We start from the raw sequence: 72089 nt of genomic DNA on the forward strand, positions 1-72089 counted from the left end.
ACCTACAATAAAACAGTAACAAAAGCATTACTGTATTTATAATGATATTAATATGTTTTATTTTTACTACTCTAACACTTTTCTAAAGCCAACAGATGTTCAGTAAACAACACAGATGTAATTAGGTTCTCAGGCACTTTCCTCCATTTTGAGCATCATTGTTATATTTTGTGTTTTTCCCCCTTTTTTGTACTATTAAATAGTTTATATTGTTGTTTAAAACAAATATTTTCTTCATTTTTGAAGTCTCCCTGAAGAAGCCACCGTAGGATTTACACGCATGTGTTTACCAGTGCTCATTTTGACAATGTCCCAAAAGCCTGCAGTGCAGTATGCATGAATGCAACCCTGTTTTTTGTTTTTTGTTTTTGTGTGTGTGTGTGTGTGTGTGTGTGTGTGTGTGTGTGTGTGTGTGTGTGTGTGTGTGTGTGTGTGTGTGTGCGTGTGTGTGTGTGCGTGTGTGTGTGTGTGTGTGTGTGTGTGTGTGTGTGTGTGTGTGTGTGTGTGTGTGTGTGTGTGTGTGTGTGGACATCTCTGCTCACTCCTGTTGTTAATTACCAATAAGTTCTGCTTGTGTTTCTGTTTCAGCTCAGTCTGGATGTCTAGAGTGTAGAGTTCATACATTGTACAGTCTCTGGAAAGATGAGAGGACCAGTAATGACCTTTCCACCTCTCTGCTAATTAACATGTATGAACTCTTGCTCTTCAGCATTAATGATTAAGCATGAATGTGTACTTGCTCACACTGTCCCAGAGCAGCAGGATAATGGATGGGGAACAAGAATGTCCCAAGAGCAATGTGTTTTGTTCTAGGACGATTACACAACCGTGTCTGAACTAACTAAATTTGGATTTTATAACTTCAAATATGTTGGAATGAAATACAGTTTGGTAAAGATCTCAGTTTCAGATTAATTTCCGGAAAACATGGCCTCTCGGCCCATAGTTCCACAAAATCATAATAGCTTGGCAGATGCTCTTTTCTTCATTCCATGGTATATATAGAGTGCCAATCTCCATGCATACTCCAAATCACAAACATGTGACACATCAATAGAAACATCACCAACAAGAGCGAGATCACCCAAATATTTCTTACGCAGATCCACATACAAAGAACAATCATACAAGAAATGCTTATTGTCTTCAATCACAGAGGTATTCAAATTTAACTTACAAGTTACAGATTCTCTCTGCCACTTGTATATTACTCCATCTGCCTATTTCTAGCTAAATGATGATCTGAGCATCTGAACAGGAACAACGATCGTACCAGCTTACACACAGACGCAATGTAGCTCTCTTGTACCATCAAGGACTTGCATTGTGAATATATATTCAACTTATTGTTTTCTAGAACTGATGTGTACCATGCATTATGTGCTTTTTCTTTAAATCGCTGATTCAGAATAGATGTGAACGTTCTTAAATCACCTACACTTTGAGCCTCCTAGACACTTGAAAAACCATAAAAATACAACTGCAATGCAGGAAACTGAACATTTTCAATACACTTCACTAGCTGGTAAAGATCTCATTGAGTAATGAAGTGAAAAGTTGATTTGTGAATCTTGTCTTTTGTTAATAGGCTCACACCACTAATGGACTGTGCGCAGAGAAGATTCAGTGCAGATAAGCAGCTATATTTATTACTTCTTTTAAAAGAGAAATTGCAAATATAGATTTCTTTTTAACATCCCCACATAGTATTCCCTCGGTGGGATAGTGTTCAGGGTGCTGAATGTTAAATAAATTTTGTTTTGCTGTGAAAGACTGCCCAATCATTCCAGATTAATAAATATTATTAAATTATTTCCAAAAAAGAAATAATCCAATTGCAGTAACTGATTAAAGGGTCGAGCAAAACCATGGCTGCATCCGAAATCTTAAAGGAAGGCACCGAGGCTCGTCCGAATCCAATGTTAGCGTCACTTCCTGTCTCCTGGTGGGATAACTTCATCTGATCGATTTTTGAAGGCAGCATAGATGTATCCTTCACTGCCTTAGAATGGAAAGCACAGGATTGTGGGATATCATTGACAGTTTGCTAAAAAAATAAAGATGGCGTCTGAAAGTTGCAGTTGGTGGTCAGTTTGTGTGTAAATGTACGTTTTTTTACCAACGTTTCCACTTCTGATGTCATTTCTAGTGAGAAATGAATTAAACATTTGCTTAGTGGTCACCAAAGATCATGCTATTTTGCTGTAGATCATTAAAGGGTTAGTTCACCCAAAAATGAAAATTCTGTCAGTAATTACTCACCCTCATGTTGTTCCAATCATGTAAGACTTTCGTTCATCTTCGGATCACAAATTAAGATATTTTTGATTAAATCTGAGAGCTATCTCACTCCTCCATAGGCTTCCAGAGGGACCATAACTCGCCGGCCCAGAAAGTCAGTGAAGAAAATGTTGAAATAGTCCAAGTGACTACAGTGGCTCTACATTAAGTTTATCATGCGACGACAATACTTTTTGTGCGAAAAAACAACAAAAATAACGACTTTATTCAACTATTAGTGTTCTTCAATGTGGGCCTCTGACGAGAGTTCACGGGAGCGCCACGACGCATGCGCGAGAACTGAGATTACGGCGTTCTTCTTCTACTACTACTTGTTACTGGCTGCTCACTCCTTTAGGAGTATTATCGCCATCTACTGTACAAGATGACGTCCCGACATTGCCGGGAGCGCAAAACGGTCTGTTTACAAGCAGCTGAAGACGCGAGCTGTATGTAAAACTGTATTCGTAAATATGTCCGCAGATTTCGATGTAGATGAAGATTTGATTTTTTTTTTAACCAACCATACTTATTTGAACCAGAATACACAGACATTGAACTACAAGAGATGGAAGATGCTGCAACACAACCGCAGTCTGCTTCTGAAAGACAGAGAGCATTGGACAGCTGATGGTGTAAATGTAATCAGTGCCAAGCGATGCCCACTGAGGCCATCCTTAAAAATATTTTGGTTTGCCGTAACAGCCAAAAAAAAAAAAAAAAAAGGGGTCGGTTGGTCGGTCTATTCTTTCTTCTTTTTTTTAAAGATTCAATGTAGAGTTTTGGTTCATTTAAGAGACGAGCGCGCGGGCGCCTCCATGTCCTGATTATATTGCCTGCATGCTACAATTAATACAAAACGAAATTCACTTTAAAGAAAGGCTTTCTACAAGACCGACCAACCGACCCCTTTTTTTTTTTTTTTTTTTTTTTTTTTTGGCTGTTACGGCAAACCAAAATATTTTTAAGGATGGCCTCAGTAGGCATCGCTTGGCACTGATTACATTTACACCATCAGCTGTCCAATGCTCTCTGTCTTTCAGAAGCAGACTGCGGTTGTGTTGCAGCATCTTCCATCTCTTGTAGTTCAATGTCTGTGTATTCTGGTTCAAATAAGTATGGTTGGTTAAAAAAAAAATCAAATCTTCATCTACATCGAAATCTGCGGACATATTTACGAATACAGTTTTACATACAGCGCGCGTCTTCAGCTGCTTGTAAACAGACCGTTTTGCGCTCCCGGCAATGTCGGGACGTCATCTTGTACAGTAGATGGCGATAATACTCATAAGGAGTGAGCAGCCAGTAACAAGTAGTAGTAGAAGAAGAACGCCGTAATCTCAGTTCTCGCGCATGCGTCGTGGCGCTCCCGTGAACTCTCGTCAGAGGCCCACATTGAAGAACACTAATAGTTGAATAAAGTCGTTATTTTTGTTGTTTTTTCGCACAAAAAGTATTGTCGTCGCATGATAAACTTAATGTAGAGCCACTGTAGTCACTTGGACTATTTCAACATTTTCTTCACTGACTTTCTGGGCCGGCGAGTTTCGGTCCCTCTGGAAGCCTATGGAGGAGTGAAATAGCTCTCAGATTTAATCAAAAATCTCTTAATTTGTGATCCGAAGATGAACGAAAGTCTTACATGATTGGAACAACATGAGGGTGAGTAATTACTGACAGAATTTTCATTTTTGGGTGAACTAACCCTTTAAACCGTTATGCGGGCTCAGAAGTCTGTTCGAAATCAGTTTCATGAGGTACCTTTTATGCGCAAACAAGTCAACTGCCTAAGCTTTCGGACGCAGCCCCTGTTAATCTAGAAGTGTAACGAGCAAGTGTTAACCAAGGGGTGACAAACTTGTATACATTTGTTAATGTTTTTAATTTGAGAAGATCCATATAAATCAATTGAACATTTTTGAAAATAATGAATTGAAATGTTTTAATGCTTTTTTGAGCTATATATTTTATTTTCAGGGCTTCAACAGACCCTCTATATACTGTCAGCATAAAGAGATGTAATCAATCTATTATAATGTTTAATTCAACTATCATACCTGGCTGAGGGTCTCCACATTGTCCTTTTTAATCTAAAGCAGTGATGCAACAGACACATCTTCATCTGACATGTAATGACACATTTGTTTGTGAGTGAGTGGAATTGCTGAAACCAAAATAGACTCTCACAGCTGTAGTTGGTCTTCAAAACAGCCATGAGATAATGCATGAGTGGAAAGATGCAAATGCTTCTCTTTCTAACACACTGCCAGCATTTACAGCACAGTCTACATTTATAAATGGCCCATAAGAGCTGAAGAAATGTATTGCTCAGTGTAACGTGCTGAGATCAGTGAATGTTTGATCAAGAAAGCCAACCGTGTTTACTGGGACAAGAGAGACACTCATGAAGGATGTTAACTTGATGTTATCTGTTTTCAGAGGTGGGGCACTCAAGATACATGACACAAATTTTAGGACTTGTGCCTCAGATTGGTAGCACACAGCAAGTTTGCTGATCATGATTGCATTCAAAATGGGAAAGCACTGGAAATCTCTATTCTGATTGGCTGAATTGACAGACTTTCCAGGAGACAAGACACACAGGCTATTTCACCGTCTTTATTAAAACAAAATCATGTTTACAGGTCCCAGGTTGAGCACTTTTGAAAATCAATTAGTGGATCAGTGGATTTGCCAAAGTGTCTTTTGTTTGTAGCACATTAACTAGATCAGTGCTTCCCAACACTGGTCCTGTGATGCGTTCCACTCCAAATTTGTATGCCCTTCACTCGCAAACTTCCCTCCGTCTCGTTCACTCGGATGTGTGTCATTGCTTACATTGCACGAGTGCCCACAACTGGCATTACTCGTGCATAAGGTTTAAATGGAACGCACTATGCCCTTGATCACTTGGAATTCACTATAGAGCTGATTTATTATTTAAACCCCTTTTTTACTTATGAATATGTTTTATGCACCATTCTATATGCATATAAGTTGTTGGAGAAAATATATAAAATCCTATAGGTATGTGAGCTGTCAGAGAAAGAAAAAAACACACAAATGGGAAAAAAAATTCAATAGTATAAACTTTGACTGCAACATAACGTAGCTACAAGTATTATGCGATTAAATCTCAACATAATTAATATATTATGCACTATTATGTGATTAATTCTCAAAATAATTAATATATCTTACACTTCAGTAAAGCACGATCTGCTGTGACGTCACAATCAAGTTGAATTGTGGGATATAGAGCTGCTTAAAGTGTATATCGGAATAGTCTCGCTCCCTCAACATCGAGGGGACAAGGGTCTGTCCATATAAACTTCCCTCGTCCACTTCACAAAGTGGAACTCACTTCAAAATGGCGGCAGGGATTCCCCCGAGTGGAAGTGATTAGGGAAGTTTGCGAGTGCCCGTCTAAAAGTGGAGTGGAATGCAGCCATAAAGGACCCCTAGATGTCTCCCTGATCAAATCCACCTGATTCAACTCATCAGTTCAAACTGTAAGTAAAGACTCCAAGACCTCAGATGGGTGTGTAAGATAAGAGAGACATAAAAAATGTGCCGTGTTGGAGGTACTCCAGGACCAGGGTTGGGAACCACTTAACTAGATTTCCACGAGTAGAATATTTCGCCCTCACACAAAATTCCAGATTGCATGCATTCCTGGAATGACTGGATTTTGCCCATGAAAATCTGCTGAACAACAGTAAATGTGACCACCTAAAAAGTGTGCTGTTCTTGGCTTACAAACACTTCTGTCAGGACCACTATCGTCAAATACATTTGACAATTAGCATACAGTTTGGATTGGCGGTATGGTTCCATTCTGGGCAAGAACTCCCTGCGCAGCCAAGCATGGATAAGAGCAGGGAGAGCAGCAATAACCCCCCTTAGGCTAAACAGAACAGAACCAACATGAATGTATGCAGATATCATTAATTCAAGATTTTAATGTACAACATAATTCGAGAATGTATTCTGATTCAAGGGGAATCAGAATGCCAAATCCTGACTGACGAGAGGAGGAGCTGGGGATGGAGGAGGGTAATTAGCTCCTGAGAAACGCGATAGCTGCTGATAATACTGAAGGAGCTTATATGTATACAGTGATAGGCATCATATTCCTATAGGTAGATGTGGATCAGCTGAAAGCTTGACTAACGTGACCTGCCAGAACTGATGCTACGCTTGATAATATGCATAGCTTGAATTTTGCCTCACACTAAACAATTCATGAAAACGAAGATAAATCCAATCAATAACGTGTTTCTACATTATATTTTGTCATCTAATGCAATAAAATTGATCTTTCAAGTGTGGCTTCAGTTTTGAATTTTGTTCGGTTATATATATATTTCTATCATGACAACTCTGACAAGATTTTTAGCATGGTAATGGATATGACAATGTTAATGTATTTGGTCTTGGTGGAAAGGATCTGCTCCTCTGCTGCTGAATTGCTGCTGTTGATTATTTCTGCTGCTGCAGAGCAAGTACAGAAACTTGCTACTGTCAACACATACGCCAGTACGCTGCTGCAAGTAAGACATAGCGCTGCTGCACAAATACTATATTTCAGTAAACCATAGCAGATCTATACAGGTGGAGATGGGGAAGGTGGAGGGTTAGAGGAACTCTGAAGCACTGCAACTGCTATAGTGAATGTAACCAGCCATTTAAATGTGTTGAGCAAGAAGCTCATTGGCTGCAGATGCAACATGGAACAATCAGTTTGTGCCAAGTAGTTAACGCTGTAATTATCATTATTTTGCGTTAATGACCCATCAGTCTGCGCCATCTACAGTTTCATGACAGAACTATGTATTTCTAGAAAGAGTTGTATTGATTTTTGTTTGTTTTAGATCTACCTTTTATAAGTAGTAAGTTATCCACTAAGTAAGTTATCCAATGCTGACAGAATTAAATATTGTTTAAATATAAGTTTATAAGTTTTCTTATATTTCTAAGTTTATATAAGTTTCAAGATAGTAATGTAATATAGAAGCAACATTAAGTTTCTTCTTAAATACGTGTTATTCATTATTCAGAAAGTTCATAATTCCTGTAGGGAAATAAATAAATAAATAAGTAATTATAAACAACTACTCTTTCGTATGTATGTACTTTTTGGTACTTTGACTTACATGACTAGCACTAGACTTGCTTGAGGTGACCGTGAGCCACTGACTTGACTTGTCTTGCTGGATTGATTGTGTTTCCTGCAAACCTAAGGATTTGAGACTTGCTTGTGACTTGCATATGTGCGACTCACTCCCACCTCTGTTTTCCCCACTGCGCCTGTGAGTGTGGATCTAAATTGGGTTCTGAGTCCCAGCATGATGCCGGCTGAAAATGAGGATGTGTTTGCCTGTCTCAGAGACATTTAAAGTTTTCTTTTTGTCTCTTAAAGCTGAGATAACAGAAGTTATTTTATGATTGTTCTGTTAAGACCAAGTCAGTGTACAATGCTGCCATCTCAAGAAAACAGAAATATAGATGATCCTCAGTGCATAAACAAACTTTTAGGTTGTAAAATTTGATTGTCCTTATAATCTATGGGGTAAATTAACCATAAATTGGATGTCAAGTCACTTGAGAGTAAAAATGTGCTTATGTGGTTATCTATTATCTTAGGAATATTTCAGTGAGCTCTGGGGTCCCAAGGATGTCAATGGATAACCATCAACAGCATATTTTCCCAACACACCTCTCTGTCTTAAGGCTTCCAGTGTGTGTTGTCTTTGTTCTCTACCATTTTCATCCAGAAATAAAAGGATTTTTCCATCTCTCCCACAGCCACTAAACTGTAATTAGCGTAATTCTTTTAATTAAAAGACCTCAGAGCCTTTTTAGACAGTCTGTGATAGCAGATGAGCCCACACACCTACAGCAGAAGTGTCACTGACAATTAGCCAAACAGGGCAAAACCATGCAGTCTCCACAATTTGACGGCACTCAGATGGAAATTAAGAGGAATTTCATACGGCGGGTTGGCGAAGCCTTTTCATTGGACCGATAAAAAATTACAGCCTTGCTCTATGTTAAATTTTAGATGTCTATAAGCTTAAAGTAACATTTCATGTATACCCAGTCAGTCTGTATAACTCTGAAATTAAATTAATACTTATTTATGAGTACACTCAATCTGATACAGTTTGCTCATTACACTGGTCATGAACAGAACAGCAGAGAGGATACAACACCACCACGCAGCAACCATCAAATATGTGGAAATTGTGTATTTACGCGTGTCGTAAATACAATCGTAACTATTTAATGCTTTGGTGAATTGGTGGCTAAAGATACAGTCATATTTACTGTTGCTGTACAAAATTTCACAGGCGAAAGTCATTCGAATAGGAATCTGCACTTGGAAGCTTTGAGTGAAGGCGAAAAAAGTCCCCACACAGATTTCGCTGAAATTGTTTATGCGAATTCGCCGCCGTGACCACCGGAAAGCTGCTAGGTTTGAAAGTGAATTCTGTATTAGCTGTGCTTCATACATCTCTATGCTATTGACAATGGACATTTTTTTATTTCACTCATGTGACTGCACTTTAATTCGTATGAATTTTTACGTTTTCGTATGATATGCTTTATGCTCTACTGATTGTTAGGTTCAGGAAAGGTGTGAAGGGTGAAGCTTTATCCTTACTTTTTTTTCTAAATATCACACATTTTTGAACAAATCACAGTATGAATTCATAGGAAAACACAGTTTTCTTATAAGATTGAGTTAGCGTGTCCATATTTGACCACAGCTCGTGTGAGACCGTTAAAAACCATTCGGTACGTGCAAATGCAACACTGAAAAATAATTTTGTGATTTTAACGGTAAAATACTGTAAAAATGTTATGGTAAAAAAACAGTTAATTGGTTAAGATTAAGTTTCCTTACATACAGTGAATAACTATAATTGATCTAATATTACATTTAATGTAATTTTACAGAAAAATACTGTTAAATTTAGTTTTTGGATTGTATATTTAGTCATTGTATCATTTACAATGAAAAAACTTAAATTGCCATTCCCAGAATTCCCTGCGTGACACTTATTTTGCTTTATTTTCATTGAAATAACATTCTTATTTTTTTCTTATCAGTTATGTACAACAAGGTTTTATGTTACATATAATGTTGTTAAATTAATATTTATTGCTTTACTTTAGTGTCATGTGTGTTACCATGATGGTGTTTTGTGTTTGTGTGAATGACACTGTGCGTGTTTTACAGCCTATTTACCTTCTCAGTTTGTGGAAAAGCTATACTTGTGATGATCTTTGATTCATCGGGTGACTTTCTCATTACCACCTGTTTTTGGTGGTTGTCTGTGTATTAAAACAGATATTAGCACTTCAATAGGTAGGTTTATTAATATTATATCAGTTAAATACGCTTTTTTTTACTGTAAATTTAAGATAAATCTGTAAATGTTGCTACCGTATTTTTTATGGTAAAGTTCTGGCAACCACAGCTGCCGTTTTTTTTACCGTAAATTTCACTGAATTTTTACAGTGAAGAATATCTGTCTGTGTGCGATTGTTTGCCATAAATGAGGTTATGAGGTGGATAATGTTACAGAGTTTCACTCCTCTGCCTTCCCAAGTTTCTATACTGTAATTACATGCATGAAAATCTCCCTCTGTTCTCTCTCTCTCTCTCTCTCTCTCTCTCTCTCTCTCTCTCTCTCTCTCATGGAATTCATGCATAATTACTTGCATAATTATAGTTCTATCCATTCTGCCATTATGGTTTTGTCTTGCTCACCGTAGCTCTCTCTCTTACTATTTCGCTCAGACTGAGAAACATATCGTATAGGCTGTTGTATCGCTATGGTTATCGAGCGGCTCACAGTGCCTCTCCTGAGCACTGTCGAAATGGAGTATGTAAGAGGCCCTGCTGAGAAAAAGTGGCACACATTGCCTACTTGTACACTTGTACACAGTCCTTGTGCTCTGAAGTTAAAAGAGCTTGGTAAGAGAGACACAACTTTGTCAACTTTCCCCATTTAATTTATATGGAGAGAATGAGAATGTGAATGTGACGTCCCAGCAGGTACAATCAGCAAGACTGATTAGAATGTCACTGATGAGGGAGTAAAAGAACATGGAAAATATAGTTGGCCAATATAGTGTTGGAGGTTTCACGCTTATGTGTGGCCTGGTGGCCAATCTTCACTGATTTCATATGACATCAGTAAAAGCGGAGTGTGCAGGTTGAATTAGCAGAGCAATAGCACATGCTGTACATAAAATATTGCAATCCACACAACATAATGGGAGACATATCAGAGTTCAGAAGAGGACAAATTGTTGGTGCTCGTCTCGCTGGCTCATCTGTGATTTGTGGTGTATCGAGAGCAATGGTATCCAGGGCAATGTCGGCATACCACCATGTAGGATGAACCCCATCCAACAGGAGTAACTGTCGGCACAAGAGGAAGCTGTCTGAAAGGGATGTCCAGGTACTAACTCGGATTGTATAAAAATTTTTTTTTTTTTTAAACACAGCTGCCCAACTCAATGCAGAATTAAATGCGCACATCAGCTCTCCCGTTTCCACCAAAACTGTACGTCAGGAGTCAGTATTCATGCTCAGGCTGCTATAGCCAAAACTTCGGTCACTCGTGCCGAGGTCAAACGTCGGTTTCAATGGTGCCAACAGTGCAAGTCTTGGGATGTGGACAATGTGAAACATGTATGTTCTCTGATGAGTCCACCTTTACTGTCTTCCCACATCCATGGGAGTTACACAGTGTGGCGAAGCCCCAAAAAGGCTTAACACTCGGACTGCAGAGTGAAGCACGGGGGTGAAAATCGTGCATCAGAATTATTATGCACCAATACACACAACAAGACTTGTGACTGAATGGTTTGATGAAAATGAAGTTGAACATCTCCCATGGCCTGCACAGTCACCAGATCTAAATATTTTTGAGCCACTTTGTGGTATTTTGGAGGAGCGAGACAGACAACGTTTTCCTCCACCTGAATCACATAGTGACCTGCACTGTTCTGGAAGAGGAATAGCTCAAAGTCCCTCTGGCCACTGTGCAGGACTTGGATCTCACATTTCCTAGACGAATTGATGCTGTATATTGGCCGCAAAAGGAGGCCCTACACCATACTGACAAATTGTGGTCTAAAACCAGGTGTTTCAGTTTCATTGACCAACAGTATATGTTTACACTGAACATTTTAAAAAGAAATGTGCACTTAAAATACCCAAATTTATGCACTTTATTAACTGGAAAAAATGAAGTGTTGGACACTTCATTCACTCAAAGTCTGTCACAGCTTTTCATACAGCAGAGGGAGAGGGGCTATCAGACTCCACTGGATGACAAAATAATCTTAAAAAAAATGCATAAACTAGATGGTTTAGTACATAGTTCATAAGTGTATAATATGTAATTTGGGACACAACTCAAGCTAAAAGATAATTTAGATATAGATAAGGGAGCAAAATATCTAAACAATTAATTTTTATTTTATTTTAGTAGAACAGATGTGTTTATTAGGAGGAACAGCCAACAGAAACGGCTTAATAAACAATAAATAATGTATTGATGGAAACCTAAAAATGCTAAAATATGTGTGAGAGGGTTAAGTAGCCTAATAGCAATGTGATAGAAAATATAAAAACAGTATCCTCTTAAATTCAATGCGTTTTCATTTCGACTTTCCTCGCTTTATGTGATCACTGTGCATATTTTCACATGTGAAAGATTGCGCATGTCTGTTGATGCTCTTATCATCACATCACACATTCTCAGCGAAGAGAAAGGCATGTAACACAGCGAGTGAGCCTTTAGTTGTAGAACCCTAAATACCTGTACTGTCAGCAAATTACTACAGCAAATCATTTGAATGTCCTGAAGCGATTGTTGAGTAAGTTAGGTGCGCTATCTGCTGGTCACTTCGAGAAGATTTTGTTAGTTTCGGTTGTTAGTTCAAAAACTTTCAAACTCGACGGTCTCCGCTTGTGTCCTCCTATAATAACGTGCGTGTTGTTTTCCTTTCAAAATTCATTTAATGTCTTTATGTTGCCGTTGAATACTCTTAAATTCTAATAGTTATTTTCTCAATTCTTAAGCCTACCTTCTGCCGCACGGATCGTGGATTCAGAAACATTGTCCTGGATCGAGTGAACATCGGCGGCCAGCAGATTCTCCCAGCGGAGCTGCGGTGGTGTTTGTTTTACTGGTGTGTAAATTAGCCATAATTCGTTTGCTCAGTAATGACGTGGGAGAGAGCTAATTGGGGCAGTGTTGATGGGTGCGTAAATGAGTCTCTAGTGTGATATGCTAATGAGACCCTGATTCTCCAACTCTTCTGGATCAGCCAGCAGACATAGGGTATGAATGATATAATTTTCACAAACCTATAAACAAACGGTCATATGGTGGCTTTTACTTTAAATTTACTCTAAAAGCATTAAAACATTTTAAGTTGTTTTCATGTGCTTTTATTTCAAGCAATTTAACTTGACATACAGACAAAGCATACTTGGAGAAGGAAAAAAACCCTACTTTATCACACTATTATTAGTCTGATTACACTAACACAAAACAGTACAGGGATATAGTTGTTTGGTGTTTTTAAGTGCCATGTAAATACCAAGGTAAATGAGTAAGGGATATCCTTGAGTAGGCCTAACATCACAGTACTTTTTGTTAGTCAAAATGAAAAAGGAGAAAGGACAGCATTGTAACAACTTTGTTCAAATTTTGATTGCTTTTCGACACTCTCATGGTGTCTATATCCCTCTTTTACAGCCATCTTTAGGGTATCTTCATGCTTGTGCGTTCACTTCTTCACTTCCTCCTTTTCTGTTACAACTAAACAGGAAAAACAGAAAGTATTACATTTGGAAATAATTTTTAGATTTAAGGTTTTATCTACAAACTAAATTGAGATGTTTTAAATGGTGAGAGTGAGTTTAGGCATCTCAACATTATAGTATGACATACAGTATGACAAAATTGGGATTTGTTAAAAATGACATCAAACTGTGTTATTAAATTATTCGTTTTTTAGGACAGGCAAAGTAATTGAAATGTAAAAATAGGGGAAATAATATCCATCATCAACATCAGGCTTTCTAAAACATTGTTATAGTCAGTGTTGCACATTGGACAGGCTGGAGGCTTTTGGCCGTACCTCGAACTTCCAGCTTGCACTCCACTTCATCTGTTCCTAGGTCATTGATAGCTCTGCATGAATACTTCCCTCCATCAAACAAGCTGGGTTTACGGATGTTTAAAGTCAGCACACCCTGATTATTCTGCATGATAAACTTTGGATCCTCTCCAATAATCATCTTATTTTTCATCCATATAATCTTTGGCTGGGAGGAGAACAACAGAGAATGAGAAAGAGAGAACAATGTTGCTTAAATGGCACAAAACAACTGCATGGGTAATTGGCTTGCCATTGGTTTATATAGTCACGCAATACACTAACACATACTTTCGGGAACCCACGGACAGCACAGCTGATGGCAGCGCTGTAACCTGCGACGACGGACCTGTCCACGAGAGGTGTGATGAATTTAGGGGAGCTGGTCATATCTTTTTCCTTGTAGGGTTGTGCTTTATTCTTAAGACCTAAGAGAAAGAGGCAGGAAGAGGATTACACATTACATATATCGCTTCAGCAGAGACACTTGTGCACTAATCGTCATGTAATGCAACATTAAGTGTTTCGAGATTAATTTTTAAACCGCCAGTATGCAGGTACCTGTTTTGCAGATGACAGCTGTGTTTTTGCTGATGCCAGCATCATCGCTCATGCCACAGATGTTCTCGCTGAACACACGGAAGGAGTACTCATTCCCCATCACCAGATCAGACACGGTACAACTTGGTCTGCGATTGTGTTCAAGAACCGTGAACCACTCCTAAAACAAGTAAGAGACAGATTTGTCGAGAAACAGCCATGCCAATTAAAGAACCTCTGAATTGAGAAACACTGAAGAGACATTTATACACCAAAAGTATTGTTGACAAACGAACAGTTGCTCTGTGCATTGCTTTCATGCTGTCATTTGCCTTGTGGGTAGATACAGACCTCCATTTCTCTATCCACCATCGGCTAGGATATCCCCTAAGTTTCCTGTGCTACTTCTTGTCAAAAATTCTACATATACAATTGAATTTTTTTTTTTTTTTTTTTTTTTTGAATTAGAACACAAATGTTGCTTTATATATTTAATATAAACACATAATATTTAACTTTTTTTGCGCGATATTCCCCCGGTTTCACAGACAAGGCCTAGTCCCAGACTAAAATGCATGTTTGAGCTGTTTTATCTGAAAGCAACTTGCACTGCTAAATCTTAAAATATGTCAGTGCCATTGTTTTGTCTCAAGATGCACACTAGTAATGTTTTTTTTCTAAGGCCCGTTTATAAAAGCTACTTAAAAATCCTAATTGAACTAAAACCTAATCCTGGCTTAATATAAGCCCTGTCTGTGAAACCAGGCCATAGGGTATTCTTTTTTTTTATCCATACTCTAGGCTACCTACAACCATTCAGGTGTGTTTATTTATTGATTTGAAACTTCTAACAGCCAAAAATATTTGGTGCAGGCTGGTCAAGTTCTTTTACACCAGACTCTATAAGCTCATTAAACCATTTCCTCATGGTGCTCGCGCTTTGTGTAGATGGAGCAGAAAACGGTCCTCTCTTAAACGATTGGAAATACACAATTCTCTATAATGTCACTGCATGCAATAGCATTAAGGTTTAGGGGCCTAATCAAACCTGCTAATTAGAAAGGAGTGTCCACATATATTTGGCCAAAACTTTCCTGTTGCTGGTCCAGGTTTACCTTGGTTTTCATGTCGGCCTTTTGAATGGTATAGCCAGTGATCTCCGCGTTGCCATTGTCTTTTGGAGGCTTCCATTCCAAAGCAGCATTGAAACCCCAAACATCCGTTACAGTGACAGCCATCGGCGGCCCAGGCTTGTCTGTGAGAATGGGAATGAAACGAATGAAAAATTACTGTAGGTATTACTGTAGAGCTTGACACCGATACACTGTCCTAATTGTAACCATGAGACTAATTAATGTATGCTAATTGGAGAAGAAGCTACAAGTGAGTGAGCAGAGGAATGATAAAAATGAAAGAGGGATAAAATTAAATGGGGAAGAGGGTGAAAACATGAGCGTGAGGTAGAGATAGTGAGATCATGCTACAAAAAAAAGAGAAAAAAAGATTTCGAGTTTGCGGCTGGGAGCGGTTGGCATTAATCCTGGCCAAGCTGCCGGGATGCTGGCAGCAAACTGTGACTAAATGGCTGTCTGGCTCATCTGAAGGGTTTTTTCACTCTCATTAGCTTACCTCCCAGCGGGAACACCGAGTGAGTGTCCCCTAATCCTATCCTAATCCCGTTCAACACCAGGAATAATCCAAACAAAACCCTGCAGAATAATCCCTGCAACTGAACTGACCTATGACATCCTCAATTTTGATGAAAGTGTAAGTGTTTAATATGAAACCTTTCTGGCAGTTTAAGAGTTTGAAATTCAGTGTCACTTTTGAAAGTGATCCTCAAACAGTTTCCATGGGTTAACAAAATGAACCTGACTCACACTTCAATTCCAAAATGAACCTGACTCACACTTTGTAGGGAAATTAACTTTTTGAACAGTGCAGTTTAATCCTTTAATCTTATGTCATCACTGAATTTGTGGCCAACTATGATGTTGATGTAAGTGAACTACAAATGAATTTGCAACATCTTCAACATCCTAAATAGTCAAGTAACCTATTTATATAGTGCTTTATTCAATACAGATTGCTTGCTTTATAGACCTTATGCGCCAGAGAAACGAGGGCGCCGCCATCTTTAGAATATTGTCTTTGAACTTCCGTTTTACCGGTCGCCCTGTATATTTCTATGGCATTGCTGTCCAGGAGTAATTAGCTTTTTAAGTGGATTTATTTAATGTAAAGATAACGAAAGTTATCATGAGGATTGTAATGTTTAAAGCAGAGGACTTAACAAATGTCAGTCGACCGGGAAGATTTTAAAACTTCATAAATACATAAATTCATCATTCATAAATACGCAAGATCGCTGTGAAAATACAGACCGGAAGTCAAAAGACAACGAGCGCAGCGCTGAAAAGGGGCGGGGAAACATAAGGTCTATAGCAGCTTCATAGTAATAAATAAGAAAATAACAATGAATTAAAATTTTTAATTTTTATCGATTTAGCGATAAAGCAGCTCTGCAAGAGTTAGTGGTATCATAAAACCAGCTCAATTCAGTTTTATTCTCATCTGATAGTGTCAGTGCAGTCAAATTGACAATATAACTGAATATTAAGGGCCATATTTTAACGATCTGAAACGCAAGTATCTAACAAACGCAAAACGCAAGTAACTTTGTGGGCGGATCTCGACACAAATCTAAAATGGGTTGGTCTGAAGTAGCTACATTACTCATAGGTGTGGTTTGGGCGTAACGTGCAATAAATCAGAGCGTCATCTCATATTCCCTTTAAAAGCAGACGCGCTTGTTCCATGGCGGATTAATGGATCCATGGCTATTATAATGGCGGATTTGCCAGGCGCACGCCAGGAGTGGTTCACAGCCGAGGAGACCGACGTTCTCGTCAGGGTTGTAAAAGACAGAGAAGTGACATTGTATGGGGATGGGAGAAACCACTTTGACAGGTGTCCTTATATACAGTACCTATGTGTCTTGCCACTATTGGTCAAACAGGTTTGATCTGTCATTACTACAATTAGCCTGAATAATTTGGGTAAATGTGTAAGCTAGATTTATGCCTTTTTTTTTTTTTTTTTTACATCTTCATGGACACAACAATGATTTCCCTAATGTGGTAATATTTTTCCTTGTAATTATGTATGGTTTGCAAAAATGGGAACTACTGCATCTGTGTAGATGAGAGAAGCAAAGTGTATGCGCGTTGTGCACACGCTACATTATGGCCAAGCATGCGCCCTTAAAATAGCATCTGAATAACGCGCCGTTAGACTAGGTTTTTCCTGGTCTGTGGCGGAATTGTTTTCTGAAACTGCAAAATAGCACCAGGGAACGTTTACGCCGGAACACGCCTCCTCTTTTCGCTGAACCGTCCCCGTGAGCACAAGTTCATTCCCTAATTTACCGACGTGCGTCTGTGGAGGGAAAAGTCGGGTGCAAAACAGGAATGATATTCGTCGGCGTACAAAGTCAATTGCGCTGGGTGCAAGATAGGGCCCTAAGTGTCTTTTAAACCCCAGCTAAGCAAGCCAAAGGCGACAGTGGCAAGGAACCCAAACTCCATTAAAGTGTCAGAAATGGACAAAAATCCATGGGAGAAACCAGCCTCAATACAACTTAAAAAGTAGGAATGGCTCACCCAGATTTTTTTCTCATCTATTTTTGTATCTAAACTGTTGGCAAGGTAACACACTCTGTCTCTTTAAATTCACCTTAATGTCACCTTTAAACCATCACCACTACTGCTATATACATTGTGACGGATGTCTTTAGCCATCGCATCACATCTCATGTTGTTTTTTGAGCATCGTGCCAAGAGCATTGCATCTTCATGACGGCATGTCAAGTTGAAAAAACTCAGAGAGAAGGCCTTGTGGGTATCACTCAACATAGCTTTAGGAAGCTTGAGGTCATATCCCGATCCCATTCCACTTTCCCATCTCTTGCTGCTTTTCCTGTTTCTCCTCATGTGCTCTTATCAACTCAGCTCAAAATTATCACAAATATAAAATTAATATTCATGTCTTTCAATTAAGACCAATTATTCAGGCAACCCACAACTCTCTAACTCTTGAATTTGAAATGATGTTGTTATGCACATCCCTATTAAAACATTAACCAAATCACTTTGTTGGCACTAACCGACAATCTGGATTTCAATGGTGGCTTTCTCCTCCATGTTCTCAATCTGAACGGACAGGGTGTACTGGCCGGAGTGCTCTCTGACCGCCTGCCTGATAAACAGGATGGTGTCGACACCACTTGTGCGGATATTCACCAGCCCTGTGTCAAGAGGTCCACCATCCTTGAACCAGGTCACCGTTGGACGTGGTTTGCCCTGATAACAGTTAACATGGTCTAAGTTAATAATTTGAACTGTTGTAAAGACCAGTATCTGAATAGAAAAGTAGCACTACACAAGTACAGAGCAGAACAATGTACGTGCATGACTGACCTGGAAGGGAATGACAAGGTTGACCTTCTCACCCACTCGTTTGATGTACTTAGTCCTAAGCTGCCGAGGGAGGCGGATTTTAGGACGCTCTGAGAGAGGAGATTGAGAGGGGGAAAAGACAGAAGAAAACGTGCTGAAAATGACAACACACACAGTGGGGTGTTTATATACTTCATGTTCAGTGTGTCACAGACAAGTGTGTTGTTTCTGTGTTAAATCTGTATTTGAGTAGTTAAAGGGATAGTTCACCCAAAACTTAATATTCACTTACTCAAGAAGATCTTTTGAAAAATTTCTCTTTTTTTTTCCACACAATGAAAGTCAGTGAGATCCTATGTTGTTTTGAGCAAAATTTTGCTCTATTTTTCGAAAGAAAGGAACTGTATATTTTAAATGCATATATTTGGTTCATTTTCTCAATTTTCAGGAATTTGACATGAACTAAAAGTACAAACTCCCATTGTGATTTCATTGAGCAATCTAGAGATCCTCCTGAGAGTGTGTTGTATGTTGTTTGTGTATGTATGTACGTGAGAGTCTCACCAACAATCTCCCGAATGGTGACAGCTTGCGCCAACACAGCTGGAGGGCTACGGCCAGCGATGTTCACAGCTGTCACCCTGAACAGCATCTTCTCTCCAACAGGCAGCCCTCTGACCCTGTAACTATTCTTCTCAACAGGGGTCTCGTTTGCCTGCACCCACTCAGTGGCTGTGAGTTTCACCAGGGGCAAAGTAAGCGGAAAACCAGCAAGATATGTAAACATGTCAAAAAATGATCAAAAAAGATTACTTCACTGTGATGGTTTGAAACTGAGATGGCACTCAATGTCAGCTCTATAGCAAAGTTGCGTTGTGCCTCACCTCCCTCAATGCAATATTCAATGATGTACCCGTCAATGCCACCAGCTCCAATCCTCTCAGGGGGAAGCCACTTTAAAGCACAGGTACCATCTGTAATGTCGTCCACCATCAGTCGTGTTGGTTCACTAGTTGGAGCTATGAAGGAGTAGGAAAACAAAGAGAATGAATGCTGATTGAAATACGTTTGTTGAGAAAGCAGTACAATAAATCCAAAGTTGCAGCAGACAGTCTGATGAGAACTAACCAATGGGCATGAAAGGTTTGGAGTTGGCGCTGGGCTGGGAGATGCCAATGCCATTAACCGCAAACACCCTCATCTCATATAGCACACCCTCAATCATCTTCTTAGCCTCATATGTTGTGGACTCGTGAATGTCAAAGTTCAGCTTTGTCCATCTAGAAGAGCCCTTTTTCTTCCTCTCCATTAGGTAACCTGGAAGTACAATTAAAGTAGTAAGTGGTATCCAACACATGTGAGAAGATTCATAACCTACTTAAATATTTTATTATGTATTTCCAAGAAGCAAGACTGACGTCAAAATATGACAAATATGTAATATTGGTAGAGATGCACGATATATCTGCCACCATATCGGCATCGGCCGATATACGTTCATTTAACTAATTAATTTAATATGATCATTTCGGCCCAATAAGAAAATTTGGCCGATATCTTAAAGCCGATAGATAATGGATTATTTCCTTCAGCCGAGTCAGATGTGCACTGTTCGCCATAATGGTTTTGAATAGCTTGAAATATGATTGGAATCACTTCAAAAAGGAAAATACAGTTAAGTGCAACATTTGCAGCGCAAGTCTGTCATATAGGTTACATGAAATTATAATGAGAACATTACACGGCATAGAACTTGGGACATGGCTTTTAATGGTGAGACTTTTGTTTTTGTAATCAGGCTCTCAAAAATTATATAAAAATTTGGATTTAGATTTATCAGGCAATATATCAGTTATCGGCTTTCAAATATAAAGAATTATCGGTAATGGGCAAAATTTTCATATCAGTGCATCCCTAAATATTGCATGTCAAGTTCGAAAGAAACATAAATGGTAAGGATCGGTTTTACCTTTCACTGGAACTCCACCATCAAATTTGGGTGGATCCCACTGGATTGCAGCAGTGTCCTCACCCACTCCAGAGCATTTCACATTCTCAGGTGGATCAGGCACATCTGAACACAACACAGAATAAATACAGAGGATGAAGCCCCGTATGGAACAGATGGAACATAGCAGATAGTGAGGACAGAAAGAAGAAGTTGCAGATGGTTAACATGTATGAACTCACCAACTATCTTAACCATGAGATCAGCCTTGTCCTCTCCTGCTGGGTTGATTACAGTGATATGATAAAGGCCTTCATCGGATCTCTCTGCCCCTTCAATCACAAAGCAGCTTAAGGTCTTCCTGATCTCCACTCTCACACGGCCTTCAGCCTCAGAGATCTCCTGCATCAAACAAACGTCATGTTTTCAAGCATGTGTAATATATTAGAGATGTTACATTTCAAAGTTGATTTCCATATCCTATGTGATGTAAGAAAATGAAAGAGAATGTGTTCCTGCTGGAAAGATCAGCCTGGATTTTCCTGGTCTATTTGAGTGAATGGGGTCATCCAGGATGGTCCTAATTAGATAAACTGGTTGACTATGGAAGTCTCGATGGTTAAGGTAGGCTAGTAGAGACTCAATTCGAAAAACATGCTGCTAGTCTTTTCAGCAGGGTTTTATCACTGAATCTGATATGAAAACAAGCCCATATGTGTTCTTGGCGTTGCTTCAGATGAGAGAATGTGACAGTTTGCCAGTAAGCTCTCACAGTATCTCCTTTTTTCCAGCAGACAGTGGGAGGTGGCTCCCCTGAAATGTCAACATCAAACCGGAGCTTGTTTCCTGCAACGACGATAATGGTGTTTTTGTTGACCATGCTGCCAGTAGTGTCCAGGTGGATTTTGGGTGGTTCTAGATGATAATAGAAAGAATTTTAAATAACATAACAAAACTGTCGCCTTACAAAACTTTAATGTTAAATTTGTCGATGCAGGTAAGACACTTACCTTGACGAGGAACATAATCAATCTTGATCTCTGGGAACAAAAATATAGATCTAGGTCAACGTTGAAATTTAAAGTCTGATTTAAAAAAAAAAATCCAATTCTCTCTCTTACCCAAAAAGTTGAGTTTGGCTGAAAGGGAAAGAGCGTATCCATCTGGTACGAAGGTGTAATCTCCTGCATCCTCAGGCTTCACGTCATCTATCAACAGCTTGTGAGTCCTGCGATATCAGGATCAAAAATGTTACCACGACATAAGAAGTGTATGCCACATTATTGTCCCCCGAGAAAGCAATGATGGAGCAAAATGGACATTTCGATGACTAATCTGTTTTTGTGTCCAAACATAAAACAATATTAGTGAGGTCAGGGACAAGGTGAGTTTGCTTATGCATGAATCGATAAGGGTGAATGGACCGATATACCTGCCGATGTGTGTCATTTTGATGCGGTCACTGGGAAGGACCTCCACCCCATCCTTGTACCACTTGCCAGTCACTTTCTCATCAGACACTTCACACTTGAAGACAGCCTGCTCTGCTGCCTTCACTGTTAGATCAGCTATACTCTGCAAAACCTCCAGTTCCTTCTCTATAATAGAGAAAAAGGGGCCATGAGGCAATTAATACTAAAAATAAATACTGAAATATCTGCCAAACGGGGGAAGGGCTGAGAAGGGATAGTTTTTACTCTTTCAAAAGAAGTACCTTCCACATCCAGCTCTCCCTTGGACTCCCCTCCGCTAGTGTACACATAGTATGTTCCTATGTCCTCTGTGGTCGCCTCATTGATGATGAGCCAGTGCTTTGTCCCATCTTTCTTAAAGCGATACTTTCCATCTCGGCTCAGTTCCACTCCATCCTTCATCCTGAGAGAGATGAAGAGAGACAGAGGAAGAGCAAGACAGAGTGAGGCAAAGATGGAAATAATGTTCATAAGGAGAAACTGAGGAAGGCAATCTATGCCAAGATGACTGAAGATAAAATGGGAAAGATTGGGATGAGTACAAAGGAAACATGGATGGACAAAATGGGACATGACGGAAAGATGTACAGCAAGAAAAAAGAATACTTTGTCCAGGCCTTTGGATACAGCAGAAGACAGTAGTGATAAGAGGATCAATCTTGAAATATACTTATGATACTCATATTGTATCGAGAGGATTGATCCTTTTAGAGCTTTTATCATTTATTTAGCATGAGAACTTATTTATTCTTAAACTTTAAAGTGGAGAAATTAATGTAGTGAAGAGTACAAGACTGGAAACCTTCCATCTGCTTGTCTGAACACGAGCAGAAATGTTGAAAAGCACAAACAGTCACAGAGCGCTCAGCCACATTGCTCATTTAAACAGAGAGAGGTAATGACAGAGAAAAATGCATCATCTAAAAACTAAATGTGCCATTTATTATAGGCTAATAGGTTTTTGTGAGGTTTGACATGACTATAATCATTGTTTAATTATTCATTGTGTTCTATAATTGTTGGTAATAAACTGAAAACAAAAAAAATACCGTCAGATAATTTGCCGTTTAGTCCTATTTAATGTTAATAATGGCTCGTTAATACTAAATGACTATAATTAGCGATATTGACCTTGATAGTAGTGGAATTAATTTAGTCATCTAGTCATTTATTGGGCATTTCAATTTGTGCAGCTGGCCAGTTTATTTGTAGGCCTGTTGACTGAACAAAATAAGCTGGTCACCGATTGACCAGGTCAGTGTCACCAGTTTGGTCCAGTATCTCACCATTTCACATTGGCTGCTTCTTCAGACACTTCAACCTCAAACTCCACCTTCTCCCCAACCACCACATGGATGTCATCCAACATCTTAGTGATGGTGACAGGGGGTTCTGGTCATATAAACACACAAATAAGTGGTTAATATATTCAAACACACAGTAGAACAAAAACACGTTAACAGCAGAATGAATATGAACCACATTACAGTTCTGTATCTGTATATTCTGTACAAGATAACAACATGGGCAGATGGCAACTACAATCCATGAAGAAATAAAACAAAAATGATACCTTACATGAAGTAAAATAGACAGAAGCAGAGACCTGGCTCAAAACAAATGGCTCAGTAAAAAAGGTAAGGACTGACAGAATAGACAGAGTTTTAAAATAATCAATAGGGCAGATGGCTACCACTCAAGGACAGACGGGACACAGGACGGCGACAGATAAGAAGACAGAACAAATGAGACAGCTGAATTTACATAGAGGGGGTCTGCTAATGATCCCAGTGATGAAGATGATGATTTTAATGACAGTGTACCTTGGACAAAGACCTCAGTGAAACTCTTCTCCTCTCCAACCACACATTCATACGCGGCATCATCAGCGAGGGTGCACTTGTTAATAGTGAGCTTACGGATACCACCCACACTCTCAAAGATATATCTAACAGGGAGAGAAATTCAACACAAACCTCATGTAAGGCATGGATCATCAACCTTCCCATCATGCCCTGCTGTGACATTGTCTTTTCCCCATCCTTACAATCATCATCAATGGTGACCAGTGCTCCTTTTGGTCTCTCAAAGTGTTATACAAAAAAGTATTTTGTTAAACACACAAACACACAGGATCATACTTGGCTGAAGGTTTGATCTCCTGTCCATTTTTCAGCCATTTGACTTGAGCGTTGGGGTCAGACAGCTCAACACTAAGCATGATTCTCTTTCCTTTTTCCACAGAGTAAGCAGGTTCCATCTTCTTTAGGAAAGCTGAAACAGAAATAGCACTAACATATACAATCCTTACAATCCTCATCCACCAATTCCAAAACTTTTTTCCTTGGTTTGCCAGCAAAATTATACATTAGGGTTAGACTTGAACCCAGGGACCTTCCTATGTATGTCTGTGTGCATCCATCGGGTGTCTCACCATCACTCTTTTTGGGCTCCACCTTCCTCATCTTCTTAAGTCTTTTGAGCATGCCCCTGAGATCAGTGATGCCGTATTCAAAGGCGATCTTCTCAAAGTCACATGGTTTGGCATTTTTCAGGATTTCCCAGACATCCACATCCACCTCAGGCTCCTCCTTTTGCTTCCTCTCTCTGAGGTACATATGAATCAAAAATATGGTTAATTTTCACATTTGGTTGAGATTGACTGTTTTTAAATTTGGAGTCCTAGTGACCCCAGTGATGCTGTGTTTCCTTCAAATTCTATTAATAAGTTCCTGTGAAATTTTGTTAATAATCTGTTCTTACAAGATTAGGAATATTATTAAACCCCCATTGCAAATCAGGTTTATTGGCAAAATTTACAGACTTTCAGCTGTTTGCAATGAACAAATCAAACAATAGTAATTGAAATAGCTCAACGAAAACTGGTTGCAGCCGTTGATAGCTTTCTTTTTCTGCCCCGTCCAGGTAGTGTAACCACTGTTCCTTTAACTTTGAACATGCAAACTATTCTTCCAGTGGTGTCTCTAGGAACATTTAGTGCCTTCGCTATCTTTTTGCATCCTTTTCCTTGTTTGGGAAGGGCGATGATATCTTCTCTTTATCTTTGAAAACTTTTTTGACTTAGCCATATTTCTAACATGCAGTCAAACGTGACACTCAACAAACCTAGTCAGTTCAGATATTAGATGTGTTCTAGCTCAAGCACACCTGGTGCAACTAATGAAGCCCTTGATTGTGCTGTAGTGAGGGATTCTATTCAGGGGGTTGAATCATTTTGAGACTGCAGAAGTCAGTTGCATTTTAAGTTGAATTTGGGGTAACCAAATTGAAACATTTGTTGTGTTGAGCTATTTCAATTACTTTGTTTGATTTATATGTGTGTGTGTGTGTACTTGTACAACTATCTTTGTTAGGACCAGTTTGAGCTTTAGACCATTGGAGTGAGGACAAATAGAGTAAAGTGAGGACATTTTGGCCGGTCCTCACTTTCTGAGACCCCTTTAAAGGCCTGTTTGAGGGTCAAGGCTTGGTTTTAGGGATCAGGTTATAATTAGGTTAAGGGTAGGTTTAGGGTAAGGGTTCGGGTTAGGCACTTAGTTGTGATGGGTAAGGTTAGGGTAAGCGGCTAGAGATTGCATTGTGTCAATGAATGTCCTCATAAAGATAGATGTACAAGAATGTGTGTGTGTGTGTGTGTGTGTGTGGTCTTATGTGGTCTTATAAATTCTCTTACGACCTCAGACAGAACATAATGATTAAAGTTAAAATCTAAATCAGATTTCAACAGTGAATAAATGACTAAATGCATCATGATGGTTAAAGTGAAAATTAATAACTTAATCTGCACATAAAGTAAACAGATTAAGATGAAAAAACATAGAGGGTCTAGAACATCATACAAACCTTTTTTTGAGTAAACCACTGAAGTCCAGATCACCTGCATCCTCTCCTGCATCTCCCCTAGAGATGAACAAGATGCATACAGCATCTTAACCATCATTAACATTTATGAATTTGGCAGACAGTTTTATCCAAAACAACTTGCATTGCGCTCAAGGTTTAAATTGTATCAATTGATCCCTGGGAGTCGAACCTATGACCTTGGTATTGCTAGCACCATGCTCAAATAGTAGATCAAGAAGCTCGGCTCAGGCCTAGGGCTAAACCTTTGCCTCCCAGAGCTGGGACCTGGAACCAAACTCTCAGACATGAGGTAAAACACCTCTTAATCCATCTGTGAGATTATTACTGCTTAGAAGAGCAGCTTCTGGCAACAGACTGCTCCCTCAATCATATGCAAGAGCATATTATATTGCATGTATTAACATAAGGTGCATAAACCACTAAATCTCCAAGTACACTTACAGCAGTATCTAAACATAAAGTGAAACTGACAATATGAACAAATATATGATAACAGTACATTGAAACAATGTGAAATCAAGACATCTACAAGTTACTAATGAGTAAGAGACATACATACAAACAAACTTACGATCGTTTGAATGCCTCCAAAATGTTTGTTTGCTTTGTCTCTTCAGCAGCTGAAGGAGGAGATGAAATTCATAATGATGATTAAAAACCGTGTTTGATTTGCTCCACAATCTGATTACTGTCAAAGCCAATAAATGTGTAGAGGTGATTTACTAAGTGCTGCAAAACTAACAGGAGGATCTAATCAGCTAAATACCTACTGAATAATGAATCAGCTGTATAGACTTGACGTAAAGTCTGCTCACACACCAGGTGTGTATAAACTGACTTTATTCATCTGAAAAAAGTATTATATGCTTTACAAATGTCCAATGATGTACATGAGGATCTCCAACTCTCATTACCTAGAGGTACTAGACAGATTCAGTGATAACTTGATATTTTGTACCCATAACTGCGCAATATCCTACCGTCAACGGTGACTTCAAACGTGCAGCTGTCACACTTGTCTTTAGATGTGACCTCACAACGATAACCTCCAGCATCCCCATCCACAGCCTTAACAATGGTCATCTCATAGGTGTATATCTGGTATCAAAAAATGTAAATAGTAACTCTGTGCTCTAGTAAACAAATCTCAGATAAAACACACTGTCCCTCACACACTTTAGTGTTCCTATCGTAGGTTTCTTTGAACTGTAGGTGTTTTCCAGCCTTGCTGCCCAGATCCAACCATTTTCCCTTCAGCCACTTCATAGCTGGCTTCCTTAGCAACTGAGAGGAGTCCACCTTAGCCACAAATGTGACATTTTTCCCTGTTACCAATAAAATGAAGACATGAGTAACATTTCTGAACTAAATTATTCATTATTTATTATTAAATTATACATTAGTCATTATTACATTAATCTATATACAGTATGTATATAGTATATATGGTGTATGTGGACCATATATGTGACCATTTATGTTAATATATTAAGCAATATCACACAAGAAAGAGTGCCACTGTTCTGAATATTGGTAATTTCAGCAAGATTGCATGTGATATTGTTTGTATATGACAGCTCAGTAATTAAGTAGGTAATAAGACTAGCCTAGACATTAGACTACAAATACATATTGCCAGTTACTTTGTGTATTTTTGCTCCATCAACAGAAATAGTTCCATAATAACTAAAAGCTGATCAACTGTTGGCCATCTCTGAGAAACACATATAGTAGCATTTTTTTCTAGAAGGAATGTTTATGAATGAATCGGTTGAGTGATTGATTACCTGATTTACCTGGACTGTGCCCTGCCTAACTCAACCCGAGCTGCTGAGTCTTTAGCCATTTTCAAGAAACTGCTGAAGACGCATTTCTTTTGGCAACACATGACCCATTAATACTAACACTTACTATTCTATATATAAAAAATAAAAAAAACACTTTGCTACGTGTACTGTGCTAGACTAACTGGGACTTATCACAGCACTTGCATATTGCTGCCCTATTGTTAGTTTGATTGCTTCTATTGCTCTCATTTGTAAGTCGCTTTGGATAAATGTAAATGTAAAATGTAAATGAGTAAATGACTCAATCATAATTAAAAGCTGGTTTCGTTCTTAAAAGCCCGGAACACAAAGCCGACATCAAAGAACAAGCGCTGACGAAAGCTGACTGTGTTGTTGCCTCTCATTGGCTGCGTCTCGGCCAAAAAACTGCGCTTGAACACACCAAAAGGACTAAAGGCTATACTGTCAACTAGCACGTGCTTAGCGTCACGTACATTTCGTCTGCATGTAAGTAAATATCTGTCTATATCAGCCGGTATCAATAGTACATTTTTGTCATTCAAAAAGGGAAACCGAAACTAGGACTGCAGATATACAAACCGTAAACAATGCAATGCCTGTTTATCATTTTGAATATCAATCACGCTGATTACTTTCTTCATTCCAATCGGCTCATGTTATTATGAAAATATCTGTGCATTGAATGTTCATGTAAGATGAGAAAATTATAACAGCATTCTGTCTGTACCGTCTTGACTTCTTTGCTCTCTATCATCACTTTCGCTTATTCTCGTGCACTCGTTCTCTGAACGGCCAGAGTTTTCTCTCTCTCTCTCACAGACGGCGATTCAACATCCAGAAACGGCCAAAAAAATCCCAGATGGTGTCCGACTAGAGCCAACGTGCGGAACACACCGAAAGACCTAAGCCGACCGATGCTCAAAAACGGCCTGACATTGTCTGACGGCTGACCGTCGGCTTGGTGTGTCCCGGCCTTAAAAAGTCAGTTTTTTAAACAAATAAAATGAGTGAATGATTCAATGACACATTACCTACTGGCGTAACTGTTTAACCTGCAGAACAATTGACAAAAAAAAAAAAATACCACTAATTTTCAATTTAAATTATAGACACAGTAGAGTGAATTCCCCGGTGCAGATGTGGTTCAGAATCTCACCTTTATTGACAGTGACACTTTGAGGCTTCTCCACAAACAGGCCACTTATCTCAGACATCTGAGGCTCTTCTCCTGGGACATGTTCTACCGGCAGAGTCAGAGAAACAGTGTAAACTGATATGAACTGCTGAAAGCTCACAGTAATGGACACTAAGACTGGCTAGTCAACGATGACTGACAAGAGGCTGAAAAGAGTAAATCAATTATGATATTTACTGTTCATACTGATGTGTAAGCAGCCTGGGGTAAAGCTTCCCTAAAACATTTAGCACCATCTAGCAAACCTATACCCATAATTACAAAACAAAAACAAAACTATTGATATTGACTCTCACCTTTCAACCTTCCCAGATCCTTAAACCGATAGTTCACCCAAAAGTAAAACTTCTGTCATCATTTGTTCACCATCATGTCTTTCTAAACTTTATGACTCTCTTTCTTTTGTGGAACAGTTTTTTTTTAGGAGGGTGAGTAAAAAAGGACAGAATTTTAATTGTTGTGTGAACTACAATTTTAGGATCTGCTCTGGGATGTGAAAGACACTTACAAAATTTCCTTTTGCATGAAAAATTAAGCAATTTTTTTTCCTCATGTATATGTCATTGACAATACATGCTAAAGGATTTGTGTGTCTTACCATCCTCAGGCAATTCTGTATTAAAGAAAAAGAGAGAGAAAGAGTGGGGGAAACCATTAGGAAGTTATATAGGGGACAAAATTAGGGCTCTTCTAAGACATTCATATACACATACTATATAATAACACAAATACATGACATCCCTTTGTCCTTCAGTTTTTCAGAATGAAAAGGTGCATAGCTGTTATTTAAGTTATTTTCTCTACAAACCAGTCATTCCAATCCAAACAACTTAAGTGTCCTGAAACCCATTTTGATCGTTGTGGCACTGATGGGTGGGTGGGTTTTTTGGTCGGTTGATGCTGGTTAAACTCAAGTTATTTAGATTTGATGGCTGGTTATTTAAAACATATTTTGACATTCTTTTCCATCTCAACATCAGAATCAGATAACATCTCTACAGAAAAGGCTGACATGAAACAGCAAATGGCTACATAAACTATCCATGGTGGGATCAGGCCCGGATGATGCATTTCCATTTCCATATATTCCATAAAACCAGAGAACAAAACCATCACTCTCTGTTTTATGTTTATGCAAATTAACGTGATATACCAAACAAGGATAAAAAGTCACAGTTCAATGCATAGTTTGGTTTATATTTCAAAACAGCATTGCATAAGGCTCTTACTGGAACTCTGGTTATATAGTTTAGACCCAACCATCCTTATAAAGATGATTTACCCATATACACTTAACCCAGATTAGATAGATGTAGAAATAGTTTAACACCAATGTCAGTCACTAAACATATACACAGTGGAAATGCTAGTCCAGCTCTGGGTGTCCTTACCTCATGTTGCTAAATGTCCTGATAATCACACTATAACACCCTAATGCTGGATCTCATACACAGATCCAGATATTTCCAATGGTGAAACTTTAAGAGGGACAACCCCTTCAGAGTATCAGTATACTGCATAACCTTGGCTTCTTGAACGGTCACCGAATTTCTATTCCAAGAGGTTAAATTAAAACAAGGTCGAAGACATCGAAGCAATGTCTGTCATGATACATGATCCATAAAAGTAACACCAACCAAATTAGTCTGAATGAAATAGTATTACATTTCTTAAAATATAATGTAAAATGGTGGTCAGAGATTGAAATTAAATATCTTTTGGTTTATGCACTCAATCACACATACACTGATATATACTCACTCTAATAAACAAAGTATATATCCAAATTTTCTCAAATTAAACAAATTCCATCTAAACTACATCTAAGGGATATAGTTTAAGGTGCTGTAAACAATTTTAGCCACTCTGGAATTTTTTATGGACCTTTTATGGACCTAACCTTTATGGAATTAGACGTTCCAAAACCCTGTTGAGACCAAAGAGCCAGCCACCCTCAGGTTGAGTCATCGCTGTCATTCCATGCGGTATGTGGGCCAGAAGAATGTGGGAGATGTGGGCCACAAGTCATTTGCTATCTGTGTAATACCTAAAGAAGCTATTCGCTAGCTTTTCCCCTTCAGTAGTGACCACCATCCTGAGCTGTGACATCAAGTCGATATCACACTTTTAAAAGACCTCCTAAAATGATGTGGCACTGGTAAAACATCTAAATTTACAACAATTAAATATTTTATTAAATATTTTTGAATGGTGGTCAATGGAGGAAGATGCTATTTGACCTACAACTATTAAAAATCTGTAATTTCAGTAATTGAAATAAAGCTGAAATAAAATATAATTTCATGAAAAACTTACACTGAACTGAAATTAGAAATATTGCTTTCCTACTTCCACCGGTTTGCCCTAAAAACACTCAAAATGTTTGACGTGAAGAAAGTATCTTCTGTTTGGCAAAAAAAAAGAACTTTAGTGATATCTGTCAGGTAATAGAGATTTATTTCCATTTGCCTAAAATCACTTACAGCACCTGTAGACGCTAAAATATTTATAACAAATTCTGGATGCTTTGGCGAAATAGACAACGGAGATTGTTTTCTGTTATTGTGAGTCTCAAAACACAATTTGTTCGCTAAAAGACCACTGACCAATGAATTAAAATGAATGAAAATCACTCTTGCTGGGATTCGCCAAAGCAATCTCAGATTCAAACCATTTGTTTGCTTGTTGGTCGTATTTTGGCCAGTCAGAACCCCTGTGACAGGCCTGTGGACCACCGACAGAGACAGTGACTGACATTTAGTCACATGCGCAGTCACAGATAAGCAACTAGCACATTGACAAATTTTCACACACACATAGCGAGCCAAGAGGAGTGTTTCTTTCCCTTACCGTCGCGGCCCTCATCATCTGAATTAAAAGAAACAATGGAAGCATAATGAGGTTAAGGCAGCACATACAAAGAGACGGGTTAAAACACCAACATTACTACAAACTACATCCAATGTCTTGTCCCTGGAGTCTAGAGCTGGAGAGAAAGTTTAAACAGAACTGGACAAATAAAAAAACAGCACCTGTCAAACACCGCCAACAATTAATAAATGTCACTTGTTTTGATATTTAGTTGTATAAAGCAATGACATTTTAAGTGTCCACATACTATTTGGGGTCATTGTGGGCTGTTTGCACTGAAATATAAAACACATTTGAATAAAAAAGTGCCCTAATGACCACACATGTTAACACCATTACACTGTGTACAGATCACACCTTTCAGCCAAAGCTTTTGCTCTCTTCCAGAGGGAACGATTTGTACCCCAGTGTTGGTGTTAGTTTTAAGACGCCAAATGCACAATAACATGAACTATGAACTGAGAAATGGAAACATGTACCATATATGCACATGCTCATTGTGCGCTCTGGTAATGGGCTGCATTATCATAATAGCTCACAATCAGATTCAGTGTTCAAAGGAATGTATACATTACATACACCAATAAATGCGCGCGTGTGCGCACACAAACACACACACAAAATGCAATCACACTTTTATCATAATGTATTTTGATCATAAATTAAATTCACTAACCAGTATAAATTATTTTATCTTCTGTCTTGTTTTCAAATTCACACTACAATTGTAAAAATAATAATAATTTTCATCAAATTTGTAATAATAATAATATTTTTTTATAAAAACTTGAACTATTGTCAAGTAGTATTACTTATATTTAAAGCAAATACACTGTAAAAAAAAAAAAAGTTGAGAAAACTTAAAAGTTTAAGGCAACCAGCTGCAGGACATTTTTGAGTTTTCTCAACTTTTTTCATGTTAAATAGTTGAATAAACTTTAAAAACTGAATTTGTCATACAAAACATAAGTTGGATTTTTTTACAGTGTAGGAACCAGTAACAACACTGACACATTTCATGGTTAGCCTATGTAGTTAGTGGTCAGTATAAAGGAAATAACTAAATGTTTATCATTGATATGAAGCATAATTCATAATAACTATCAAAAGTAGAGTGACTGTAAATATTAATTCTAAGACCTTGTGCGCCAGAGAAACGAGGGCGCCGCCATCTTTAGAATATTGTCTTTTAACTTCCGTTTTTGCGGTCGCTCGGTATATTTCTATGGCATTGCTGTCCAGGAGTAATTCGCTTTTGAAGTGGATTTACTTAATGTAAAGTTAACGAAAGTTATCATGAGGATTGTAATGTTTAAAGCAGATGACTTAACAAATGTCAGTCGACCGGGAAGATTTTAAAATGAGCCGTTCATTAATAAACACGCAAAATCGCTATGAAAATACAGACCGGAAGTCAAAAGACAACAAGCGCAGCGCTGAAAAGGGGCGGGGCTACATAAGGTCTATACTGTACTCTACTTACAGTTAAAAAGTGTTTTAAAACATTATTTTCCAGAGAAAACTGTTTACTGCATTCCCACATTCTGCCATCTAAACAGTAGTGACAGCATCTCCTACTCCCATTGGAAAAAGATTCTGTAGGCCTATATTTTCAAATAAATTGGCTTACATATTTACTTTAAAAAAATGTACATGTTTTTAAAATGCATGCAGCAAAGCAATAAGAAGTTGTCTTCTACAGCACAGCAAGCTCGGCTTTTGTTTATAATGTATTTTCAGCAGTTAAGTATGCTATAATGTAATTTATGTATGTAGAAACAATATACTGTAATTTATGTCAATTGTATCATGTAGTAGATACATAACAGTAAATAAATATGGTTCTGCATGTGAACATAGTTAGTTAAATTCACATTTATTAAAGCCGGCTGTGCTTCTACTTATAAAGGCAGGAGATCAAGTCAACCATATTAGTATGTCTTTATGCATTATGATGAATAATGATATCGTTGTTCGACTAAGCAATGCACTAGATATATGTGCCAATATGTAAGCAGAATGTTAAGTTAGAGCACTGCTAGTTGGTTTTAGGTATGATTCATTGGCGTATTTGCTGTAACTATCTAAAGATGAGTTGGAACACACACCTCTTACTTAATCCTAATCCTAACCCCCTGCAGCACTAGTACACACACACACACACACACACACACACACACACACACACACACACACAGAGAGAGAGTCTGCAAAGCTCATCTGTAGAAGCACAGCTACCCCTTGTACTCATGGCAGACTGAATGAAGACATGTCGTTCATGACAAGATTCAGAGCAGTTCACCCACCTTCTGCAGGCTTATCTGTAAAATCAAAGATACCGAGAGTGAGCCGACTGCTTTAAAATGATTCATTACATCAAACAGATGACGAATATTTAGTAGAGTCAATGAAATGCATGTACAAACCAGCAGGGGGAGCTTCCTTCTCTCCCTTGGCACCTGAAAGAAATTAAATTTGTAATCACAGTATTCAATTGGGGTTATGTTAAAGTACAAGTTAAAACTCTTAAACTCATATTAGTTTTTTTAGATGTATATAACATGTAGATCATGAAACTGTCCGAGCAGGTTAACACCAAAAAATTAGACTTGACTTGAAATACACAGATTAGATATGCGCATACATCCTCATAACAAAACATTTTTAAAGTTGGCCAAACCTATTCTCAAGTCTGCAAGTATAAAAAAAACAACACTTTTTTTTCTTTTCTTTTTTTACAGTATATTGAGTGAAGGCAGAAGGTATTTTGGAATACAGGAATCTGAGCCTCTCTGTCCGTTCCTCTGGTCAACGGTAGGTGTAAACAGCTTACATGGTACCACCGTCACCTTCCAAGTCACAATCTTGGCCTCGGATTGACTCCGAATCTGGAGGGTGTGGTAGGCTCTTCACTCTTTAGTGTTAAGGATATGAGACACCGAACTTGGCCTTGGTACTGAGGGTCAGATTGCGTGATCTGCTTGCATACTGAAGTTTTAACACGTCTATTTTTGATTAGGTTTGTCTTTCAGAGCACAGTATGTTAATGGTTCTCAGGCACTTCTGGTATATCTCCTCGACCCAGAGGAGTTCGGTGGGGTACGGTGATCTGGCAAGTTATAAATGCTTTCCTTGCCTCAGGATCTAAGGAGCTGGCTGAGATGTCCTCCCAAAAAAGAACAGGGCACCGGGATCATCAGACAGCTGAAGGTCACGTCTATACACAAACAGGGACCTGTAACATCTCCACAGGGAAATGCTCAAATGCTCAGAGCAGCTCTCACCTTACCCATGATGAATTGGTCTGACGGCGTTAATTTGTTCAGCTGAAATGTAGTTAAAAATCTTTGCTGAGGTGAAGGACCCAGTCAGCTTTTTATTAAAATGGCTCTTTCCTCTTAAATCCATTGCTGAGACAACTGCAATGCCGTGAAGGCAGTTTGCTGTCGCTTTATGAAAACCAACATAATTCTCTTGCTCTCATCTTGAACTCAAGTAAATATCTAATAATCATTGGTAAAATTCAGCTGATTAAGACAGTCTTGCTGGTTATGCTGGACATTCAATCACACATTTACATTTAGAAAAAACAGCATCCTAAAACATGTCCCAAAATTTGACTGAAGCTATATCATTTGCATTATTGATAAACAAAACTAAAACTATTCAAATAGTTTTCATTAAACGAAAGATAAAAAACTTAAACTTAAAAAAAAAAAAATGTAAAATGAAAATGTTGCCTTGGCAGCTAAGTGAAAAAAGTACTAAAACTGAAATAAAAATAAAACAAAGCTAAATAGAAAAAAAATAACTGATACACATGACAAAAGCATGTAACATAAAATTACTAAAATTAAAATTAAAACCGAACTTATAAAAATAAAAGCTAACACAAAATATGAATAGAGACTATAATAGTATATAAATGATCCTGATCTGTTGGGTCTTCTCTGGTTTCCAGTCGTCAGCACTCTCTCCGTCTTGCTAGTCTTGGTCCCTGTCACTGCATACAGCCACAGTGCAAAAAACTAACAGACACTCACTCACTCACAATCAACACACAAACACACGCGTTCTAAAAGTGTAGGTGTCATAAGAAGTCAAATGGAGGCCAGCGTAGCTCAGTGTAGCTAAAACGCTAATGCACAGAGATGTAATAAACCGCCTTCACTGCCACAGTGTTATTATTGTTAAACCAAAACGTATTAACTTGTATTTGGTAGCTGAAATAAAGCTGAAATAAGATATTAAGAAAAAGTACAAATTGAAGTACACTTTTTTTTTTTTTATTAAAGCTAAATAGCTATAAATATATATTAAAAATCTAATAATAATGACATAAAATTACTAAAACTTAAACTAAAATTAAAATGAAAACTGAAAATATAAAAATAAAAGCTAATTCAAAATATTAATAAATATTATATTAGTGTATAAATAATACTAAAATAGCATTGCACATAACATCCCTTTTTTTATTATTATTTTTTCTCTTTAAAAGGGATGTCGATAATGATATGTAGAAGCCCATTTGGCATAATATAAAAAATTTTTTTTTAGAAACTTTAGAACAGTCATAATCTGACTGTATTTATTGCAGCTGTAATTTTATATCTCACAATTTGACTTTACTGATTATTTAAAACTTTTTATTTTTTACTCTGAGGGAGGCAGAAATGGGCTTTCATAGAAGAGAGAAAGACAGCCAGACCGAGATCATGAGGTCAAGTAAGAAGGACCCAGTTTAATGCGGTCACGTTAAATTAGCACGGAGAAGTCTCAGATATCTAAAAGTGCGTTACATAAACATCATATGAGAAAAGTGTAAACGAGCGGTTTAATGCCCTCTCGTCTCCTATGCCTCTCTCTCTGTCGATAATGTGAATCCATATCCATAAATACAACATCTCTGATTACATATCCACTCCATATATAGGCTGGAGAATATTTCAGTTTTTACGTCCGTAATAGTTTCTGTCTGAAGGTCCTATTTTGCTAATCCATAGTTGTTTCAGATACGCCATCCCGCCCCCGGCCCCTGGGTCATGCAGCTATTCTGAAACCTAGAAAAAACAACCACACGATGCCCTGAAATTGAGTGCAGGCTGAAATGCCAGCATCAGCATTTGAAACTATATCATATACATGGCTGCACTCAGAATTTGCTCACTTTAGTTACATTAGCCTTCAGCGCTAGTACTCTCACGTTCACTTTGCTGACAAATCTCTTTCTACTCTGTTCCTCTCTCTTCGCTCCCTCACTCTGTTTGGCCGAGTAACTGCAGTCGAATGTTCACAAAGTTAATCTCTCATGACATTTACTCCACTACTTCTCTACATCTCTTTCATGTCAGTTACATGTCAGTTAATTTCCACCATTTTGACAGGCCAGTGGGGGAAGATTGTGAAGTCTCTCAGACACATCTCGGGATGTGATAACTGAAAGCAGGGGCCTCACTGCGTGTGGCCTTGGGTTAACATGTCTACCCACACCGCTATGCGTTAATGCCCTTCGCATATCACCACATATATGCTTCCAATGCACTCTGACTTGTCACATACAGTGTTGTACAAACAAAACCTGAAAGAATGTCTGAGTGATTAGAGTCAAGCTCAAATGTGTTTCGAGTGTGACAAAAAAAACAGCAGATCTCTGCCCTTCGTGTGGCATACTGTTATGTCTGTCATGACAACTCGCAGAGAGATTGACATGGTAATGGATGTGGCAATGTTAATGTATTTGGTCTTGCTACTGTCAATATTCACAGACATTGCTGTGAGCATGTAAGACATTCTGCTGCTGTACGTATATATTAAATAACCCTATTAAATAAGCAGATCTATACAGGTGGAGCTGGGGAAGGTGGAGGGTTTCTGAAAGTGCGCTGCAGACTGCTAACAGCAAATAGAGTTTGAAATGTTCATATTTGAAATGTTGAGCAGCAGCTCATTGGCCGCTGATGCTACAGCAACCAATCAGCTGCGCTATGTAGATAAGGATGTGATTGCTAACAGATTGAGCCAATGTCATCTAGTTTCATGACAGAACTTTGTATTCATTGCATGCCAATCCAGTATAATATGAATCAATACAAATAAGATGCATAATATTCAAAATGTATTGGTCTTGGGTCTGGGTCTCGGTTAATGTTCTCAGGCAAGAACAATTTTTCAACAATGCTAAATCTGACAGTGTAGTCGTATTTACGCAGAAATCACTCTTCCAGTTCCTTTTAGTGAATTTAAAAATAGAAAAGCACAACCAGTGCAGTTCCAGTGACAAAAACTTTATATGCGATTTTTATGCGCATAAACCTTCTATGCGCTTTCATGGGAGTTTATAACTGATGTGTTCGTTAGGGATGCACGATGATATCGGCACAACATCGGTATCGGCCGATAAAAGCTTTAAATGACCATCATCGGCATCGGCCGATATGATCATTTCTGCCGATGAGCTTTGCCGATAGGGTGGCGTGTTTCCTATGCGCGTGACGACCGTGCATGAGGGCCAGCAACTTAACATGTGGAGGCATTTCGAGCATGGGCATCAGTTTGGTTTGAAATGTGCTGGGGACAGAGACGCATTCGCAAGTGCATTTTCAGAAGTGCTGGGTACAATGACGCAGTCATTTTTTTTCTCTTTCGTGCAGGTCATGTTTTGAAAGACGATGTCCTGTAGCTTACTAATGTAAACTCTCCAAGCTACTATGCTCTCCACAGAGCATAAAATATTCATTTTATTTTATTTTTCGTGTTTGCATTTATGAGGAAAAACAGTGTCAGTTCTCGGTTACGGACGTGAGCACTCTGAAAGCGGCACTAAAAGAGACTGCTTTAAAACTTTCACAGAGACCTCAAACAGAAAGCACAAAGCCTTTCTAAGTGAATTTCGTTTTGTATTAATTGTATCTTAATTTTAATCAATGTTTCTTCAACCAATTGCATGGATTTAATAAATAATAAGTAAAGCAGATATAGAAATTGCGACACGGAGGCGCCCGCGATTGAACTGAAACGAAACTCAGCATAGCCTTCTTGCCTCACAGACCTGAGAAATATATCTATTATCTACAGAACGCTTGAAATCATATTTTTAAACAGAACAATTCAAAACGAAAGAAAACTATGTAATCCGAAATGTGCATTTCTCTCTGGCGCGTTCACTACTGCGAAGATCGCGAGTCATCGTCAACTTCATCTTTGCAGCCGACACAGAAAACACTTGTTCATTAATAAACAATTAAAATGTCTCCTTGCTATATTTGACATATTCATAATCATTACTTTTGCGGATCGTTGTGACAGCTTTTAGTTGCTTTATTGGCAGCGCCACCCTTACATGTACGGGTCACACCACTGCATCAGCACCGAAAACATGGGAGCATTTGGTAGACCTGTTCAAGTAGAAGATGTAAATTTTTTTATTTGAACATTTATTTTTATTTATATTACTCCTAAGGACTGAAGTTTGAAGTCTGAACTTAAAAATAAAATGTGGCACTGGCATATCATTTATTCTCCAAGTGAAATAATTTGCCTATTTTTCAGGGGTGAATGTCTGTCTTTTGAATGTCTTTGAATGTCTCTGAATGTCTTTACATTTGTCAAATTATACATTTATGGTAGAATCAAATGTTGTTTTGTTTGTCTTGTGTATTGCCTTATCTACAACACATGAGTGTAATACGGTAAAGGTAGTACAGGAGAGAGACTTGGATTTCTCTTCAGTAAAATTAAAGTGTAAATATATCAGGGGGAAAATGTGTATATATATCGGTATCGGTATCGGTATCAGCATCGGACAAAATTAGTTTGAAAATATCGGCATATCGAATATCGGCCAAAATGCAATATCGTGCATCCCTAGTGTTCGTGAGTTTATCATTTTATTTATTTATAGAATAGTATAATTTTTTACATTTACTGAGAGATCAATTTCTTTCATGTGTAAGCAAAGTGGACATTATAACCGAAATTTGCCAAAATGAATTGATCAAAGTGAAACGGAATTGAATCAATTGGTTCGGAAAATCGTAAACAAACTGAGTCTGGAAATCTGTATCGATACCCAGTCCTACACTTTTCTGGGTCTTGCAGGGTCTGTGGTCCAGTTGCAACAAATGCGTTAAGTTAAGAAAACCTTCATTGTATTAATAACAAGGGTTTTTCTAATGTAAGGGGTCTGTTGCAACTGGCTGGTGGCCTTGACTTCAACTCTGATGTCTAATGAATTCCATTTAAAATATTTCAATTTTCAAAATAAACAGACACGGATGGGAACTGCCAAGTGATATGTGTAGTGTTTCTAAGGATATCACACACAAAAAAAAAAGACAGAAAAAAAAGAGATGTGTTTTCCCCTCAGGCTTCATTCAGCTCCTCAGATCCAGATTGAAAGCAGCTATTTTTACAAGCTGTGTGTGTGATGGACTGACTTTGGCATTAGAAGCATTTGGAGTGGATACAAGTGCAGGGAGGGTCGGCCGCACATGATGAAGTTTCCCCATTTTATGAGGATGGAGAGAGTGATTCTTTTGGCAGCAAGAGGAAACACTTAAGAGAAACGTTACAATATCTATCAGTCTCATGCGTGACAGTACTGATGATTTGAGTTATGGATATAGATCGTAAATATCTCTTTCCTACATATATGGAAAGATGAGGGGGGTGAGGATAAAAGTGAAGATTAGGGAGATGGTGACTATATAAACAGTTTGATCATGATCATCTGATCTGAGAATAAAAATAAACTGGTTGCTATGGGTCATGCTGTGAATGTAATTACAACCTTTATAGTGTTATAAGAATAGTTATAATTTTACATGAATTAAAATGTATTTTAATCTGAATATCACTTCAGCTTATTCAACAAAAATGATTTACATAAGCTGAAGTTCAAAACATGATTTAAAATGAAACATTTAATTAAAATGATTCTCTCTCCCAGTTTTTATTACGTAAAGACAGGGTATCATATATAATAACTGTCAAAATGTGTGGTTTATGGTGTGATGATGTTGAGATTAATTATGGCCTCTTTACTTTCTGACAGTGATCTCTTTCTCTCTTCCACTCTCAGGATAGCACATTGCATTTTTAATAAACCAAGCTAAATTTTAACTAATCTTGACAGGCAGTAATCACCATGAATTCTCCTTAAAAAAATTGTATTAGTAATTAGTCATTTTTTGTGTGTTTTTGTTATTTTTAATAGTTTTAGATTTTATATATATATATATATATATATATATATAGTCTCTTTCAAACTGGTCCCGGGCCAGTGGGCCATCCTTTTTGTTGAGCCATGCAAGCACTTTCTTTATTACTTACAATACTTGCACATTTTAATTATTAAAGATAGACGGCATTTAAAATCCAATAAACTTCCACAATCACATCTAAACACGATCGTTTGGTCACCAATACATCCTTACATAAAAAAAAATCATACTGATGGAAGTGTATGTAAGATGATACAGTGGTCAATAAACATGTCAAGGTTGTAAACACAATTTTACATAGTTTTCCCCAGTATTTTCCCCACCTTGTTTAAATGGACATGCCACTTCTACGTGAATGGAAATGATTTATACTGCGGGTGCAGAGGAAGCAGGAGAAAAGGTTGACGTTTTAACACAATTAAATAAATACACATTAGCACAGTGGTTTTGACGGGGCGCTCGAGTAGATTTACCATCCTGCAGAGTTTAGTTAAAATCTAATCAAATGCTCATGAACCAGCTAATCAAGGTCATTGGGTTCACTTGAATATTTCATGTCTCCAGATCTCCAGGAGGAGGACTGAGCGCAGCTGAGGTGTGCAATATGCAACAGCGGTTCATGAATACAGTCATAAAGCGATTTCAGGTCATGCAGTACATATCCCATTACGGTTAAGTTGGAGGACATATTCAGAAACACACCAAAAGTGAGCGCTCACACATCTGCGTGTAATCCATCATGAAGGAGATGCATGCCAAGGAGCGCGTAGTGATGTTAACGGTTATGAGGTAATGCTACACTATCCCAGCTGGAAATGAGACGTTGAATGTTAAGACACTGCCACTGTATGTGTGTGTGTGTGTGTGTTTGTGAGTGAGTGAGGGGATTACTTACTTTGAGCAATGCAAAACCTCGCTTTGGGAATGTCCAATGATGCCCTCAGTTGGAAAAATTATTTATAGGCTACGTAAAATAAAGACTCTACACTATTATTTTTCATCGGATTACTCATTTTCTTTACCTGAATACCACGGTTAAACCTACCTGAAAAACTTAAAGCACTGTTTATTTCATTTGTATTTGTTATATTGTATTTTGTTTTAACCACTGGCCCAATTGGGCCAACAGAAAAAAAATCTTTAGCCATGTATATGGTAAAGTCTACTTTTGTGTACTTGTATGTGTTGCTCACATTCAAACAAAATGGTCAAAAAAAGAGGAGAGAGCAAGAATCTGTCCATCCTGGACTGCAAAGTTCAAAGAGAACATTGTGTCATGATTTCTGTGCTCTGTTGTGGTGAAAATAAGGGGGATTTGGGAAAAGGGGGCATCATGGTAATGACATTTCAGATGCCAAGTAAGAGGCTTAAACTTCACTAATACTCAATACTCTGGGTGTTTCATTAGTAGTGTTACAGGGAACCAAACTCTTGTCGTCCTGCCAGGACAGAAATGACATTATTAAAGCATGGCAGAAGGAAAAGGAATCCCAACATTGTCACAGAAGATGTTTAAAACACAACCAAATAATCAAAGAGCCATTTCAAAACATTTTAGGCCATTTTTAGAAATCCTAAGAAATCCTTCACCCATCTCAAACTGTCACAGGCCAGACATTTCCCTATTATGGTAAAGCTTGGATATTATATTAGACTCTTCGTAAAGTGATTTATATTAATGTGACATATCTCATAGGCTTTATTTCAGCCCCAATCCAATATTAATGCAAATGCACAATTTATAGCGCACAGCCTTGACTCACTATTACAGTACTATCATTACAGAGTATGCATAATCATGGAGCAATATGCACAGACACACACTTCTCTGAACACTTTTCCTCTGTCAACATGCCTGTTTGTAAAATTGCACACCCTCCTAAAAGCTGCTCGGGGCTATTCTGGAAGCTGTTTATTAAGGAATCGTGCTCTTTGCCAGTAACTAAGGCTTCAGGAGATCCAGACAGACTTTGTCCTGTAAAACGCAACACAAAGTGGCCCGTGTATGTGACTGGGGGACTTGAGTGGAGGGTGGTAAATCTGATCTTTAAGAAGCAATAAACTAAAAGAGGGGCTTTGTGTGTGGTCTGAAGTGTGAAGCTGGGACGAATGAGAAAACGAAAGGCTAGACAAGAGAGGGAGCAACAGATTACGCTCCAATAAAACGATCCAGTTATTTGACACTCGTGATGTCATGCTCTCAGACTGGGTTTAACACCAAGTCATGGGCCTGAGTTACAAGGAAAAACTGAATCATAACAGAGACGAGGCAGATCTCAAGAAGGCATGGTGACACTGATCTGACCTTGTGGTTTTTTTGAAAGGGTCGTTCCTTAGGAGACAGATTTGTTTGCTAAATGCGTTCCCATGACAAACAAATGATGTCCTTAACGGAATACTAAACTTAGTCACATTGTACAATGGTTTTAAATCTGTTTAATGTATAATGCAAAACAAAAATTATAAAAATAAAACCTCTGTACATTTTAATGGGTTAGGCTATATAAATATAAAATTTAAATTGTTTACTGCTATTGAAATCTCCATTTAAAATGCTCATGCAGACTTTTTATTTGTGTCAGTGCAATTAAACATGGTCAAATTATTTGTACAAATTAGTTTTTAGTCAGTTTAACAAATAATTTAAATTAAAATAATATTTTATTTTTTTAATTATTTTTATATTTTTTGCATAAATGGTTCCATTTCCTGAGAATGATTGTGGATTATTCCATCTTCCTACTTCTAAATATCTGTAATTTCCAGTTCCATTTCCAGTAATTACAAACATCCTGATCTGTTTTCCTTAACAGCGTCCACCGTTAAGCAGCTTAGCGCCACAATTACTTCCCTGTACATTAAATGCATTTTGAGACTATTACAGCATAAGTTTTGCTTATTATCCTGCTGTTGCTGGAGTAATGCCATTTCTGTGAGGATGACTTAGACTTCATCAGAGAAATTCAGCAGCAGCTCAAAACACTGCACAACCTTTAGTTTCTTTTGCCATCCAAACCCTGAACAGCACTTCCTCTTTCACCTGGAGATTTTTCAGAGTCTGTCAAATCTTTCAGATTTCTTTCTGTCTCAAGGCTGTGGACTCAACGATGAAAATGAAGAAGGTCATATTTTAGAACCCCAGTCAGATACACAAGTTCACAACATCACTACATAGATGAACATGGCTATCTTTTGACATCAGCTTATGATATTTGATGCTAATTCAATCTGCCGGTTATAATCCAATGCCTGCAATTCACTCCTTAAAAGCTCCATAAAAAGGTGTGGTAGCTAAAGCTTTTAGCTCTGTATCAGTGCCAGCAACTTAAATCATACTGTATGTTCAGAACTAACCCACTCAAAATATCAGCACTAATACTTTAAGGGACCACACACTTGATATGCTATTGATTTTAAATTGTGCACTACTTAAATCAATAGATTCATTTTCATAATGATCAGAATTTCACTTACAGGGTCCATTGAGCATTGAGTATTTGAATGAAGGTCTTTAAGAAAACATTCCTGCAGGCGAAACACCATATTCATGCAGTATTATGTGATATCCTCAGAGTATTTACATATAATGAGATTTGAATTTGATCATTTTTCCCTCTTGGAATGTGATTCTAGCTCTCAGACGTTTAAGTTTTGTTATAGGTGTATTGTCCACTGGTTGATGATTAGTGATAAAAGGCTGGAATACACTACACAAATATTTAATTTACAGTCTGGACGAGTGAATTTTAGATGTCGAAAGTCAGTCAGTCTGTAGATTTTGGGCAGTCAGAGTATTCCAGCCTTAGCAATCATCACCAAGACACATGTATAATTCAAACTGATGGGCATCAAGCTTAGAGTGTTTTCTCAGTCTAGTCGTCTTTACTGCCAAACCCCAAACTGAAAATTGACCTCTCACTCCTGCTGCTGCCAACCCAACCTCGAAAATTCATCTTTCAACACCTGTCACAGCCGAGGCGGTCTAAACGGCTCCTTACAATAATACATTCAGGCCCATGATTTACGTTTTAAGCAAAGAAAGCAATTTTTCTCCGCTTCAGCGGGTAGTTAGCTAACAAAAAGTGTGAGCCAATGATCAAGATTTATCTACTGATTGTCTTACACAGCTCGCTGAATGAAATAATCAACAAGTGGATGTTATTATGAATGTTAAGTGTGGGCAAGACACTGATGCATTCTGCCAGTCAGAGTATAAAAGTGTCATTTACATTAACGTGACATATGAAATGACAAATTGCGATGATTCAAATATACACTGTAGTTTTAAATGTAAAATCGATGCTGAAAATGAACTTAAAGAGGCTTACCTGGCTTCTTCGGTTCAGGCATGGTGCTTTGTCATATGTCGGTCACCCTGACTTTTCTTTCTCCCACACTTTACTCATCTTTCATGCCTTTTATTCCCTCCTCCCTTGGCATGTCCTCCCCATCCTTGAGTAAGATAGAGAAGGGTGGGTGAGCAGAGAAAAAAGCGATACATGGAGAGAGAGCAACAGAACGAGTGTCACTTGAGACAACTTGGACAGGAGGAGCAGACGAAAGACAGCGACAAGGGTGAAAAAAGTTTAACATTATAACAAACATGGTGTCTCTATGGCAAACCTCTTAATTGGTAAACTTGTTAAAGCGTGCTGTAAACCAAGCTATTTGCTAATGGCATGATATATTTGTAGATAGATATTGATTGACAGCCTGTTTGAAGCATATTAAAGCGGAGCTGCTTGACATCTGTGATCATCTATGAAGTGATGGTTACCTCAGAAAATTAAAAAGAGACCTGGAAAGAACAGAATCAAGCCTGCTGATAGGCTGTCAGAGAAGAACATTTGACACGCTGACCTTTGACCTTACATCTCTCTAACCACCCCTTTCTTTTCATCAAGTAAATGTGCTGACAATTCTGCTCATTCATTAGGCCAGTCATAAATCCTCACAAGTCACACACTGAGTGTCAAAAGAAGTGTGACGTTTTACGAATAACAAGGCTAAACTGTGAATGAAAGCGGTTAAACTTGAGCTAGAGGGTTAATTAACTCACCCAAACCCATTCGATACATGAGATAATTAGAACATAACTTAATATCATAACTGCATCTGCACAATATGACGTGAATGCACAAGTGAAGTTGCATGCTCATCAGAATTTGCAAGCCACACTCTTTCTGCAACAATGTGCTAAAACATGAACAGTGAACAACTAAAACTTAAAGGATTTACAACATTGAGTTTTTGCATGTTTTGCATAAGGGTGATGCATGTTTAAATTAATATGATACCGTTCAAAAGTTTGATGTCAGTAAGATTTTTTTAAATACTTTTATTCAGGAAGAATACATTAAATGGATCAAAATGTTTACATTGTTAGGGTCAAAGAGGGTCAAATAAATTCGGTTCTTTTGAATTTTTTATTCATCAAAGAATCCTGAAAAAAATATCATTGTTTCCACAAAAATATTAAGCAGCACAACTGTTTTTTTGTTTTGTTGTTTTTTTAACAGAGTTAGAAAACAGCTGTAATAATAATTCACAATATTACTGATTTTACTGTAGCCATGGTGAGCAAAAGAGTGGTAGTGTTTATAAAATGTTTTAATATCTGGCTTAAAATGACATTTTCCTCAACTTAACTTGCATGACAGTTTAATTAATATGACATGACATGACAAAACACAGAGTTAATAGGATATTTTGTTAAAAAAGACAACTAAAACAATAGAAATGCTAAATGTAACACTTCAATAATGGTGTAAGACGCTGAACTCAACGGTCACAAGATGTCCTGTGTACGGTCTCTGCACAAATGTCTTTAACAGCAAAACAGCAGAGATCAGAGTTTAGTCACGTCCCTGGTGTGAATGCTTGAAGTGTACCGTTCAATGACGCTCTGTTAAGCTTGACACACCAATAAACGCTCTTTTGAACTTTAATTTGGGGGAGAGAAGACTGGCCAGAGACTGTGCTATTTATAGAAAGTGCAACCTGAGAGGCAGGTGTCAAGGAGAAAAATTACACAATATTAGGAAGGAGAGGATCGAGACAGAAGAGACTCACGTACAACCACAAGCACAAGACACATGCAGCAGAAGGGAAAGTGATATATTGAAGACAACAGCCAGGAAACAAGATACTTCATGCTTTACAGAGTGCTAATTTAATTTATTTGATTCAATTAAACGTAATATGGACTTGGTAAAGAAAATATAAATCATATGTCACAATATAACAACTCTCATCATGAAATGTAAGCATAAAATGTTATACTGCTTTATAATAAAATGTCACCCCTCGAGTTTAATGCCACATAGATGCCTTCACGGTGATGAGATGGCCAGGCTAAGTATAGTTCTGCAGGAGTGTGGGGCTTCACTATTGTCTGGGGGCGTGATGACAGACAGCAATGACTAGATGGAAGAGATATATATTCATTTCAAAGTAGGAATGTCTTGGAAATCACATGGCAAGGGTGCATGGAAAACCCAAGCCCTTCTGCTGAAACAGTCCATTACTCATACAGGCTCTCTTAGCGATGTGTTCAGTTATGGAAATGCCAATACGCCACGCTGTATCACTTACCTCGGTGTCATCTGATTGATGTAATTGAAAGGGCGTGCGTCTGTTTGTTTTTTCTCATGCCTTGGATCTTAATGGCAGTCCGTGGGTCCCGTACTGAGTGGCGCAAATAGGAACACTATTGATTGGGGATAAAGAGTGTAAGATAATCAGTAACTCTGATTTACAGAACAATGTACAGAACAAAATGAGGTTCTGGAACACAAACACTGCGTGCTACTGTAATTGATTGTAATCGATCTAAGCTAAATTTGATTAACCTGTGGCCCTGATGGCCCATTCGGTCGTCGATGCGGTTATTATCTTATAGGCTCACTACAATGACAGATATTGAGGAAAAGGAGTAATTTCTCAGGTGGTTGGGGAACATTGCCATATTTGCGTAGACATAACTTTGGTCATGTCTGTAACAGCTTAAACAGGAAAACATTTGATTGCATTATATGTCAGACCCAAGGACAACATCACAAATGATTACATTACACAGCAGGGTGTTTCTTTAATGGCCACTTCTGGCCCTGTGGACTTTTAGAAAATAAACTCTTTAAACATTTCCCACACTGTGAATAGTTTATTATATTTATCATGTAAATATGCATCATGGAAAGACTTTTTAGACATTTTTTCCCTGAAAGTTATGAACATGTTCACCACTCTGTGACTACTAACGCATCTCAAATTATGTAACGTGTTTAGAATTGAGTGGAGAAAATGAAATTTTTTGGGACTAAATTAGACAGACTTCTTTTTCTTGCTAATATATATTTTTTTAACACTTTCAGAGCTAGAATTGCATAAATACACACAATAAAATATTTCACAATTTCTGCATGCTATTCCCTGCAAATTTTCTTTGTTGTCTTCACACATTACTTATAATAATCCTCATTATATCCCAAACATGCTCTTCACTGACACACATTGCTGCCTGTAGGTTAACTTTTGGTGCCAAGTTGTTGGTTGGTTGTGATGGAATGCCATCATAACAGAGGGACAGTTATAATTTAGTAAAAAAAACAAAACATTTAAATGCATATAATCAATACAAATTTATTTTTACTCTTTGTTAAGATTATTATAGTAATTGTTTTTGCTTATTTAAGATGGATTTTAATAGTTTAAGCCAATCTGGGTCTGGTACAAATATAATAAAATAAAATAAAATATATACCAAAAAAAAAAAATCATTTGAAAAGAAGGGTGGAAAAGGGCGAGGTAAAACATTTCAATGGGAAAAAGTTTACATCTGCGGTAAAATAAAAATCAAAGCCAAAGCTTTGGACATTAGGTGCCTCTGCTGTTGAAGAAACACTGCATAGGCCTTACGCAAAATTGACATGCGTTTCAACATCTGAATATTGAAAATAAGGTAGTAGAATAAAATATTATAATAATAATGGTAACACGTTAATGTAAGGTTTCATTAGTTGACATTAGTTAACTACTTAAGTTAACATGAACTATGAATGAACAATACTATCACAGTCAAGTCAAGTCACCTTCATTTTAAAAGCGCTTTTTACAACACAGATTGTTTCAAAGGAGCTTTACAGTGATAATAGGAAGGTAATTGAACAGAGATTGTTTTGGCTGTACAGCAGCCAATAAATATGGTAACAATTGTATTGCTCAGTGTTAGTTCATGTTAGTTACATTATCTAATGTTAACCAATTTGATTTTATTGTAAAGTGTTACCATAATAATACTATGATTGGAGGCAGTTATTTGAGGTGAATATAAAGGTCTTGTTATCAATCAATTTAGCATTTGACTTGTCTAGTTGAGCCATGTTAAAATTTGTTTTGTAGTGGGCACATTTTCCTGTTACTAAACTACTCTCTAGTGTCCAACTCATGTCATTGCATTTTCTCTACTTGTGACAGCAGGTATAATGAAGTTAACCACAAACTTGTACACTGACTGGCGCACACATTTACTGAACGTTAAGAGCTCTATGTCTTTCAAGCATGTGTTTTTGTCCAGGTTACCCGTTAATGTCTTTTGGAAATCCGTCCAGGTCTCACAGTGAACCCTGTTGGTTGCAGACTCAATGTGATTAGTCTTTCTTAAAACACACCACAACAAAAACACTCAATTTGCAGAAAACTGGACCACTAAGTATGGATTAATCGTGGGGGAATTAATACAGTGGGTAAATCTGTCAGGAAATGAATTACAAAAATAAGCTGAAGATTGCGAACAGCGACTCCTATTGATTCAGTGATTCGTGTTGCACAAAATGAAGGTGTAATTCCAATTCGTAAACAGAGGGGGCAGTACATCATATATTTTCTGGGCACTATAATTGCACTAAAATGAACCAATTTTTGTGAAAAAATTTAAATTAATAGCATCCATGAACATATTTTTATTTTGGAGGTAGAAAATGTTGAGTTCTGTACCCCCCCAAAAATGTCAAGTTCAACCAAAAAGGTTAATTTACAGCTATTCAATTAATATTTAAAATGAGAATCTGATAAAACACACAAAAGACTGAGTCCCGCTGTATTACTCAGGCTGCACTGCAGTGTCTATTCACAGGCGCGATCCCACTACTGATCGGCACGGGGGCTTTGACCTGCTCCGTCTCCGACCTGGGCCGGTTCACCCCTCCTTAGACGACCTGGTAGTCCCGGGCTCCCCCAGGAGCACCATATCGATACCGAACTTAGTGCGGACACCCGATCGGCATAGTCCACAGCAGCCCAGAACCCCTGAGCTCAAGCGGTCCGCCAGCCTCAGCCTCCCAGTAGCTTGGATTACAGGCGCACGCCACTGCACCCGGCGAGAGAAGAGCTGATTCTAGCAATACTTCTATGTGACTGCGCTCCAGTGTGCAGCGCGCCCTCTAGTGGCTGCAAGGAGAAAATCATTCCAACGGCTAACGGAAACATAGCAAAAGTATCAGTTTTAGACATAATGATTTTAGAGCCTACATAAGACCGAGATAAATGAGGATAAAATGTTTTTGTAAAGCAATAAAAAATAAATAAAATAAAAACTCTGAAGACTTTTAATGTGGTATCCAGTTGTATATTGTGAGAGACATATTAATGTTTTAAAAAGAAATACCACATAATGTTTTTATATTATATATATATAAATAAGTTAAAAAAAATATATATATATATATATACAGATGAATATACATTTCATAAGTGAATGGAGGAGTCTCTTTAATGTTTTTACGACTTTTGTTTTGAAACGCCGTATTTCCGTTACACAGAGAGGAAGTCTCTCTCTCAAGGCTTGCGACAAAATGGCCACGAAAAGAGTCTTTTCGCTTATTTTGTCCGTCCTGTCAACTATTACGCTGTTATGGACACAATTTGGCGAATGCAATAATGGTCGAAGGGTAAGTTGAATATGTCCGTTAAACATCACTCTCGTCATGTGTATTATGTGCGGATTTCTTGCATGTGGAGCTTGTTAGCATGTTAGCCTGCTGTCTGATGTGTTTGTATGCGGAGTGAATGTAAATGGTTTTGTTTGACAGTTAGGAGATGCGGTGGACACCGATTTCAGCGGATTCTCTGTGCCACTAGAGCACTCATTTGAAATAGGTGAGGATTAAGGTAAATATTTCATAGTTAGCCTGTCTATTAATGTGTCTCTACTTTGTCGTGTCGTGACTGATTGTTTTTGTTTCAGATGATTTTCCCAGATTTCGCCTTCGTGGTGCCCTACAGTTCAGGGGTGGAAGGGAAAACGGTGTGTATCTCGCACAAAACCAGCTCTCTGAGAAAGACAGGAATACAATGAAGGTGAGAACCTGCTTTTTTTAAAGAAAGCAAGGATATATGTCGTAACCCTGTCTGCTGTCTCTCTGGTCTAAATTTGTATTTCTCTGCCTGTGTCCTTCAGGATGTGGCAGCAGTTGATGGTCTGTACAGGATCCGGGTGCCTAGAGTCTCTCTACAGGTGGACCGGCAGACAGAGAGACAGTCTGAAGGTTACATTACAGCGTTTGTTAGAGCTGTAAGTCAACCTCCTGCAAATATCAACATTAGATATATTTGAATTTAAATATCAGTACATGTTTAAAAGTTTGGGGTCTGTAAGAATTGTATTTAAAGAAGTTCATTTATAATATTCATTAAGCTGATCAAAGTTGATTAATGTCAAATAAATGCTGTTCTTGTGCACTTATTATTCATCAAAGAATCCTGCAAAAATGTATCATGGTTTCTACAAAAATATCAAGGACAGCTGTTTTCAACATTGATAATATTAATAAATGTTTCTTGAGCAAATCAGCATATTAGAATGATTTCTGACGGATCATGTGAAACTGAAGACTGAAAATGTAGCTTTGCCATCCTAGGAATAAATTACATTTTATAATCTATAAAAATAGAAAAAAGATATTTAAAATTGTACTATTTCACAGGGTATATTATATATTTTTATATAATATAAACTTTTATTAAAAATTACATTTTTATAGATATTTTAGCTACAAATCTTGTCTCTGTCTTTCTTTTTTGCAGTGCTCGTTAGTGGAGTCCCACCTCAGTGACGTCATCACCCTTCACACTGATGTCAGTGGAAATGTCATCGGCATTTCCATAGTGACAATCCCCGGTTCATGTCGTGGAATAGAGGTGGAGGATGAGGTTGACCTGGAAGTTTTTAACACTACAATAAGTGTTGTGGCACCTGTCACTGCACCTGTGTGAGTACACACACACACACACACACACACACACACACACACACACACACACACACACACACTCTTATGCTTTTACACTCAGACTGCTATTTCTGTTACCAGTGATTCTCAACATTTTTGACTCCAAAGTACCTATTTTTTCCAAGACAATATTCAAATGCCCTCCTGTCTAAGCAGATATGTATCTCTGGTAGATCTGTATTAATATAATTAAGTGATCTCAAAAATATGATGGCAGTTTAATGTTATACACTGAAATAATTGTAAGACATATTGGGCCCCTCTTGGAAGTCTGCAGGCCTCATAGTGGGTTGAGATCCACTGATCTACACATTTACTTTATTATTTGAAGAGTATAGAAACAGTGCACCCACAAATTGCACTGTATATGTTATTATCAGCTCCTTTGGAAATGAGTTTGTCTTGTGCCTCTTATTTAGACCCGAAACAGCACCCTACATTGAGAGGATGGAACAGGAAATGGAAAAGAAAGGCAAAAACCCACAAGAGCAGAAATCCTTCTTTGCCAAATATGTGAGTATTTTTATTATATGTGTGAGACTGAAGACTAATTACTGGTTTGAGTTGTGCCAGTTTTTACTTGACTTTTCTGTGAAAGTTAAGTTCACTGAAGTAATTGTGTTTGCATTTTGACTAATTATTAATGTGACAATTTTTCCCAACTATCTAGGTCAGCGTTTCCCAACCGGGGTGCTGCGGCACACTGGGGTGCTGTTTGGCGAGAGCAGGGGTGTCCTGTAAAAAAATACTATTAAAAAGTATTATGTACCATCATTCTCGGATGTCTCTAATAACAACAAATAACGCACAAATTTATAATAAAAATGCAAATCGTAAGTTTCCGGCGGTCATTTGCGGGGGTAGCGCATGATTTAAACGGCCTCTTTTTCATGGCTTGTTGCGCGTACGGTCAAATACACACGAAAATATTGTCACAACGTCCGCCTTGCCGCTTAGCCTATTCACATAAACACATCGGTTATGTCCGTGCTGTCAACAGTAACGCATACGATGAATGTTTTTCAGTTTAACACGTTAAAAAAATATTTTACGCGATTAACGCAGCATCCGTTTTTTTCTCTCATCCTTTGGCTATCGTTACATTATATGATCACGTTCCTCTTCATGCAAAAGCTTTTAAACCATTTAAGCGCGACATGACAAGAGAACGCGCTGTCTGTGAATGACACACACGACGCACAGAATAGACTTCTTTCGCGCTTGAACCAATATTAACACACAATTATGCCAAAATTTAAATTTGTTGAGTATCCTCATAAGAGCAGTCTTAAATTAGTTAAATAAAGTCTTAAATGAATGTAAAGAGTTGTGAGAAAAAGGGCACAGGTAAATATAACATTTATTATGGGCTTATGTGAAGATTGCTTTAACTTCACTTAAATTTGTTATTTTTTTGGAGCCTAATAAATGTTAAAATTGATAGCTTTCAATTATGCTGTAATGTTGAATGGCAATAATTAATGTTTAAAATAGAAAATAAATAAATAATTGAAGACATTTAGTATCAGTGATACCGGCCTTCGTTCATTAAAAAGATGCCATTAAACAATTATTTAAAATATACTGTCTTTATGTTGTTTCTACATTAATTTGGAGATTAACTGTGAAATGATTCCATTATAAAATATATTAAAAACTTATATTAAAAACAAGCTATCTTGTGCAATTACAACAACATTACCCCAATATAAAAACATTATACACTGAGTGAGCAAACATTTTGGTGAGATTTGCAATGGTAATTGAGTAATGTTTATATATATGAATAAAAGCCTTAATTAAATATGTCTTAAATATGACTTTCAATGGATGGACAAAACAAAAGTGATAATATTAAAAATATCTATATGACAGTAGACGGTTCTTCCCTGTGGTGTTGAAAATCGATACATTTCAAGGCATCGTATCAAAGTAGTTTCATAACAACACTAGTGTAGGGTGCCACACATTTTTTGAAAAATTTCAAAGGGTGCCGTGGCTGAAAAAAGGTTGGGAAACATTGATCTAGTTAGTAAAAATGTGGAACCTTATGCACTATCATCACATTAATATTTTCTCATCTTTTATTTCACCTCCTTTTCTGTAATAACTCCTTTCCAAATGGCCTCTGTTCCTGCTAATAGTTTTCTTTTTTTTGTTCTACTGTGTCTCTTTAGAATTAGTTTGTGTATCAGTGGACCGCAATGCCCAAGATGACCGTTACTGTATTTTTTCGCTGTATTTTGAGCTAACAGTCATTTCATGACTGAAGTTGCTGGTCTGTTCCGTCCTTTCCTAAATACAGCTACCAGTGTTAATGTCCCTCTTTGTAACCGACCTCTAAACTCTCCTGCAGCGTGTGTCGTGGTTGGCTGTTCTGCATTCACAATGCTGTGACTGTGCTGTGTCTGTGTTGACTTTGTGCTGGTCTGTGCTGTGTTCCAGTGGTATTTGATTCTGGGAGGTGCAGTGTTCCTCATGGCCACCAGTTCAGCACAGACCCCACCAGGGGGCGCCAGAGAGCAGAGCTGATTTCCATTCATTTCAAGTACTGAAACTCATTTAAGCCTATTTGGTTACTCTGTCACTCCCGCTGCATTTCTCATTGTGTGTGTATATGGGTCTGAACAAGCACCCACATGCACACAAACTCAAATCCTCTGATCCTTCCTCTGTTTCAGCTTGGTGTTCAGTTGTTTGATGTGCTTTTTTCGTGTACGTTTCTTGCTGGGTCATGACCAAATCAGTGGTGTTTGTGTTTTGATCAAATAGGGTCTTTTGGCCAGTAATATTAGCAGGTGATGATAGTCTCAAGCTCAGAGATGTTCATGACCCACTCTGCTTGCTTCACTCTTTCCTGTTCTTTCAGTCTCATTTCTCCCTCGTAGTGGAAAGTCATTTGTAAGAAGCAGTAAGTGGTGGAGGTTGGACAAAAAGAGAGCAAGGAAGGATGAAACTGAAACTGATATGCTTGGGAAAATTTTCCAATTAATCCAAAAGCCTGTGATTGCCCTGCACCTAGTCATTGACTCCGGAGAGGAACTGTCATGTTGCATTTCAAACCGCTAACAGATATGTTGAAAACCTTCTTGTGTGTTTTTCTTTTCTCTTTCATCACCAGTGGATGTATATTGTCCCCCTTGTTCTTTTCCTGATGATGTCTGGAGCTCAGGATCAGTCTGGAGGAGGAGCCGGAGGAGGGGCGGGCAATGGAGGAGGACGATGATCCCCGTGGCAGCAACAACTCCTGTGTTGTACATAATATTTTAAAGCAGATTTTGAGTTCACTGACACACATCATGACACGTACACATTTACAAACGAAGGATTGTTCTGGAGAAATAATAATTGAAAAGCTTAACTTATAACTGTATTCTTGGATTGTTTTTACTACTGATTTAATAAAATAATTTGATGACCATTCGACGTTGTCAGCATGGATGTTTACAAGAAGTACTGCCATAATCAAGCACTTCGAAAACTAAAGCCGCGTCACACTGGACTTTGAGCACGCTAAATTTCTACGGACACTGCAACAGCTGCAAAATGACATCCCAATCTGTGTTTTTTATTTTATTTTTAAAGACAGTACATCAAAAATGTCAAAATATGCAATCTACTCCACTTTACTGCAATCTGCAGATTTAAAGTTTGCATCTTTTTACTGCAGCTAAAAAAAAAAAATCACGTTATGACATCATTCTTCTGTTAGTCACACGTCTTCACGTGGAAGGAATTCGCTGGGCAGAGTTTCCCGAACTTGAACTTTGGAACACAGCGACATACAAAAATGATTCGCTTGAGTTTCCTGTCTCCCTCATCCGCATCCGCATGCGTATTAATGGAATTCAGTGGAATGAAGAGTATAGTTTGTTCGCCCCTTCACAGGTGATCAGAGGATGGAGATCTTTACAACTCCATCTAATGCTCTTGTCTTGTTTTCTGACCCAGTGCCATTTGGGTTTATTTTATGTTATGTTGTGTTATGTTGATGCTGAAAATACCACTTCTCTTTGCACATTGATGCCATAAATAAATAAGCCTGAGAAGTTTACTGGTAAAAAGTGAAGTGGGTTACAATGTATTTACAGTGTATATTACAGCTTCTTTATATATATAAAAAAAGAAGAAATTAATACTTTTATTCAGCAAAGACACATTCAATTGAAATTAAAAAGACATTTATAATATTGCAAGAGATTTCTATTTTAAATAAATGCTGTTCTTTTGAACTTCATATTTATCCATCAGAGGTATTCCTTCAGCAGCACAACTGTTTTCAACATTGATTATAAATGTTTCTTGGGCACCAAATCATCATATCAAAATAATTTCTGAAGGATCACGTGACACTGAAGACTGGAATAATGATGCTGAAAATTCAGCTTTACCATCACAGGAATAAATTACACTTTAAAATATAGTAAAAACATTTCACATTATTCCTGCTTGTACTGTATGTGTATTCAAATAAATGTAGCAGTGGTAAACATAAACTTCTCTCAAAAGCATGAAAAAATCCTACCAAACTTTTACTTTTGAATTATAATGTCGGTGACATGAAAGGGACTTTTCCCCCTAGTTATATTCAGAAAAAGGCAGCTCATGGCAACAGTTGGTTGAGATTAATCATCAAAGCTTCACTTTCAACAGACATGACTCTTCTCTGAGATTTTATCCATCCTCTCATTGCTATTTCATAAGACGTTGCCAATCATGCGGCTAGTAGTTTGTTTGCTGTAAACAGAAGTGAACTTGGGGATAGAATGTTCTTGATCGACTCCCGCAGACCATATGCTCATGTCCCCTTTCTGTGGCTATCTTTGTCAGCTGTCAGTCATTCTCAGCTTGTGGGCCTGTTTGTCTTGGGTCCGTTCATGTATAACTTTGGCAGTGTGTGGTAAATCTGGATCTTACGAGGCTCAGCGCAGACAACACTCTATCGTGTTCCCCTAAACCCTTGACCACACCACCCACCCATGTTCTCTGAAAGATTTTGTAGTCCCATGGAGCAGGACAAGTCAATGACCTTAATCAATCACAGTCTCTTTGTGTCCAGGCCAAAGTCAAAGTCATGGTTAAACTCTGAAGCGAGCAAAACAGAGCTCGCAAGTAAAGGGATCTGCTGGTATGCCAAGGTCTGACATCTTTGTGCTTACTGGCCTCTGTAAACAGCCCTGGTGGGCTAAAATGTACCAAGTCAAACGACCAAGCAGGAGACCTTCATTTGTTTTCCCGGCTTTAACTGTTAAACCAATGAGAAGTAAAACATTGAACATTTGACTTTACAAATCTCAAGCGTTTAGCCCTCTCTAAATGTTTGGTATTAGGTAACTTGTGAATTTCTCTACAAATAGATCATTCAGTGAAGAACTATCATCACAGCCCTGATGAATGTGTGGATGCCAAGAAGCACATGGTTGAAACTGAGACAGAACAGTGGTGTGTGTGGCATCATAAGGGCATTTCTCTCTAGCTCACTCTTTCGCTCTCTGCCTGCCACTGTATTTGTCTGAACACACACAGAAAGACACAAAAAGCCCAAAAAGCGAATAACAAACAATTTGACATGCTAGTTTTAGTCAGTTAGTATTGCATTTAGGTCACAAAATATTTGCAAGTTATTCAGACTGAAATGTTGTGGTTGTTTATTCAGGGAATAAACATTTTGTTAATTTTTTCCCAGGAGAAATGTACCATGGTGTGTGACTTGCTCAACTTTTGCTAATATAAAGTCTGATTCTGAACTCAATCCCACTTCAAATATGTCCACAAGAAGAACTGGCATATGAGAATAGAGCACATAAACATGGCAGGAAAAGGAAACAGAAACCTCTGTTTAGAAGAGGCCTCTGTCAGTGGACAGTCATAAATCTCACATCCTGTCACTGTCTGATCAGCTTTCGCCATAACTACCCATTACTCAGAGCGCCAGGGATGCCACTGGGATTTTAAGTATTCTGAGCTTGTGTTTACTGCAAAAGTTTAGTGAGGTCTCACGGTTTTGATTTTGCTATTGACACATTAACATGATTATATATATATATATATATAAAGGTGACATTTAATCTGTGTATTTTACTTTATATTTTAAATTATATTATATTAATCACAAATGGAATATTAAATGATATAAAATCTAGTTATATATATATATATATATATATATATATATATATATATATATATATAGTAATATATTCATAACTATTGAATAATATATAATCATATATTTTTTTATATTTTTTATATTGTATATAACAATACACACACCTATATAATATGATATATTATATAATACTTAATATTGCATTTGTGCTGTTATTATTGTTGTTAATTTATCTGTTCTGCTTAAACCACAAGTGTTTGTGTGTGTATATATATATATAATTGTCACGCCTATTCAGTTGTGTTTGTTTTTAGTTTCGTTTCATAGACTTTTACTTTGTTTTCATTTCATTCGGCTCTTTTTGTCGGCTTCCTTAGAAGAGCCGGCTCTTACGGCTCCCAAATGGCTCTTCATTTAGTATTACTCGGACTTCTGTTTTAGCCTAATTTAGCAATTGTGAGTGATTTTTATGTTGGTAAGAAATTTTTTTTATTCAGTGTTTTCATAAAAGCCTTTTTTATATATTTTTTTGATAAAAAAAAAAATTGTTCCTATTATTTAACATTTCAATAAAACTTCAATATCAGATGCCTCAGCTTGGATGGGCTGATGCGATTTCTCCTCTCTGTGACTATTTGTCCTGTTTTTGAGAAGTCTCCAATATCATTGAAGTGCAGCCAGATGCTGCTGCTTTTTCGGTTTTCGCTCATTTCTTCACTTTCTCCCAACACGCTTGCATTTAAATCTCTCTATCGCTCTATGTACCTGGCCTGTACCACTACACTCGCTATCTTTGGAGCGTGTGTCCCCCTTCCTTCTTTCACATAATGGTATGATCCTAGTCTATCCTCCCATGTGATTGGCCACATGGTGTGCCCATCCAAAAAAAGTTGCGCCCCTGCCTGCGTCTGAAGATTCGGCTCTCCCCGAATGGGAGTCGGCTCTTCTCGTTCGCTACAAAGAATTGGCTCTTAGTGCCGACTCGTTCGCGAATTACACATAACTGTCGTCTTGCCTTCACCAGCCCCTTCGACGACAAGACCCTGAAGTCTTTGTTCTGGATCTGGGCTAACTACCTCTATACCATAGACCTCCCAGACACCTCTGGAATAAACTGGAGGGATGTCATCATCTGGTTTCTGGAGAGTGTCTACCCCCTGTCCAGAACACATCTGGATCCAGAGCCTGTTTCACCACCTGTGGTCATGGAGGAATCGTGAGCCCCCCTTAGACAGAGCTACCACCCGCTGCGATGCGTCAGCCAGAGCCCGATGATAAGTGGACAACGCTGACCCTCGCAATAAAGAGGACCCTCCATCTGCTCAGCCAGTCCTCCAGCCCCGGCTCTGCTGGAAGTTTGCAGCCCTTCGCCATCTGTAAGGCAAAGCTGTGAAATCAAGCCTCAGGTCGAGCAAATTCCATCAGCGCCTGAGCGAGTAGATTCTATGGGTCCACCCTCGGCCTTTCAACTCCACTGGGTTCCCTCGTCCCATCAGCTCCCCCTTGGTCAGTCGTCACTCCACCTCTGCCACGGACTTGAGGATCTTCCACTTCGCTCCATTCCTCCACCCCATGGCTGCAGTGGACTCCTGCTTCCCTTCGGGTATGCTTCAGTCCTCCATCACACCGGCATCGCCTCAGTCCTCGGGTAATCTGGCTCCACCTCAGATGCTCGTTGCCTATGCCTCCTGTTCCAGTGATGTCACTCTGCTCCATCGGCTCTCCTTCTGCGCCCTGTGATCCATCGGCTTCGCCTCCGGTCTTCCCCCAGTTGACGTCAGTCTCTACTCCACCTTGGCTCCTCCCTCCCTCGACTGCGCCGTGGGCTGTTGTGTCTCTAGACTCTGGGTCTGTACCATCGGATGTCCACCATCGCTGCCGGGGTCTCATCGCTGTCCTTCCATCACAATCCCTTCACCTCCTCCTCGTCCGCCTCCACTCCATGCCACAAGGTTGAGCCTTCCAGGATGGGGCGTTCTGTCATGCTTATTCAGTTGCGTTTGTTCTAGGTTTCGCTTTCGTGAACTTAGTTTGTTTTCATTCATCACGTGTTCCTTTGTTTGAATTTCCCGCCACTAATCAGTTTCCATGGACACTAATCTTCACAGCTGTTTTTCATTTAGTTCATGTGTATTTAAGTTCCTCTCCTTCACTTTGTTGGTCTTTTTTGCGTTTAACGCACACCCTGTAACACCTTTTGTATTTTACCACAGTTTACTATAATAATAATAAATGACTTTTCGTATTGGAAACTGGAATCTTTATCTTGTGACAATCTCTTTTGATAATAGTTACTTCTGATTTATGCAGAACAGATAAACATTGTGCTGGTTAGCCTACAAACATTGTCATTCCACTGATGCTATTTCGGCGGGAGGTATGGTTAGGATGTCTCTTAAAGTGTCTTATACATTCACATACCCACACAATGTACTGTGTTTTAGCTAAACATAGCTTACAGTTGCCACCTATTAAAATTCCACCGACTAACTTGCAGGTCTTCAAAGTGGAAGGGAAGCCGTTTTTCATTATCATGTTAAAGAGAACTGAGGTGCTAAGAGTGAAAAGAATGAGAGAGGAGGAATACACCTGTCTCATTTATCAGGAATGAAGATGGGCTAGATACTTACATAATCGACAGTCTGCTTTCAAGCATTAAAGTCGAAGATGAAGAAATGTCTCATTACGAAGCGATAATGTGCTGTAATACGGTTCAGTGGATCCACCTTAGATTAGTACATATTTGTTGTTTTTTACGATCCTTTTGTTCCATTAAGGATATTGTCATTTTTGGAGGCCTTATATGAGGTGTGACAAGTTCTGCAGCCAAGTGTCAACAATATCAGTAAATCATTTATTTCAAACCGCATTGCTTCGAGGTGGTTTTGAGGTAAGATTAGTCTAAATCTTCGGCTTCTTATGACACCCTCCAGGTCCATTTGCAAGTCCAAAATCTCAGTATTGGCAAAGTTGCTGTGGATACATAACATTTCCCACAACATTTCGGGTTGCGTGTGAAGATGTCCTTCAGGCATGACAGTAATGTGAGTGCAATGTCAGATGCCCTGCTGAACACTGCGGTCAAAAAACCTTTTCTTTTCTTTTTGTATAAAAAAAAAAAGTCAACACTTTTTGCACAAAACACTTTCAGTGAAATAAACTAAAATACCCTGCTATTTTATTTGAAACTTTTGCACTCTGCACTTTTTTTCTCTCTCATCAGATCAGCTTCATATTCACAACTGTGTGTATGTGTGCGGTACTATATCCTTATATTGGCTCATTTCATGGTACACATGAACTACACATGCATGGTTTAAGTGACAGGATCAACCTCGTGTTCAACACCTCGACCACCTACAGACCCCCTCCCCATAGGCAGTGTCTTTTCCTCCACCCTTTTTTCAGAGTGAATAAGAAGGGAACCCCGAGACTGAGAGACTCGGAGTCAAAAGACGCTCATCCACCCCTGCAATGCCCAGTAGTACCCCAAGCACCAACGGAATCATGCCTGAAGCAAAGAAAGCAGGTAAGGACTGCTCTCATTGCCTCACCTATATCAATGTACTATTTTCCAAACAGGCTCACCTGTCTGCCAGGACACCTTGTTGTCATTTTCTGCCTCAATTAAGCTAAGAATTGTAACTTGCTACAAATGCACCATTGGATGTTGGATGTTGCTTGATATTTTGAATAATCTGGCACTCTAGAAGTAAATAAGTAAAACTTGTGCTTTAAATAAGTGAGGACAGAAGAAAATTAAGTTGCCTGAGGAAAAGCCCTAGTAAACACTCTATATTTGTGGTTATGGTATAATTATATTTAGTTTGATTACAAATAATATTTTTTACGTTATTTAATTTATAAATATTTGATTTGTATTTGTATATATATATAACTTATATTCTCGTTTATCGTGTTATATCACAAAATTTAAAACATAAAATAACCTATCTGACAGGTATGATTGGAACAGAAGGGGAAAATAGTGTGTGTGCCTTAACCATTTTTGTGGACAACTTTGTAGTGAGCTAAATCTGACAACCTCCTTTTAGGGATGTCCTCATTTGTTGAAAAATCTGTATATAAAAACAATAGTAGTCCATGGAATGTCCCCATTGAGATAGTTAAGTAAATATGTGTGCATGTGTGTGTGTGACCGTAACCTGAAATGTAAAGATAATAATTTATCTCAGACTATGGAATGCACTTGGTCATGCAAACACACATAATTCTAGACACTTCAAACCGAGTCTACATGCCTAGGACCTGCAGTATTTACAGCTCTGGTGACAGTACCCAAACTAAAAGTGTCACCACAATGCTGACTTGATGGAAGGTTATTCTGACAGTTTGTGCGAGTTGCATATACTCTGAGAAAGCCGAGATCATAGGTACACAAGAAAGACTAACGGTCGACAGCATGAGGAGAGGGCACCTTGGACATTATTGTCATACTGTTACTCTCCAGGCTCTTGTGCACAGCTTAACATCTCACAGTAAAATAATAATAGTCTTTACAGAGACAAAGAGCAGCTGCTCTACTCAGTCTTTCCACAACAAATTATAATAAGAGGAAAGATGCTCATACAAGACCACTCTTGGCCCCGCATATATTTTAAGATAAGCATGTTGTTAAAAATCCTCTAGACTCAAGCAGTCTTATCACTTACATACTATTTAAAGGGCTTTAAAGAGGTCAAATGCGACATGTACACATAAACAAGGCTTTTACTCAGCATTTACAAATACTGTAAAGGTATACTGTGTATGCCCAACACTATAAGTAAATCATTGCATATTTAAAATGTTTCCAAATTCAATATCAGACAGTGAGATTGATGTAGGCTATATGTACAAAAGTAACCCGATCTGCATTCATCAGATGAATCTTCTTTCAGGTGTTAATATAGTTGCACAGTACCTCTTTCACCCTTCTACTTTAACACATCGTCCTCATCTGTCATCTCAACAACTCTATCTCTTTCTCTTCCATCTTGCTCTTAATTTCATTTCAATTTTAGTTAGATTAAAAAAATGTGCTCATTTTAATTTTAAATATTTGTATTGTATTAAAATGTAAAAATCTTATTCATCATTTTCAATTAAAACAATATAAAATAAGTAAACATGTCAAATTAAATAACATAATATAATATAATTTTTTGTATTGCCTTTCAACTTGTTAACACCTTATTAAAAGTTGAAAAGAGGCTCCCACTGATTTCTTATGAACTTCTCAATGATGACATTCTGCCTTCTTGATCACAGGCATAATGAAGTGTAAAACCCTCCACAGTAACTCATCTCCACCGCTCTACTGTCCTTGCATGCGTTCTGTGATTTAGCCAAGTTGGGTCTGACTTACTGGGCATGGCAGTATTCGGCAAGATTAGTCACCACAAGCTCATGAGACACCATGAGTGCGTAATTCTCAGGAATCTAAGTCAGCATGGAAACCACCTCAATCAATGTTAAGAGAGATCTGATCTAACCAATAACCGAGAACGTCTCTTACCCAAGCGGGTAGAATGTCTTTCTCAGGACTGTAATGTGTCACACCTCCAAAATCTCCCTTTACAGACATTAATCCCTCTATTTGTGCATCTGTCTGTTCATGTTATTTTCCATCGGGCCTGTTTCAAGTAAGCAATCAACAGAAGGCCGACACTCAGCATGTGGTTTTCAACACTCGGGGGGCCACAAGATCATATCCATCGCCTTCCCTCTCAAATCATCATGCATAGCATCTCCTTGATCCATCCACCAAATATGAACCATCCCAGCATGCCCATAGCGGCTGGGTGCATGGCAGGGGTTGGCAAGACACGCTACGGACGTGTCCAACACAAACAACTCGCTTTCTGCTCTGTCATCACCAACAAAAGACACCAAAGCCTAGCAAAGACCCTGAGGTCAACAACATAGCTGCTGATGCTAAAAAGAGGTTAAGTTCAAACTTACTCAACAGTAGAAGGTTGTTCCAGTTTATATGATGCCAGTTTTATTGTAAAGATTTAATATAAGGACAAGGTTTCATGTAGTTTATAAATTATGTTGAAACTATAACATGGATGATATAACAGATTTTACCATGATGCCATTCTCATGGTGTCCACAAGTGTGAATGACACAACCTTATCAATCTTCACTACTCTTACTACATGTTTGTAATTTCCTGCAATGCAAAGAAAAAATCTTATTTTCCAGTTTTACAAGTAAATGTATTATATTTTAAGAATATATATAAATGTAATACATTTACTTTAGAAGCACTATTTTTGTAAGACTGTTTAAACTTTTTTAGATAATATATCTTGCATTATGTATGTACAAATTAACAGGTCCTGACTCTCTAGTCTCTGTGGTCATTAAGGATGCTTTCACGCTGGCATAGTTCGGAACGGGGCACGATTTGCATGAAAAATCGCTAATGTGAACGCTGTCATGCGGACCCGGGTGCGCACTGGGGTACCGAACCCGAGACTACCTGGAAGAGGTGGTCTGAGTTCGGTTGCACTCGAACCGTGTTTCGCGTGAATGTGAAAGCAACACGGACTCTGGACGGGTGCGCACTTGTTCAGAAAGTAAAGTAACCCTGCGCATGCGTTTTAGCTGATTATGATGTATTTAGTTAAATAAAACACATGTAAGGGGTGATAGTGTTGATGATTTACCTTGGATACGAGCGAGAGTGAGCCTACAGTGTATTTGCGCATAGTAGCCTGTGGAATCAGGGCAACAAATTAATGGAAATGATCTGTCTCCTCAAAAGAGTCCGTTTGCAAGCAGCAGAAACCTTATGCGACACACACACACACACACACACACACACACACACACACACACACACATATTGGCTTCATCACTCTGTCTCCTCTCCACCAGTAAGCTGGTGTGTGGTGGGCGTTCTGGCGCAATATGGCTGCTGTCCATGCTGCACATTGGTGGTGGTTGAGGAGATTCCCCCCTTCCATATATGCTAAAGCACTCTGAGTATCAATAAAAGCGCTATATATACGTAACTAATTAATATTATTAGATATTGATTTGTCACATTTTACCCATATTTTGAATTAAGCATTGCATTCTGACGTAGGAAGTGGATCTTATCATAATATTACCACCCCCACTCATTTGGTTTTCGCAAGCGACAACAGTGTAACCAGTTCTAACGCAAAGGCAAAAGTTTGAGCAAAGCATGCAAACTGTTCTGTTGGCTGCACAGATGAGCACAGAACACTATTTGACGAAAACATTTCACAGCTGTCTAATAAAGACCTCAGGGAACTGTTGTGTAAAAGTTGAACATGACAGTACATGCAAGTCAATGAGATTAATCAATTTAACTCCACAACAACTACATAAATTATACACTAACCATTCAGAAACGTCCAGAGGGCTTTTCCATAAAAGACGCTAGGAAAAGCGAGGATTAACTCCAACACCTGATTTGAATGAACATACATTTGTGCTAAAGCGGTTTCATAAAAGGGAATTGAAGTTCACCAATCCTACTAATTTGATCCAGGTTATTCTAGTCTACTCTAGATAATTGTGTGTGCATGCGTTTCTTAACCCTTTAAAACCGGATGTGTCGTCGACGACACAGCCAACCAAGCTGTATTCATTTCACTGTAACTCTTCTGCACTCACTGCACTATCAAAATAATTCAAATAGTTCCTGAAAGTAGACATCATGCGCTTTTCGCCAATATACGGCTTATTACGGTTATGTTGAAAGCTTATCTTTTTCTGAAAAAGATGACACCTTGCACATGAAGATAGCACATTGTTTTAGAATTTTGCAGTCCAAAAATCAAATTATGTGAGAAACACCTATTTTAGCTTCAGGTTCTAAATTAAAGGGATATTTCACCGCTGGAAAGATGAATGTGTATTTAAATATTGGGTCATTTATGTATAAATGTGAAATTATTTTAGAAGTTGGTGCCTTCTAGACTGAGAAAAGCCAGACATTTTATTTTTGGCTCATGTGGATGAAAGACAACAACTTGCACTTGCTTTGCTGCCCTACTAGGCCACTCCCCCCAAGCCACGCCTAACGGTTACAGAGGGCAGTATCTGAAGAAATGATACAAGTTGACTTGAAACTGAAAAGACGCCGTTTTATTGTGATATCCCACCCCCATATATATGTATTTTTATGATAGCAATAACTGTAAAGGGAGTATTGTAATGGGGTAAATCAAATGTAGGCTAATATAGGGGAGAGCGGGGCACAACGTAACACGGGATTAGTTGTAACACACTTGTTTTAAATACTTCCACACATGCTAGCATGACGAAACTTGGTGTATTTACTAGTTGCCATATCAACACTATATAGAGAAAAAATTGCGCCAAAATAAAAAAAATTTTGGAAGACATCCATAGACATTTATTAAACCATAGCAAAAGTAAATTATTATTTGAATCTCCAATATGTTATTTAACGGTTTATATATTTCTTTAATGCTTCGCTAACTAGCAGAAGACACTAAAAGGGTTAAAATCCCAGTTGTGCAGGTGGGGCATGTTGTCACACTGCGTTACAATGTGCCCCTATTAGAAATATGCTATTCCATTCTATACTTTTTATAATTCTATTGAGAAAACATGAGAAAAAGGTGAATAAAGACTGAGAGTCAATGCTCAGAAATTACTAATTATTAATGTTTTGAACTATGTTGTATAGCTGTGTTTTCCTGTGTTCATAGTCAAAACTCAAAAAATGTGTTTATATTTAATAATTAAAAAAGGGCATTATTTTAAATGAAAAAGTTAATAATTATATTTTATTGAGAAAATATTTTAGTTTGTCTTGTATGTTTGTTTGATTAGATCCAAGGGCGTAGGTTTGGCCTCAGCTTTGGTGGGGACATCCCCCTCCCCCTCCCCCTGGAATTATTTTGTTGTAAGATACCAGTGCTTTAATGGCGATTTCAGACTGTTGGCAATACAGAATATCACAATACAGAAGTGAATCTACTTCATCTCATTATATTGTATCCTGACCCCAATACACCATCCTGTATACTGTCCCTAAAGAGCTAGTATAACTGTATAATCTCAAAAATGTAATTAAATAATGAACAAATGAATAAATGAATAAAATACACACGTATCATAGTATGCATTCAACACAACAAATCCATTATTATTATCTATTATTATTATTATTATTCATGATTACAGTATTCCATTAATACTAAAATTGTATCTACTATTCTATATCAAATTCTATTTATATTCTATTCTTAAATATTAAATTCTTAGGCTACACTCACTCACAAATACTTTACATAAATAGAATGTAGAAACGAAAAATGTCTCAGATCCACTGTTTATGTTGACTGCAAGATTCTAAGTTAAGGTCAGCTAATTAACATTCAGTGACTTGCTAACGTAGCATTCTATCATGATAGCGTGACTTCTATGAGTCTATCAGTGCTGAACAGCCTAATCAATACTCTTAAGGCGGCCGCACACCGGACGCGCAGCTCAGCGCCGCGTCGCGCCACATCTAGGACAACTGTCACCTGAAAATCCGATAACATCAGCAATTTTCTGATTTCTGTAAATAAATATAAAACTAAATGTATATTGCAGCACATGGTTAAGTCCGTATATACATTAACTACGATTTGAGACACATAAATGTAAATTTAATATAAAACTATGTAAATAGCGCTCTGTGGCGCGGCAGGATTTTGAACACGGTCCTGAGCCGCCGCGGACAGACGCCGAAAGGCGCCGCCGGTGTGTGTACTCTCATAGAGAATAGTGTGTTCGAATTTAAAAGACGTGGCGCTGCGTGGCGCGCCGCCGAGCTGCGCGTCCGGTGTGCGACCCCCTTTAACCTTAGTTGAAAGATTGCTGCTGCTAGGTTTAACTGTAACAACATGGTAACACATACTATCACCAATCAATACTATTTTCCACAGTAGAATCTGCATTTGAAAGCCTGGTCAGTCACTACCACTGCTAGTTTATTTGTGTGGCTAGTTATTTTGCCTACTTACACTCTGCTTTATGAAAAAGCTTCGTATGTCCCCTTTCTTCTTCTTGGGTGGCATAGCTGATCTATCTACAAAGTACAAAAAGTGGCAAAAAACGGAATATTAAAATGTTTTACTCTGGCCTTTGTATGTGGCAGAGAGACAGCCCTGGTAACTTACCGTCGGCGTCGTCGACGCGCGCGCGCACACACACACACCACCCGCTCGCTGCCAGTACAAGCACAAAAGTAGTCCCGGCCCGCGCGTGTAGCCTGTCAGATACACCGCCGCCAATCAAATTACGGCGTTTCTTGTACTGTCGTTGTTTTGGCCGTTGGAATCGATCCAAATAGCAGCGCAAAGATCCAAATAGCAGTTCAAAGGAGCTTGCTAAATATTGGTGGGGACAAATTTGTCATCTCAAAATATTGATTGGGACTAGTACCTAGCGTCCCCCCCTAAACCTACGCCCATGATTAGATCAGATAAGCTGTCATATGTTATGTTACAATGTACCCCTCACATGTTACAATTTCCCCCGCCTATGGGGCATGTTGTCACAGTTCACTTCCATTCTTTCGGGGTATATCAAGAAAAAAGTATATACTGTATTAATAAAACAAAACCACATAATTGTACTAGACGTGTGAAATTAATGTGGGAAAAAATAAATACTCTGAACCCTAAGTAGATTTAAACAAACTGAGAAAGTCAAAAAGCGTTACTTTGTGCCCCGCTCTCCCCTACTGTTGGCCAATTACTAAGCTCAGATTCATCTTACCAGTTAAAATTTAGTATGTGTTTTTGTAATTATTTAGTTAATTTTGTGATTTTAACTTCTGCTTTAAAAAGTTTTTTTTAAAGATTGTAATGTTCTAATGTTCTTCTAATAACCATAAAAATGTACTACAGCTGCCAAACAAAACCAGAGAGAAATGTATTCATAAATCTTTAAAACAATCTAATTAAAACTTGGGCACAAAACATTTAGCCAGTATGGAAAGAACACCTGTAGGATGTATATGTATATTGTAGTGGATTTTTTCCCCTAAACCCTGACTATCTAGTGTCTACAAATCGACACTTAATAAATAAATCTGTTGCGTCTACTGATCGACACAGAGCGTCTACAAATCGACACTTAATAACCTTCATTCTCTAGCTCTTGCGTCTTCAGTCGACAACTGGCCGAGTTTCTAACTAACTTGCTTCCCTAAACTGACCTGCTGCGCAGCAGAAATGAACAGACAGACTTTCAGCAAATGTCCTTTAAATGCTTTAATAACGGCCAGGAGATCTTCCCGAGCAGTTCTCAGGGAATCTCTCCCAAGAAGCAAGGCCGGAGGATCTCAGACAAATTCCATTGAGAATCCCACCGTAAAACACAGATACAACAGTTTTTATAGAATCGAGAAAACAAATAAGACTAACATGTCACCTTCAATATGATTGGTTCAATTGGTTCAAAAGCCCCAACCTTTTTCCTCTGTCACTGGCACAAGCAAACTCTGTTTTAATGTTGACTTCATTTGTTAATCACAAGATTCTAACAGACTCTCTAGTTTCATTTCCCAAACTATGTTATTTATACAACACATACACATGCACACACAAGTTTTCCATTGGTTTTGTACAGTACATCCTGTTCAAATAAGGCTAGATGTTAGAAATTAGTTTAATATACAGTTTAAAATTTCTACGACAACATGTATACGTAGCCTATATGTAAATGATACAAGACCTACAAACATTTATTTATTTATTTACTTACTTACTTATTTACTTATTTATTTACTTATTTATTTACTTATTTATTTACTTATTTATTTATTTATTAGTCAAATAATGGTATGTGAGTGTCAGTGGTAATATCATTGTGTTCCTGGTTGTCCGTGTTAGAGGAACGGTGTAACAACTCAGGCTTATTAGCCTGACAGTTAGCCTGCCCTGGACCAGGGCCGGGTTTCCCGATAACGATGTAGCTCTTAAAGGTAGGGTAGGGTAGGTAGGAATTTTATAAAAAACTTTTTCCCAAATTTGTTTAAACTTTCTATATATATCAATACATAATTAAAATGTAAGTACTCTGAAAAAAAGAGTATAAAAATCGAGTGACTCTAGACCGTTTAACCTGCATTAAACACAGCTCATTATTTCCATCCGGGACGATACAAAGGATTGGCTTAGGCGACTGTCACTCTCTCTCGCAACCATGGCAACCACCCTTTTGCCACAGGATCTGCCCACTTGCGTGCACCCGTTTGATTTGAGGAATTCAAGAGGCACAGAACCTAGGAATAGCAAAACAATGGCAGAGAAAGAGCAATCAAAATTCACATTACCGGCATATGCAGTTAGCGAAGGCAAACAAGGCAAAAAAAGGAAGACAGTTCTAGAAAAGGTAATGAACAAAAAGTATTTGGATAAACAAAGAAATAAAACGCGTGTCAATATCCTCGGACCCTAGTTGCACGGCCTCTTGCACAACCTCCTCTGCTTCGCCCTCGACCCCGGACCTGTCCTCGAGCTGACGATGCGGTACTTGTCTCTGGAGTGTAGTCCTCATCTGAGTCAACAATGTTTTCATCATGGAAACTCTTACATGCAGAACACCATATATGTTATGAATCTTACACGAAATTCATCTTCATCACAGTGTAACTGATGGTAATGGAAAAACGTGTATCAATGCAACCTGTTTTTAGCTTTGCCTTATAGATATAACTAGCTCGTTAGCGAATCAAAAAAAAAAAATGTTTAAACTTCACCAATGCTAGCTTGATAGTGAGTACTAAAATACATCTTATTTGTTTATATTCATAATGATAAAGTTAGATTTTTTTATTACATGTGATTCTGACATGATGTCACTGCATGCACTGTGCTCCTCTCCGCTCGTCTCAGGTAAATAATGCGTCTTCCAGCTCAGCGGTCGGAGTCGCGCGTTCATGTGTTTTGGGGGCGTGGCTTTGGAAGGAGCCCAGAAGGGAGGGGGTGGAGTGAATGGAAATAATGAGCTGTCTTTAAAACAGTCGTGAGAGGTCTACAGACACTCGATTTTTATACTTTCTTTTTCAGAGTACTTACATTTTAATTATGTATTGATATATAAATAAAGTTTAAACAAATTTGGAAAAGAAGTTTTTTTAGACAATTCCTACCTGCCTACCTTTAAGAGCGCTCTCTACGTGCAAGGTTACGAACGCTCGCAGCAATTCCACGAGCGTTTCCCAAAAATGCACTTAACATGAACGCACGAGAACGCGCTTTACGTGCTACTTAAGAGTCGCTGTCCATTCGCGAAGTGCTGAAATATAACCTTATATGGAATCGTATTCTGAACGTTTAGCCTTAATTATTAGGTTTAATCTAATAATCGTCATCTGTGGATTAGCAATCAAGACAAGTCTACATTCAGGCGGAGATAGCCTACTGACAAAATGTATGAACAAAAAAACAAACAAGAAAAGATACCTTTCAAAAAAGATGAAATTAATGTAGGCCTAATTTTAGAGGAGATAGAGCGAAACAAAGATTTTATTTTTAACAGATTTAAAGGACACCATACAAATAAGGAAAAACAAAACATCTGGGTGGACATTGCAAACTAACCGCAACCCGGGGTGTTCAAAGATCAGGGAAGGTGGTCTGCAAAAAATGCCCAATACATGGCTGGTTTTCGTGCACGTCAGCAAGTCATTGACAGATTTTTTTTTTATTCATCCATATTTTGCCCAGCCTTTGAAGCATATTTCCCACATTACTTCGTTCTTTTATGATTTTTTTTCATTCATTTAATTTAGATGTGTATTTTTTCT

The 72089-nt window shown here is 38.1% G+C and overlaps 3 protein-coding genes across 5 annotated transcripts in view; 2 read left to right on the top strand and 1 right to left on the bottom strand.

The window, feature by feature from the left end:
- Positions 1–12737: 12737 nt before the first annotated feature.
- Positions 12738–45309, bottom strand: mybpc2a (myosin binding protein Ca). Of its 2 annotated transcripts, XM_082142329.1 has the most exons (30): positions 45202–45297; positions 34076–34108; positions 33956–33970; positions 29377–29391; positions 28740–28823; positions 26952–27100; positions 26756–26873; positions 26347–26395; positions 25755–25811; positions 24325–24497; positions 24032–24164; positions 23714–23838; positions 23177–23282; positions 22133–22293; positions 21851–22016; positions 21540–21646; positions 21429–21458; positions 21191–21333; positions 20661–20820; positions 20440–20544; positions 19599–19787; positions 19355–19489; positions 19035–19202; positions 18492–18580; positions 18179–18374; positions 15129–15268; positions 14035–14194; positions 13765–13901; positions 13456–13642; positions 12738–13133 (listed from the first exon to the last, which is right to left on the bottom strand). In XM_082142329.1, the coding sequence occupies exons 1-30, from the start codon at positions 45221–45223 to the stop codon at positions 13102–13104; spliced, it is 3384 nt and encodes a 1127-aa protein (XP_081998455.1). In that variant the 5' UTR covers positions 45224–45297; the 3' UTR covers positions 12738–13101. The 2 variants fall into 2 exon arrangements, with proteins under 2 accessions (XP_081998455.1, XP_081998456.1); XM_082142330.1 differs by lacking the exon at positions 29377–29391 and having other exon boundaries at positions 45202–45309.
- Positions 45310–50666: 5357 nt separating this feature from the next.
- Positions 50667–55584, top strand: emc10 (ER membrane protein complex subunit 10). 2 transcript variants are annotated; one of them, XM_082166400.1, is made up of 8 exons: positions 50667–50820; positions 50962–51028; positions 51117–51229; positions 51330–51443; positions 51956–52140; positions 52581–52674; positions 54607–54709; positions 55283–55584. In XM_082166400.1, exons 1-7 carry the CDS (start codon positions 50725–50727, stop codon positions 54691–54693), a joined length of 756 nt encoding a protein of 251 aa, XP_082022526.1. In that variant the 5' UTR covers positions 50667–50724; the 3' UTR covers positions 54694–54709; positions 55283–55584. The 2 variants fall into 2 exon arrangements, with proteins under 2 accessions (XP_082022526.1, XP_082022525.1); XM_082166399.1 differs by lacking the exon at positions 54607–54709.
- Positions 55585–61679: 6095 nt separating this feature from the next.
- The window catches only part of LOC309479390 (tripartite motif-containing protein 16-like protein), an 18374-nt gene continuing 7964 nt past the window's right edge, over positions 61680–72089 (top strand). Inside the window, exon 1 of the mRNA XM_082143507.1 lies at positions 61680–61799. Coding sequence (XP_081999633.1) covers positions 61745–61799 — 55 coding nt within the window. The 5' untranslated portion in view covers positions 61680–61744. The remainder of the gene's footprint in view (positions 61800–72089) is intronic.

The sequence above is a fragment of the Leuciscus leuciscus genome, assembly GCF_965113295.1.
Source record: "Leuciscus leuciscus genome assembly, chromosome: 1".
Classification (NCBI taxonomy): domain Eukaryota; kingdom Metazoa; phylum Chordata; class Actinopteri; order Cypriniformes; family Leuciscidae; genus Leuciscus; species Leuciscus leuciscus.

Bases quoted from the DNA above. Each gene is read 5' to 3' on its own strand.
- emc10 (XM_082166399.1), top strand. From the start codon at position 50,725: ATGGCCACGAAAAGAGTCTTTTCGCTTATTTTGTCCGTCCTGTCAACT. The intron at 51,029-51,116 runs GTGAGGATTAAG...TTTTTGTTTCAG, and splicing joins AGAGCACTCATTTGAAATAG to ATGATTTTCCCAGATTTCGC. The intron at 52,675-55,282 runs GTGAGTATTTTT...TTTCATCACCAG, and splicing joins AATCCTTCTTTGCCAAATAT to TGGATGTATATTGTCCCCCT.
- mybpc2a (XM_082142329.1), bottom strand. From the start codon at position 45,223: ATGCCTGAACCGAAGAAGCCAG. The intron at 24,165-24,324 runs GTGAGACACCCG...TTTCTGTTTCAG, and splicing joins GGAGCCCAAAAAGAGTGATG to CTTTCCTAAAGAAGATGGAA. The intron at 13,134-13,455 runs GTACGGCCAAAA...TTTCCTGTTTAG, and splicing joins GTGCAAGCTGGAAGTTCGAG to TTGTAACAGAAAAGGAGGAA.